The following is a 69,342-nucleotide window of genomic DNA, read 5'->3' on the forward strand; positions in this document are numbered from 1 at the left end:
GCACTGAGGACACTCTTGGATCTGAAGGCCTTGGGGCAGTGGGCGCAGGTGAACGGTTGCTCCCCTGTGTGGATGAGCTGGTGGCTCACCAGGTGGCCCTTCTGGGTGAAGCTCTGGCCACACTGCCCACACTTGTAGGGCTTCTCACCTGTGTGGATGCGCTGGTGGACAGTGAGTTCATTCTTGGATCTGAAGGCCTTGGGGCAGTGGGCGCAGGCAAAGGGGCGCTCCCCGGTGTGGATTAGCTGATGTCTGAGCAGGTTGGTCTTCTGGTTGAAGCTCTTGCCACAATGACCACACTCGTAGGGCTTATCACCCGTGTGGATGCGCTGGTGTGCAGTGAGGACATTCTTGAATCTAAAGGCCTTGGGGCAGTGGGCACAAGTGAAGCAATGCTCCCTGGTGTGGATGCGCTGGTGGCTGACCAGGTTGCGCTTCTCGATGAAGCTCTTGCCACACTGACCACACTTGTAAGGCTTCTCACCCGTGTGGATGCGCTGGTGGGCAGTGAGGTCTTTCTTGGCTCTGAAACCCTTGGGGCAGTGGGCACAGGTGAAGGGACGCTCCCCAGTGTGGATGAGCTGATGTTTGAGCAGGTGGCTCTTCCGGGTGAAGCTCTTGCCACACTGACCACACTTGTAGGGCTTCTCACCTGTGTGGATGCGCTGGTGGACATTGAGGACAGTCTTGAATCTGAAGGCCTTGAGGCAGTGGGTACAGGTGTAGGGGTGCTCCCCGGTGTGGATGCTATGGTGGCTGACCAGGTTGACCTTCCAGGTAAACCTCTTGCCACACTGACCACACATGTATGGCTTCTCACCCGTGTGGATGCACTGGTGGGCAGTGAGGACCTTCTTGAATCTGAAGGCCCTGGGGCAGTGTGCACAGGCGAATGGACGTTCCCCTGTGTGGATGCGCTGGTGGATGGTCAAGGTCCTGCTGTCCCTGACGGCCTTGGGGCAGTGGCTGCAGGCGAAGGGCTTCTCACCAGTGTGCACACGCTGGTGCCTGGCCAGGTGATACCTGGAGGTGAACTGCTTGCCGCAGTCGGTGCAGCTGAAGGGCCGCCCGATTGTGTGCCTCCGCTTGTGCTTGGTCAGCGCAGTCTGGCTCTTGAAGCTCTTGCTGCACTCGGGGCATGTGGCAGGGGTCTTCTCCATCCGACCAGGGGCCGGGATGGTATGGAGCAGGGAGCAGCCCAACAGGACCTGCTGGCTCCCACTCGTCTTGGGCGTCCCCAGGACCAGGGCACTGGGTGCCGACAGCTCCTCAAGGACTTCCTCAGCCTCCCTCCTCACTCCAGGTTCACCAGTTGCTGCAGAAGAGAGGCCGGGGTCACTGTCAGTGACAGGACACGATGTGGGACGCTTCACCATGGGAACTGGTACAAGCACCAAGCCAGCCACCCACCCTTCCTGCCTGAAGCACACAGCTGATGGTCAGCAGCTCCCTGCACCATGGGACAGCAGAGGAACCTCCCATGCCAGCAGCCGGGCACGGAGCATCTAGTGCCAAGGGGACAGTGCTGCAAGAACCCCTCACCCCACTATATGGCCCTCCCTCGTACCCACCTGCAAAAGGGGTCTGGTGCATTTGCTGCGCACTGAGAGGGTCTGGCATGCACTGCATCTCTTCCCACTCCATCTTGCAGATGATCTCTGGCTTGGGGGTGGGCCAGCCTGTCCAGAGCAAAGACAGAAGCAACCTCTCCTGCACTGCTGGGACAGCAACACCAGCTCCCCCGTGCCCGCAGCCCCACCATCTCGCCTTGCTCTGCTCCCCTCTCCTGCCCCACTTCCTGGCTCCTACAGCCTCCTCTCGCCTCGCCCTTGTCACCTCCGCCACTCTCCTGCAGACTGGATGCCTCGGAACAGCCCAAACCTGTGCCAGGGGAGGTTTCAGCTGGACACGAGGAAGCATTTCTTTACCGAGAGGGTGGTCAATCACTGCAACAGGCTTCCTGCAGAGTTGGCTGATGCCCCAGTCCTGACAGTGTTTCAGAGGCGCTTGGACCATGCCCTTAGTGACACGCTTTAACTTTTGGCCAGCCCTGAAGTGGTCAGGGAGTTGGACTAGATGATCCTTGTATGTTCCTTCCAACTGAAGCAGTCCACTGTATATTATTCTATTCTGTTGTGTCGTATCCTATTCTCCATACCAATGACCACTCTCTGCAGGGTAACACCTGCCATCACAACAGCTACGTCAGGACTTGGCCAGTAACAGCAGCAGCAGGATTTTCCCTTTCAAGGGCTCCAGCTCAGTCAAAGAGTTGACCTCCGGCTTCACCCCAGCCTGGTGGTGCCAGAGATAGTCCTCACCCAGCGAGGCGACCACCTGGTAGTTCTCCAGCATCACCTCCCGGTACAGTCGCTGCTGCCAGCCCGCCAGCTCTGCCCACTCCTCGGGGGAGAAGTAGATGGCCACGTCCTCAAATGTCACCGACATCTGCAGCAAGAAGCACCACCGGCTCAGCACACTCTGCCACACACTCACTGTACACCTCTGCCCAAATCCTGCCGCTGTCGGGCAGGGCCCCGGCAGCACCGGGGGCTCCGGCATCCCAAGGGCAGCACTGGGAGAGCTCGGAGCACCCCGTGCAAGGGAAGGGCCAGGACAGAGGGTCGGTCGGTGCACAGCCAGCCCACACAGCAGGGTCACCGGGGCTGCGCCTGACCCCCACCTTGCCGCAGCAGCCCGGAGCCCTCCCGTGCCGCTGGCTCTCGGCGGGGAGACGGAGGCACACACAAAGAGCGATCGGCAAGACGCAGCTGGGATGCTCCGGAGGCCGCAGGAGGGGCCTCTCCCGTCACCAGCCGCCCCGGCGCAGCACGGACAGACGGTCCCTGCCAAGCACAGCACTGCCGTGAGCACAGCGGGCCAGAAGCTCACTCACCTGCCAGCAGCTGCCTTCCCTTGCCCCCAAGGCCTTCAAACTTGCCGCGACCAGCACCGACGGCGGGCACGGACAAAGGCGGCCCCGGGAGCAGCGTGGCCGCGTCAGCCCGGGAGCCCGCCCGCCGCCGGTGCAGCACGGGAGGTGTAGTCCTGTCGCCCGCCCGGCCCCGCCCGGCCCCGCTCGGTGCCGCGATTGAGAGACGGGACACCGCTTGATGCAAGCAGAATGTTCGTTTTATTGTCGTTGCACACACACATTGATACACATCAAAAGACAGCGTGTTCTAAACTGATTGGTTAAGTTTCAAACTAGGCAGTCATTAATTCGTTAACCAAACGCTGACGTGGACACGTTTTTTCTAAGTTTATCTTAACTAAGGCAATACTTCCTCCTTCAAGATGACTCGGCACTATCTCGTTTCCCCCCAGGGCTTGTGACCAACAAGTTCCAGCACGTCCTCCTTTATCAATCGCACCACACTGGGGGCCCTGCTGAGACCAGTCAAACTCTGAGCTACATCTCCCCCTTCCTGTTGCACGCTAAGAACCCTTTTTATCGAGCTTGTTATTAGTTTTTGCAAACACTGCAACAGGCATGGAAGGAGCAATAACAGAAAAATAAAAACAGCCAAAGCATACACTGCTGTCTTTATAGCATTTACACAAAACCCATGGTTCACAAGTGTTACAGAAAAGACATGAAACTTTCGTGACTGGTGTCTCTGTACACTGGTTCATACAGTCCTTCTGTGTTTATGGTTCAAACATCCTGATTGTCCCGGTCCTCTTGAGGAGATTCAGTGACTTGCTGCTCTGAAGGTTGGTCCTGGGTGCGATCCGATTCGTCCTCAGATGGTTGTGGCAAGGATTCGCGGAAAGGCCGCATGCTTTTCGCTGGAATCCATCAGGGGCCTCTTTCTGTGGAAACACAAGCATAACCTCTGCCCCATGTGATAAGGGGGTAAGGTCCCATGATCTTAACTGTTTCGGGATCTCGAATCAATACTGGAGCCTTGATTGTTGCTTCAAATGAAGCATTTGTATTAAAATGACGAACTATCGGAGGGTTGCTGTCTAACAGAACAATTCAAAAAATTAAAAACATATAAGGCTTTCTGTAGACGCTCCTCAGGGGTAGCAGTCCCTACTCCCCCTTTTTGTTGTTGTAATAAATGTTTTAGAGATTGATGAGAGCGTTCAATTAAAGATTGGCCTGCAGGGGAGTGAGGAATGCCAGTAATGTGAGTAATCCCCCAGGAGTTAAAAAGGCTTTTGTTGCGCCTGACACGTAGGCAGGGCCGTTGTCCGTCTTGATTTGAGAGGGTATACCTAAAGTGGCAAAGGCATGCATTAAATGTTTTTGAATATCACGTGTCTTTTCTCCTGTGTGGCAGGAGGCAAACAAGGCACCAGAAAAGGTATCAATGGAAGAGTGAATACATTTTAGATGACCAAATTCTGAAAAGTGGGTTACATCGGTTTGCCACAGTTGTAAGTTCTGTAGTCCCCTAGGATTAACCCCTCCCGTTATCGATGGAATGGAGTGTTTTTGACAGTCATGACACACGGCGATAATATTAGTTGTTTGCTGAGTAGTGAGGCCAAATTGTCGTTTAAGACCTCCAGCATTCTGGTGAAAGAAAGAATGGCTGAGTTTAGCCTGTGCTACGTGGTCTGGTAATACTTGCACTGGTAATGTAAGTATATCAGCTCGTCGATTCCCTTCTGCAATAAAACCAGGTAAAACAGTATGTGCCCTGACGTGTATAACAAAATAGGGATGAGGGCGCAAGTCCAAAAGGAAAATAAGCTCCTGCAATAAAGCAAACAATTCAGAATGTGAGACATCACGTAACACAGATGCTTCAGCTCGTTCAACAATTCCTACAACATAAGCTGAGTCAGTAATTATGTTAAGCGGTGTGGACCACTTTCGAAAGACTCGAACAACCACGGTCAGCTCTACTATCTGAGGAGAACCAGGTACAGTCTCTATATCCGAGTTCCATTGTCCACGCTGGTCATCCCACCATAGGATGACCGATTTATGCGACTTTCCAGAGCCATCCGTAAACACGGTGAGCGCCTGCAAGGCTTGGTTGCTTCTTTTTGGCCTGGACAGAAGATGAAAGACAGCTTTGAGTAGCTTATGAGATGGCGGGTGAGAGGTAAGTTGGCCTGTATAGCCAGCTATCGCTATACTGAAGGCGTCGGATTGTTGGTGGAGCCACTGTAAATAAGTACTTGCCACAGGCAAACAGATGCAGGCAAAGTCCATCCCTGATAGTGTCAATAAACGTTGCCGGTCTCTAATGATTAAGGACGCAAACATCTCGTGCTGTGTTGAAATAGTCTTTGAAGATTGATTGGGTAAGAAAACCCATTCAATAATCAGCAGTGGGTCTGATTTCTGAGAATCCCACTGAAATATTAGCGCATGAGGTTGTCAAGTGGGGTTTAAAATAATCAGAAAAAAAGGTAGCTCGGGAGCCCATCGATGTGCTTGTCGAAGACTAATTGCTGCAGCAACCTTTTGCAGGGAAGTAGTGGCTTCAGGGTCAAGACTGTGGGGGAAGCGCAAGTCAGTGTCCCCTTTTAGCAGTCTCAATAAAGGACCTAGGTCCGCATTAGAAATCCCCAACAGTGGTCAGACCCAATTGATTGTTCCCAACAATTTCTGTACATCATGTAAATTTTGTATATCTGTCTGTATCTGTAGAGGTTGGGGAGTTATAGTCTGGGCCCTGATGCGCCAACCTAAGTATTTCCATGGAGATATCTTTTGAACCTTTTCCGGTGCAATACAGAGGCCTGCCGAGTTAACGGCAGCCATGACAAGAGCTACAGCTTCCTCCATGACCTTGTGGAGTTGTGCAGCCACTAGGATGTCATCCATATAGTGATACAACAAGACACTGGGCATCGTAGTTCTAACAGGGGTAAGTACTTTAGCTACGTACCACTGACAAATCGTAGGGCTATTCTTCATTCCCTGTGGCAGCACAACCCACCGGTATCTTTGCAATGGGGCTTGCATGTTGACGCTTGGAACTGAAAAGGTGAATTTAGGATGCAGTGGGATATTAAAAAAGCAGTCTTTGAGGTCAATAACAGTCAAGTGCCAATCTCGAGGGATCATAGTAGGGGACGGGAGTCCTGGTTGAAGGGCTCCCATGTCTTCCATAGCGTCATTAATTTTCCTAAGGTCATGGAGTAAGCACCACTTGCCAGTTTGTTTCTTGATGACAAAGACAGGTGAGTTCCAAGGGCTAGTGGAGGGCACAATGTGCCCTCTTGTTAACTGCTCCGTGACTAATTCCTGGAGGGCGCGAAGCTTTTCCAGAGGTAGGGGCATTGATCTACCCAAATAGGGTCATCGGTTTTCCAAGTTAATTTCAGGGTGTCGCGCACTTCAATGGCCCCATCTAAAAATGGGTCCGAATGGACATTCCCCACTGAAACAGTACGTCGCACCCCCACAGAACCATAGGAACAGGCAACACAAAAGGCTTAACAGAAGCCGTATGCCCTTCCGGACCTTGGATTTGGATTAATTCCACGCTCTGGTGACTTTTACCAGTTCCCCCAATTCCAGCCAATGTCTGGGAAATGTTAGCCAGAGGCCATTGTGGAGGCCACTTGGCCTGGGATATTACTGTAACATCAGCTCCAGTATCAATAATCCCATTTAGCATTACTTGCTGCCCCCCACAAATAAGGGTACATTGGTACACAAGTCGTTTCTGGGAAATAGACTGTACCCATAAAATTTGTGGGTCCCCCGTAGATCCAAACCCTCCCTGCCTTTGTTGAGGCTGGTTAGGAACTGGGGAGTCCGTCACTATGGGAATCAATACCAATTGTGCTATACGGCTGCCTTTTGGCACCGTGCAGGGAGGAAACGGGGTCCATGCCATGATTTTAATTTCATCAGTACTGTCAGAATCAATGACCCCTGGTATTACAAAAAGTCCTGACAAGGTGGTAGATGATCTTCCTAACAAAAGCGCTTGAGTTTTTGGGGGTAGGGGCCCCGAAACGTTTGTTAACAATAAGTGAACCGAGGAATCGAGCAACGTTACTGTGTCGGAGGTTGCCAGGTCCAATCCGGCGCTACCAGCTGCTGTTGGATGGAGACTTGAGACACTGCTGGTTCCCTCCGTGGGGGTTGGAACGTCGGCTGCGGTACTTGTGTCTGCGCGCGTCGCTGCCCCGCGTTCCGTGATCGGTTTCCCTGTATCGGTTGACCTTGGAAATCATACTTAGACCGACATTGATTAGCATAATGACGCCCTTTTTGGCATCTAGGACAGACCCCAGGGGCCTGGGGCCTGGTACCAGCATTGGTAGCCAAACAGTTCTTTTTCAAATGACCAGGTTTGCTGCAACCATAACAATTCCCGGGCCCCCCAGAGCCGCGCATGGCCGCGAAAGCAGCAGCCATGGCTTCAAATTTATGATCCATAGTGCCAATTCTATTACAAGCCTCTACCATCTCCACCAGTGTGGGGTTTGGATTCGGGAGAGATTTCAGTAACTTTTTACAATCCACATTAGCATTTTCTGCAGCCAATTTTAACAACAAAATCTCCCGCGCTTCCGTATTGTCTATCTGACGCTCCAGAGCTTGCTTCAACCTGTCAATAAACTGCATATAAGGTTCCCGGGGGTCTTGGGTAATCGTAGTGAAGGTTTTTTGTGGTTTTTGTGAGTCAGGGACCTTAAGAAGGGCTTTTTTAGCTTCTTCATGAGTTGCCTCAAGAGCTTCCCGTGGGATATCCTGGGCTTGAGCCACCGGATCAGAGTGTTGACCTGTGCCAGTAAGGTGCTCTACAGTCAGCACAGCTATAGCTGCATTGCCGTGACCCACGTAAGTCATAAGAAGTGCCTGTAGTCCCCCCCCTCCAGTGTGACTCCCACAGGGATTACTGTGTCGGAGTCAGTAACAGTTGCGCTAAAGATTTTAAATCATGCGGAGTCATAATATAGTGTCAAAAAAAGAAGATAACAAACTTGCAAAATACGGGGAAGAAAGCCCGTGCTCAGTAACAGTACGACGCAGTTCCTTAATTACCGGGAAGGATAAAGCCTCCCACTGTGCCCCCCGACCCTGATAAATCACGGGGGCTACAATTGTTTTAGCGATTTCTAACTCCCCCTCCTTCAAGGCTTGGCGTCTTATATTAGGCCACACATCGCGCGGGTCAGGGGGGTAGAGATCCGGTTCTTTTTCAGGATCCACCGGACCCGGGTCAAAAGGATCCTCCTCTGGGGGGTATCTCGCAGCACACACTCCTAAAGGTTTGTTCTCCGGCAGCACCGGAGGCGCTGTGGGAGAGTTGTTCTCCTGCCCTGCTTTGTCCTTATGCAGGGACATGCATGCATGTCGCTTGCGCTTTTAAGGTCTCAAAAATACTCCTCCACCAGGGGAGCATACACTGGGCTTCAGAGTTCCCTGTTGTTGCCGCGTCCCATAGTTTCACCCCCACATCGTCCCAAAGTTCCCGCGTAAAGATAGTAGACTCAGTTACAGTGGGCATCTTCACCTGTACCCATCTAAGTGTCAGTTTGAGATCGTGCCCAGAAATATTCTTTCCATGTTTTTGAAGGAGAGCTTTCATAAGCTCATAAACGTCTCTCTCTGGGAAAGACGTCTGACTTCCCATGTTTCCCACAGCTCACCTCTCTGCTCCGGAGGGATTGTTTAGGCCAGCTGCTGCTTCCTTTCAGCAGCTCACTCAACATCCTGTGGGACTCGCAGCATGCCACGCTGTCCTGGGTTTGGCCAGAACAGGGTTAATTTTCACCGGAATCCAGGAAGGGGCACAGCCGGGGGGTGGGGGCTGACCCCACCTGGCCAAACAGAGCCTGGTATTCCATATCATGTGACGTCACGCGGGGTTCCGGTGGGGGGGGCGGCGCGGCGGGAACGCACTCGCGGCTTGGGGGGGGGCGCGGCGCTGGTCCTGTTTTCGGGAGAGCGGCTGTCTGGGCCGGACATTTCGTTGTTGTGTTTTCTCCTTATTTGTATCGTTGTTGTTCCTGTTTTCCCTCTGTTTGCTGTTCTGTTAAACTGCCCTTATCCCGACCCACCGGTTTCTGCCTCTTTCTTTTCATTCTCCTCCGCACGCCGGCGGGGGGAGGGGCGGCCGCGTGGCGCTTTTGTTGCCGGCGGCAGCTGAAACCAAAACATTAAATTGGCGCCCAAGCGTGGGCCAGGGATAACGGCAGGGCTGAGCAGCAGGTGTTAAAACTGTTTTCTTAGATTTGCTTAAATTTTGTTATACGCATTTTTCTGTGTTAAGTAGTCGCCGGTAAAAAAGGAAAAAAAATGTTTCTGACTTTGATCAAGTGGCTCTGCTATGTAAATCCGTACTTGCACTATGTGTTCATTGCCATGCTGTTCATCATCACTGGAAAAAGGATTAAGATGATGATTTTGCTGTACTGTACGATATCGACTTATGATATGATAACATCACTGTGCATGAAATTAGTCTTGTATTTGCATGCGGCACTGCGGTCATTTCCATACCTCGGATCCTATGTCTTAGATTTTGTTAATAATCAAACCCAGTCTGTGGGGAAAACCGAAGGGGATACCTTCCCCCACTCTTTCGCCCCCCCTCTCTTCCTCAGGCTGGTCCTAACTGCTTTTGAGAATTTCGAGTACCCGTGGGAGGCTCAGGGCAGCACTCTCCTTTTGTTATGCCTCCTGAACGGGTTCTGGGTTTTGTTTAGGGTTAAGCAAGTCGTTAAGAACATCCTGCAGAGACCTGCCCCGGGGCTGGATAGCTGTGAGTGGCTGGGTGTGTGGGACAGCATGGGCAGATGTCTAGAGCAGTGGGCACCTGCGGTGTGTTTTAAACTCACCCCTGAACAAATACAGAATCCGGACAATCTGGTAAAATATCTGAAAAAAGTGTGCTGCCACCCTGGGAACTCCAGAGAGACACAGATCACCACAATGTGCTGGGGTCTGGCCCATGCCTACCGAGCCATGTTCAACACTGTTCAGTGCCTTAAAGGGGAAAGGGGGGGAAGCGAAGCGGCAGGCGCTGCAACTGGCGCTGCCCCCCCAGCTGGCCCTGCAGCCCCTCCAGCCCAGCAGGCAGTCACAGCCCCCCCGACTGGCACCGCCGCTGCCACAGCTGCAGGGTCTGCCTCGGTTTCCCTGGCAGGCACAGCAGCTGCTCCATCCTCAGCTCCAGCTGCAGGCAGCGTGGCTGAGCCCAATGACCAACCTGTGCCAGTAGCAGTCGCCCCTGTAAAACTAAAGAAAGACGCAAAGAGAGCAGATAGCTCCGGGAGGGATGACGATGAGCCAGGGTCATCACGGGAGATAGAGACAGAGATCATCACCCGGTCCCTGTCCCTGGGGGAGCTGCGAGACATGCGGAAAGATTTCAGCCGCCACCCAGGCGAGCACATTGCCACCTGGCTGATGCGGTGCTGGGATAATGGGGCCAGCAGCTTGGAGTTAGAGGGCAAGGAAGCCAAGCAGCTGGGATCCCTGGCCAGGGATGGGGGCATTGACAAGGCTATTGGGAAAAAGGAACAAATCCTCAGCCTCTGGAGAAGACTTCTGTCAGGTGTGAGGGAGAGATACCCCTTCAGTGACGATTTTGTATGCTATCCTGGCAAGTGGACCAATATGGAAAGGGGTATTCAGTACTTGAGGGAATTAGCTGTGCGGGAGCTGGTTTACTGTGACACAGACGATGAGCAGGTACCCACAGACCCAGATGAACTCCAGTGCTCACAATCCATGTGGAGGAAGTTTGTGCGGAGCGCACCCTCCTCGCATGCCAACTCACTGGCAGTTGTAAACTGGAAAGGTAAAGACGCACCAACAGTGGATGAGGTGGCTGTCAGACTCCGCCAATATGAGGAAAGTCTCTCTTCCTCCCTTGTCTCAGCTGTGGAGAAACTGGTCAAGCGACTAGACAGGAATATGTCCTACTCCCCACCTGTACGGGCCAGTGTCTCAGCTATTAGGGGCAGGCGTTTCTCTGCTCAGGAGAGGGAATACAGAGGCTATACACCCCGGGGCACCCTGTGGTTCTACCTGCGTGACCACGGAGAGGACATGAGGAAGTGGGATGGAAAACCCACCTCAAGTCTAGAGGCACAAGTACGTGAGTTGCGAGGTAAAACAATCACCAAAGGGGATTCTGTTAGGAAAAGTGCCGCTCCAGTTTCCAGAAGCCAGCTCTCCAGACCAGGTAGACAGTTTGACCTTGATTCCGATCTTCTGGAGGGGACCTCCAAGTCATTTTTACAGCAGGTGAGCAGCAAATTCTCTGACGAGGATTAGAGGGGCCCTGCCTCCAGCCAGGTGGAGGAAAGGGACAACCGTGTCTATTGGACGGTGTGGATTCGGTGGCCTGGCACGTCAGATCCACAAGAGTATAAAGCTCTAGTGGACACTGGTGCACAGTGTACTTTAATGCCATCAGAGTTAAAAGGGTCAGAGTCCATTTGCATTTCGGGAGTGACAGGGGGGTCCCAAGAGCTGAGTCTACTGGAGGCTGAAGTGAGCCTCACTGGGCAGGACTGGCAGAAGCACCCCATTGTAACTGGCCCCGAGGCTCCGTGCATCCTTGGGATAGACTATCTTAGGAGAGGCTATTTCAAGGACCCAAAGGGGTATCGGTGGGCTTTTGGAATAGCTGCTGTGGAGACGGAAGAAATTAAACAGCTTTCCATTTTGCCTGGTCTCTCGGAGGATCCTTCCGTTGTGGGGTTGCTGAGGGTGGAAGAACAACAGGTACCCATCGCGACCACAACGGTGCACCGGTGACAGTATCGTACCAACCGAGACTCCCTTCTCCCCATTCATCAGCTGATCCGTCAACTGGAGAGTCAAGGAGTGATCAGCAAAACTCGCTCACCCTTTAATAGTCCCATATGGCCAGTGAGAAAATCTACTGGAGAGTGGAGACTGACAATAGACTACCGTGGCCTGAATGAAGTCACACCACCACTGAGTGCTGCCGTGCCAGACATGCTAGAACTTCAGTATCAGCTGGAGTCAAAGGCAGCCAAGTGGTATGCGACAATTGACATCGCTAATGAATTCTTCTCCATCCCTTTGGCAGCAGAGTGCAGGCCACAGTTTGCTTTCACCTGGAGGGGCATCCAGTACACCTGGAATCGACTGCCCCAGGGGTGGAAACACAGTCCCACCATTTGCCATGGACTAATCCAGACTGCACTGGAAAAGGATGAAGCTCCAGAACATCTGCAGTACATCGACGACATCATTATATGGGGCGACACAGCAGAGGAGGTTTTTGAGAAAGGGGAGAAAATAATTCAGATCCTTCTGAAAGCCGGTTTCGCCATTAAGCGAAGTAAAGTCAAGGGACCTGCGCAAGAGATCCAGTTTTTGGGAATAAAATGGCAGGATGGGCGCCGTCAAATCCCAATGGATGTCATCAACAAAACAGCAGCTATGTCTCCACCAACCAGCAAAAAGGAAGCACAGGCCTTCCTGGGTGTTGTGGGTTTTTGGAGGATGCACATCCCAAATTACAGCCAGATTGTAAGTCCTCTGTACCACGTGACCCAGAAGAAGAATGATTTTGAATGGGGCCCTGAGCAACGACAGGCATTTGAACAGATTAAACGGGAGATAGTTCATGCCGTAGCCCTTGGTCCAGTCCGGTCAGGGCAAGATGTTAAAAACGTGCTCTACACCGCAGCCGGGGAGAATGGCCCAACCTGGAGTCTCTGGCAGAAAGCACCAGGGGAGACTGGAGGTCGACCCCTGGGGTTCTAGAGCCGGGGATACAAAGGATCCGAGGCCCGCTATACTCCCACTGAAAAACAGATTCTGGCAGCATATGAAGGCGTTCGAGCTGCTTCAGAAGTGGTCGGCACTGAAGCACAGCTCCTCCTAGCTCCACGATTGCTGGTCCTGGGGTGGATGTTCAAAGAGAGGGTCCCCTCTACGCATCATGCCACCGATGCTACATGGAGTAAGTGGGTCGCTCTGATCACCCAGCGCGCCCGAATGGGAAACCCCAGTCGCCCAGGAATTCTGGAGGTCATCATGGACTGGCCAGAAGGCAAAGATTTTGGAGCATCGCCAGAGGAGGAGGTGACACGTGCTGAAGAGGCCCCACTGTATAACCAGCTGCCAGAAGATAAGAAACAGTATGCCCTGTTCACGGATGGGTCCTGTCGCATTGTGGGGAAGCAGCGGGGGTGGAAGGCTGCTGTATGGAGCCCTACATGACAAGTTGCAGAAACTGCCGAGGGAGAAGGTGAGTCCAGCCAGTTTGCAGAGGTGAAAGCCATCCAGCTGGCTTTAGACATTGCCAGTCGAGAGAAGTGGCCAGTGCTCTATCTTTACACTGACTCTTGGATGGTGGCCAATGCCTTGTGGGGGTGGCTGCAGCAATGGAAGAAGAACAACTGGCAGCGCAGAGGCAAACCTATCTGGGCTGCCCCATTGTGGCAAGATATTGCTGCCCAGCTGGAGCAGTTGGTTGTAAAAGTCCGTCACGTGGACGCCCACGTCCCTAAGAGCCGGGCCACTGAAGAACACCAAAACAACCACCAGGTAGATCAGGCTGCTAAGATTGAAGTGGCTCAGGTGGATCTGGACTGGCAACATAAAGGTGAACTCTTTATAGCTCGGTGGGCCCATGACACCTCGGGCCACCAAGGAAGAGACGCGACATACAGATGGGCTCGTGACCGAGGGGTGGACTTGACCATGGACACTATCGCACAGGTTATCCATGAATGTGAGACATGCGCTGTAATCAAGCAAGCCAAGCGGGTAAAGCCTCAGTGGTATGGAGGACGATGGCTAAAATATAAATACGGGGAGGCTTGGCAGATTGACTACATCACACTGCCACAAACCCGCCAAGGCAAGCGCTATGTGCTCACAATGATGGAGGCCACCACCGGATGGCTGGAAACCTACCCTGTGCCCCGTGCCACCACCCGGAATACCATCCTGGGCCTGGAAAAACAAGTCCTGTGGCGACATGGCACTCCCGAAAGAATCGAGTCGGACAACGGGACTCACTTTCGCAACAGCCTCATAGACACCTGGGCCAAAGAACACGGTATTGAGTGGGTGTATCACATCCCCTACCATGCACCAGCCTCTGGAAAGATCGAACGTTACAATGGGCTGCTAAAAACCACTTTGAGGGCAATGGGGGGTGGGACTTTCAAAAATTGTGATACCCATTTAGCAAAGGCCACCTGGTTGGTTAACACCAGAGGGTCCACCAACCGGGCTGGTCCTGCCCAGTCAAAACCTCAGCGCCCAGTAGAAGGGGATAAAGTCCCTGTAGTGCACATGCGGAACATGTTAGGGAAGACGGTTTGGGTTAGTCCTGCCTCGGGCAAAGGCAAGCCCATCCGCGGGATTGCCTTTGCTCAAGGACCTGGGTGTACCTGGTGGGTAATGCGGAAGGATGGGGAAGTCCGATGTGTACCTCATGGGGATTTAATTTTGGGCGAGAATAGTCAATAAATAAATTGTATAAAGTTAATTGTTAAATAACCCTGTCACTGTCTGTTATCACTGTTATAATTGTTATATTTTGTACCAGTAGTAGCATAGTAAGAATTCTCCAAATTAAAGAAGGATGGACTTTCTCGATGAAAACCTAGCAGAGCACAGCAATGATGGAACTGGACCTGGTTTTCAACAACTGGCATCCAGCAACTTCATCAAGATCAACATCTCCTGCAGACTGTGGGCACGGGCTGCACCAGATACATCAGCCGTGAGCTCCGGATGCAGCAAGTGACCGCCCATCACCACACATCACCTCCCCTGCCACGGAAGACCGTAACGACAGATGGAGCCCGAAGTCATGGATTAAATGAACTCAACGGACACTTTAGAGTGATGATCCATAGACTAAGGGAATGATATCTGGAGACAGGAGAAGTGGTGGTGATCAACCGGACAATGGGGGACCTGGGCATGACGTAGATGGTATGGAATAAGGGGTGGATAATGTCCTGGGTTTGGCCAGAACAGGGTTAATTTTCACCGGAATCCAGGAAGGGGCACAGCCGGGGGGTGGGGGCTGACCCCACCTGGCCAAACAGAGCCTGGTATTCCATATCATGTGACGTCACGCGGGGTTCCGGTGGGGGGCGGCGGCGCGGCGGGAACGCACTCGCGGATTGGGGGGGGGGGGGGGGCGCGGTGCTGGTCCTGTTTTCGGGAGAGCGGCTGTCTGGGCCGGACGGTTCGTTGTTGTGTTTTCTCCTTATTTGTATCGTTGTTGTTCCTGTTTTCCCTCTGTTTGCTGTTCTGTTAAACTGCCCTTATCCCGACCCACCGGTTTCTGCCTCTTTCTTTTCATTCTCCTCCGCACGCCGGCGGGGGGAGGGGCGGCCGCGTGGCGCTTTTGTTGCCGGCGGCAGCTGAAACCAAAACACACGCAGATAGGTGGTTCTCTCCGTATCACGTCGGGGTCACCAATTTGCCGCGATTGAGAGACGGGACACCGCTTGATGCAAGCAGAATGTTCATTTTATTGTCGTTGCACACACACATTGATACAGATCAAAAGACGGCGTGTTCTAAACTGATTGGTTAAGTTTCAAACTAGGCACTCATTAATTGGTTAACACAAACGCTGACGTGGACACATTTTTTCTAAGTTTATCTTAACTAAGGCAATACTTCCTCCTTCAAGATGACTCGGCACTATCTCGTTTCCCCCCAGGGCTTGTGACCAACAAGTTCCTCCTTTATCAATCGCACCACACTGGGGGCCCTGCTGAGACCAGTCGAACTCTAACCTACAGCTCGGCTCGGATCGGTTTGGGGGGCGGCTGCTGCCCAGGGCCCCCTGAGGGGATGCGGTTCCCCCCCCAACCTTGCGTGCTGGAGGAAGGCGGCTGCGGAGCCGTGCGGGCTTTTCACTGCCCGACTTTTCGCATCTACATCGTACCCAGAACTTACAGCTTCCAGTGAATCACCACCACTTCTACTGCCTTTGAGAGATAGAGAGAGAAAGACAGATCCACCCAGAGATATCATCCCTTACACATCTACACGGTTTTTGAACTCTCTCAGCAATGACATTTGTCCCAATCGCCAAGCTGAACCTCCCCTGACGCAGCTTGAGGCCGTTGCCTCTTGTCCTGTCGCTGGTTCCTGGGGAGCAGAGACCAACCCCTCAAGAAGAAGAGAAGGTCTCCCCTCAGCCTCCTCTTCACCAGCCTGAACAGCCCCAGCTCCCTCAGCCGCTCCTCAGCAGACTTGTTCTCCAGCCCCCTCCCCAGCCTCGATGCCCTTCTCTGGACACCCTCCAGCCCCTCCAGGTCCTTCTCGGAGTCAGGGGCCCAGCACTGCACACAGGACTGGAGGGGCGGCCTCAGCAGTGCCAAGTCCAGGGGCACCATCCCTGCCCTGCTCCTGCTGGCCACCCCATTGCTGATCCAAGCCAATATGCCAGTGGCCTTCTTGGCCACCTGGGCACACTGCTGGCTCCTGGTCAGCCACCTGTCGCCCAGCACCCTGAGGGCCTTTTCTTCCGGGCAGCTCTCCAGCCACTCCTCCCCAAGCCTGCAGCGCTTCTGGGGTTGGTGTGACCCAAGGGCAGGATGTGGCCCTTGGCCTTGTTGACCCTCGAACAGCTGGCGTCAACCCATGGATCCAGCCTGTCCAGACCCCTCTGCAGAGCCTTCCTGCCCTCGAGCAGATCAACGCTCCCGCCCAGCGTGGTGTCACCTGCAGACTGACCGAGGGTGCACTCAGTCCCCTCATCCAGATCACTGATAAAGATGTTAAACAAGACCGGACCCAAAAATGAGCCCTGGGGAACAGCACTGGTGACCGGCCGCCAGCTGGCTTTAACTCCATTCACCACCGCTCTCTGTGCTTTGCCATCCAGCCAGTTCTTTATCCACCAGAGAGTGCACCCGTCCAGACCATGGGCAGCTGGTTTCTCCAGGAGGATGCTGTGGGGAACAGTGCCAGAGGCCTTACTAAAGTCCAGGTAGACAACATCCATAGCTTTTTCTTTGTCCACTGGGCAGGTCACCTGGTCATAGAAGGAGAACAAATTGGTCAAGCAGGACCTGCCTTTCATGAATACCCATGCTGGCTGGGCCTGATTCCCTGGTTGTCCTTCACATGCCCGGTGAGTGCACTCAGGGTGAATCACTCCATAATCTTGCCGGGCACCGAGGTCATGCTGACAGGCCTGTGGTTCCTGGGATCCTCCTTCTGGCACTTCTAGTAGATGGGTATCACACTGGCGATCCTCCAGTCATCTGGGACCTCCCAGATGCCAGGACTGCTGATGGAGAGTGGCTTGGCCAGCTCCTCGGCCACTTCCCTCAGCACTCTTGGGTGGATCCCATCGGGCCCCATGGACTTGTAAGTGTCCAGGTGGCACAGCAGTTTGTTAACTGCTTCCTCCTGGATTATGGGAGGTTTGTTCTGCTCTTCATCCCTATCTTCCAGCACTGGGGGCTGAGTACCCTGCGAATAACCAGTCTGACTGTAAAAGACTGAGGCAAAGAAGGCATTAAGTACCTCAGCTTCTTCCTCATCCTTGTTGGCAATGTTCCCCTCCGCATCCAGTCGGGGATGGAGACTCTTCTTGGTCCTCTTTTTGTTGCTGATGTATTTCACAGAATGACAGAATGGTCGGGGTTGGAGGGGACCTCTGGGGATCCCCCAGTCCAACCCCCTGCCGAAGCAGGGTCACCCAGAGCAGGCTGCACAGCACCGCGTCCAGGCGCGGTTTGAATATCTCCAGAGAAGGAGACTCCACAGCCCCTCTGGGCAGCCTGGGCCAGGGCTCCGTCACCCTCAGAGGGAAGAAGTTCTTCCTCGGCTTCAGCTGGAACTTCCTCTGCTTCAGTTTGTGCCTGTTGCCCTTGTCCTGTCGTTGGGCACCACTGCAAAGAGTCTGGCCCCATCCTCTTGACCCCCACCCTGAAGATACTTAGAGGCATTTCGAAGGTCCCCTCTCAACAGACCTCTGTTGTGGTCTCCTTGGTGATTACCGAAATTAGAGCACCCGTATCAATAACAAAATTTACAGAAATTTCCCTTGGTCCCACCAGAGTGGTGATGACAGGCTCGGGAGTTCTACCAGAGAGCCACTGTACAGCCGGTACCCTCTGGGCAGGGTGGCTCAGAACCCTCCTCGGGGATACGCGTTTTCGCCCAAGCATCTGCTGAATCGCTGAGCTCCTGCTGTGGAGCTCAGGGGGCGTTTTTAAAAGGGGTTGCTTTCTTTTCTGCCAGCTGACCTTTCTCTGTTGGATTGAACTTGTGGCTTAACCCCTCCACCGGAACTCTGGCGTCAGTCGTGAGTGTGCCAATCAACACGTGCCGTGGTATCCCCATAGCTCGGGCTTTACGCCAGAGCTCATTACACTCCATATCAAATTTTAATTTGAACTTGGGCTTAGTCTTAGGGCTGTGAATCTGGTCAACTCACCAGGGTGATGGACCTGATAACTGGGAGGATCCGACCCATTCAATCCGATGCCCATAGCTCTCTGTGTCTTCTACAAATTCACTCCAAGTGATTACTTGATTTTGATCTTGGTCCTGATCCTGATCTTGCCCTCAATGTGGGTGTCGGCCTCATCTGAGTCGCGTGATTTGAAGTTGATCTTGTACATTGGCCACCTATGATTTTAACCTGCCTGGGAGGCCGCAGATCAGCGGAGTTAATCTTGCCGGATCTATCGGGGCTGACACTGGGGACCTTGCTAACACATTCCGCCCATGCATTGCTTGTGTGAGGGCGGCAGCCTTGTGTACAGGTGTCACCAAACCAGAGAACCCTGGGGTTTTATAAGAAGAGGTTCTCCTCCACCTTGTGGGTTCATGCCAGCAGCCCAATAAGCAGCCCACGTAGTTAATTATGATCACCTGGAGTAATAGTTAGTAGTAGTTCCTCCAGGACCCCAGCAGCCTCCTACTTCTTCCTCATCGAAGAGGATTTGGTGTCCCCTGGCGAGGGAGACTCAACATACAGATTCCATCTCAAACTCCTCCGGACGCCTGGAGGATTTTTCCTGCCATTTTGCCAATTCAGCAGGAGACCACAGCACGGTTCGTACAGTAGTACGAGCCTGTTCTCCGCCCTCATCGGTGGTTTCTGTTTTAACCAATGGTCGAGAAGGTCTAAGTTCTGGGGCCAAATCATAATCAGAATTTTCCTCCAGTTCATCATTATCATGATCATCTCAGCTGTTTCCGTCCCACATCTCGAGATCCGCACACCGTATTACTTTGTGGATTTGTTTAGCTGAGAGCAAGGAAGGTATCTGCCTTAACGAGAGACTGAACTTTTCCTGTACATGCCTTACTCACTTCTTGGTCCAAGACAATTGCAATTTGAGTTTACTAATTTCTTTTTTCAGGGTGTCTGTTTGCGTCTCCAATTCCTCTCAACATTCATTTGCAAAAGTCAGGGAAGCTTCTAATACTTTTTTTCCTGATTTTGGTGCAGCATATTCCACATCTGCCATTTTTCTGAGGTGTGGGGACTCTTTAATTTCCTTTTGTGCACGGGATAGGCAAGCCCCTAACACAGCGCAAACATTTCTTTTGCCTTTAGATTTTTATCTTTTGCTCACTTTGACATTGCTTTATCCCTTCCACCACTTTATCTTCATCTTCCCAGAATTTCAGGGCCCATTCGATTCCCGCTTGTGATGGTGCACACTTACATTTTTGTAGCAGTTTATCCACGGCGATCCTGCCGAATACGCCAATTTTACTGTCGCTTTAAAGGGTTAAAGAGTTTCAAGGTGTCTGAAAAGTGGGAAAGGAGGGGGAAAGCCCTCCCGTAGAGTCACGGTCCCTCTTGCTTTCTAAACCCTTCTCAGAGAGACGATCTTTGGTGCGGCTGAATCCACCCCCAGTCCCAGACTTGGTCAACGGTTTATGTCTAAGGGGTTAGGTGTGTGGCCATGTATCACAGTCGACGTTTGCATGTCAGAGCCCTTCCAAGGACTTTCACGGAGACAGTTTCACAAAGTTGAAACCATAGGTAATTTATTCAGCGCCAGGTATCTCAGACTGGGGATTGCCGTTGATAAATGCACGGTCTACAAAAAAACTGAGCTCCGGTTAATAGTTTAGCGCTTTAGTTAACACTGTGTTCCCGGGGATACATCCGACAAAGTCAGAGGCACGACTCTTACCAAAAAGGTGTCCCTTCTTTGGGGGGGAAGAGAGTTTCAGGCCCGTCGACTCGTCCATCAGGTTCATTTGGCTCCTCCTCCAAAGAGGGTTTTCAAGTGCCATTTTTTACACTTTTGAGATCTCTGGGGAGGTGGGACTAAGTCAATTATTACTGACAAAACCCGTCTGGGCTACCCCATTGCGGCAAGACATTGCTGACCAGCTAGAGAAGCTGGCTGTAGAAGTGCATCACATGGATGCCCACGTCAACAAGAGTCGGGCCACTGAGGAACATCAAAACAATGAGCAGGTGGATCAGGCTGCTAAGATTGAAGTGGCTCAGGTGGATCTGGGCTGGCAACATAAGGGTGAATTAGTCATAGCTCGGTGGGCCCGTGGTACCTCAGGCCATCAAGGAAGAGATGCAACATATAGCTGGGCTTGTGACCAAGAGCCGGACTGGACCATGGATGCTATTACACAGGTGATCCATGAATGTGAAACCTACACTGCAATCAAGCAAGCCAAGTGGGTGAAGCCCCTATGTTATGGAGGACGATGGCTGAAATAGAAATCTTGGCAGGCCTGGCAGGTTGATGCTATCACACTCCCACAAACACATCAGGGCAAGCACCATGTGCTCACAGTGGTGGAAGCAATCACCGGATGGCTGGAAACCTCTCCCGTGCCCCATGCCAACATCTGGAACACCATCCTGAGCCTTGAAAAGCAAGCCCTGTGGAGACATGGAAGACCACGTGGTGAAGGGCTCCAGAGCGAGGGATCTTGCTGGGGGAACCTTTTCTGAGGGGCAGTCCCAAGCATCATGACTGCCTCAACGAAGAAAAAAAGAAGGGTAATTGTAATAGGTCACTCCCTTCTGAGAGGAACAGAGGGCCCGATATGCCGACTGGACCCATCCCACACGGAAGTCTTCTGCCTCCCTGGGGCCCGGGTGAGAGATATCGCTAGGAAACCCCCTGGTCTGGGGCGGCCCGCTGACTGTTACGCACTCTTCGTTGTTCAGGTTGGCTGTGACGAGGTTAGGGACAAAAGCGCAGGAGCAATCAAAAGGGACTTCAGAGCTCTGGGGTGACAGGTTAAGGGAGCAGGAGCACAAGTAGTGTTCTCCTCTGTCCCTCCAATTGCAGGAGAAGAGGAGGGAAGAAAGAGGAGTCGTCAAGAGATCAATACCTGGCTCCAAGCCTGGTGTCACAGGAAAAATTTGGGGTTCTTTGATCCTGGGTCAGTTTACCTGGCACCAGGCCTGCTGGCAACAGATGGGGTACGCCTGTCGCAAAAGGGGAAGAGGATCCTAGCTCAGGAGCTAGCAGGGCTCACTGATGGGGCTTTAAACTGGATGGGAAGGGGATAAAACCAGGCTCACCAGTGAAAAGCCTGGGGGTGGCAACTCAGCTGCTAACAGACTGTGAGCTAGCGAGGACCTTCACTCTGCTGAGTCAGTGAGGGTCCGGAGCAGGGAGCTGTGCGGCAGAAACGGTGCAGCTTCATCGGTGGATCAGCTCAAATGCCTTTCTGCAAATGCACGTACCATGGGGAATAAACAAGAGGAGCTACAGATGTGTGCACGTCTGTGGGGCTATGAGATCATTGGTAAACGGAGACGTGGTGGGAGCTGGCAGGGTAGGGGAATGGCTGCTCCGGAGGGAGCTGGGCATCGGGCGGGGAGAAAACAGCGTTGTGTGCTCATGGCTTTTGTGTTCCTTTTTCAGTATTACTGTTGTTACCGCTCCCTCCCTTTGCTGTTCCGTCGAGCTGTCTCCATCCCCACCCCCGAGTCCCGCCTCTTCCTTCCCATTGCCCTCCCCAGCCCAGCGCGGGAGCAGCGGGCGAGCGGCCGCGTGGTTCTTTGGTGCCGCCCGGGGCTGAAGCCAAAGCTCAGCAAGTGCAAGCAAAAACGCACCAGCTGGTTTTCCCCTGGGAAGAATGAAGGAATGGCTCCCCCCGAGGCAGCCTCTTTGGAGTGGGCCGAGGTGGGCTCGGAGGTGACAGCGGCAGATCCGGCGGGCGGCAGCGAGGATCGGGGAGGGAAAGCAGGGGACACGGCGCTGCAGGCTTCTGCCAAGCCCATGGGAGCGGGGTGTGGAAAGTCGGGCGGTGAAAAGCACGCAGGGGGCACCAGCTGGTCCCCACCACACCAACCCCTTTCCTGGCTGCATTAGCCCAGTGCTGTAGCAGCCTGGACGGCTACCGAGGGGCTACCAGGCCGCGGCCGGGGAACAGACGGGACCCGCCATGCCCGCGTAGGGGGTAGAGATTGGCCCCGACCGGACGGGTCCCCTGAAGTATCCCCAGCAATGCAGACAGTCCTGGGGCAACCCGGCCTTCCTGCTGCACCCACTGCTCCCCACGCAGCCGGCACTGGGTAATCTGCACCGCTGTCCCACGCCCTGCAACCCCAGCACCCACAGCCCCCCACAGCTCAGCAGCTACTCCCTCCATGCCCTGGACACCCCTGAAAAGCCAAGATGCCTTAGCACGCCTGAAGCCAAACCTAGGACACAGGCTTTGAGGGACATTGCCTCCAACTTCACCTCCAGCCGTTTTAAAAGCTGATTGAAAAGCAGGTGGTTCCCAGCGAGGTCAGGAGGCCTCAGCACGGTTGGTTCCTCTCGCAGAGATGAGCCCTCAACCACATCCCCATGGCTCCCTCGGGACCCTGCTTCAGCCCCAGCTGCACACTGCAGCCCCCAGGCAGATCCCAGCCTCTCGCTGTGTTCCAACAAGAAGGGGCCAGCGACGGGGTTCTCCACTCGCGAGCAAGGGGACGTCAGCCCTGAGGTGCTGCCGCCAGAGAGCAGTAACACCCGCTGTGCTGCCATGGAGCTCACTGCTTGTTGTCAGCAGCAAGAAGCTTTTCATTTACTATCTGGGAGCCAAAATACAGCAGCGTCTTCCCCTCTGTCCCATAAACCATTCTGACTGCATTGTGATTCATTTATTGTATTTCCCCTGCCCTGGCAGCCAGTCCTGCACCCACGCCTCTCCCGCAGAAGCTGCCGGCACGGCGGGGCTCAGCAGAGGGGAAGGGGCACTGGTGACAACCCTACTCCAGCTGGCGAGTGTGATGGTGGCTGTGCAGGACATCCCAAGGCAGCAGTAAAGGAGGATCCAACCCACGCCAGTGAGGAGGCAACAGGCTGGGTGTGCTGGGGCTCTACTGGTGACCCAGCACGATCCCCTCATCCCGCAACTGCTTCTCGCAGCCTTCAAAGCCTTGGGCTCCACCTGCCCCCCCACCAGGGATGGACACCCCTGATCCCAAGGGATGCCCTCCGGCACCACCAATGGCCCCTGCTGCACCCGCTGGTGGCTCTTCTGGTGCTGCTTCTGACTGCAGGTCTTGCCACACTCACTGCACTTCCAAGGCTCCTCATCGGTGTGGAGGTGAGGGTCTCATCATCCTGGAAGGCCTTGAGGCAGTGGGTTCAGGCAAAGGGTTGCTTAGTGTGGATGAGCTGATGTCTGAGCAGGCCGCCCTTCTGGGTGTAACTATTGCCACACTGACCACACTTGTAGGGCTTCTCACCTGTGTGGATGCTCTGATGGGCAGTGAGGACATTCTTGGATCTGAAGGTCTTGGGGCAGTGCGCGCAGGCAAAGGGGCGCTCCCCAGTGTGGATGCTCTGGTGGTTGACCAGGCTGCCCTTCTGGGTGAAGCTCTTGCCACACTGACCACACTTGTAGGGCTTCTCACCTGTGTGGATGCGCTGGTGGGCAGTGAGGACACTCTTGGATCTGAAGGCCTTGGGGCAGTGGGCGCAGGCAAAGGGGCGCTCCCCGGTGTGGATGCGCTCGTGGCTGACCAGGCTGCCCTTCTGAATGAAGCTCTTGCCACACTGACCACACTTGTAGGGCTTGTCTCTCGTGTGGATGCGCTGGTGGGCACTGAGGACACTCTTGGATCTGAAGGCCTTGGGGCAGTGGGCGCAGGCAAAGGGGTACTCCCCGGTGTGGATGCTCTGGTGGCTCACCAGGTTGCGCTTCTGCATGAAGCTCTTGCCACACTGACCACACTTGTAGGGCTTCTCACCCATGTGGATGCGCTGGTGGGCCCTGAGGACAGTATTGGATCTGAAGGCCTTGGGGCAGTGGGCACAGGTAAAGGGGTACTCCCCAGTGTGGATGTGCTGATGGCTGACCAGGTTGCGCTTCTGCATGAAGCTCTTGCCACACTGACCACACTTGTAGGGCTTCTCACCTGTGTGGATGCGCTGGTGGGCAGTGAGGACATTCTTGAATCTGAAGGTCTTGGGGCAGTGAGCGCAGGCAAAGGGGCGCTCCCCGGTGTGGATGTACTGGTGGTTGACCAGGCTTCCCTTCTGTGTGAAGCTCTTGCCACACTGACCACACTTGTAGGGCTTCTCACCCGTGTGGATGCGCTGGTGGGCAGTGAGGACACTCTTGGATCTGAAGGCCTTGGGGCAGTGGGCGCAGGTGAAGGGTTGCTCCCCAGTGTGGATGCTCTGGTGGCTGACCAGGTTGCCCTTCTGCATGAAGGTCTTGCCACACTGACCACACTTGTAGGGCTTCTCACCCGTGTGGATGCGCTGGTGGGCAGTGAGGACACTCTTGGATCTCAAGGTCTTGGGGCAGTCGGCGCAGGCAAAGGGGTACTCCCCAGTGTGGATGCTCTGGTGGCTGACCAGGCTGCGCTTCTGGATGAAGCTCTTGCCACACTGACCACACTTGTAGGGTTTCTCACCCATGTGGATGCGCTGGTGGGCACTGAGGACAGTATTGGATCTGAAGGCCTTGGGGCAGTGGGCGCAGGCAAAGGGATACTCCCCGGTGTGGATGCGCTGGTGGCTGACCAGGCTGGCCTTCTGGCTGAAGCTCTTGCCACACTGACCACACTTGTAGGGCTTCTCACCCGTGTGGATGCGCTGGTGGGCAGTGAGGACATTCTTGGATCTGAATGCCTTGGGGCAGTGGGCACAGGCAAAGGGGCGCTCCCCAGTGTGGATGTACTGGTGGATGACCAGGCTGCCCTTCTGGTTGAAGCTCTTGCCACACTGACCACACTTGTAGGGCTTCTCACCCGTGTGGATGCGCTGGTGCGCAGTGAGGACACTCTTGGATCTGAAGGCCTTGGGGCAGTCGGCGCAAGCAAAGGGGCGCTCCCCGGTGTGGATGCTCTGGTGGCTGACCAGGTTGCCCTTCTGAATGAAGCTCTTACCACAGTGAGCACACTTGTAGGGCTTCTCACCCGTGTGGATGCGCTGGTGGGCCCTGAGGACATTCTTGAATCTGAAGGCCTTGGGGCAGTGGGCGCAGGTAAAGGGTTGCTCCCCAGTGTGCATGCTCTGGTGGCTCACAAGGTTGCTCTTCTGCATGAAGCTCTTGCCACACTGACCACACTTGTAGGGCTTCTCACCTGTGTGGATGCGCTGGTGGGCACTGAGGACAGTATTGGATCTGAAGGCCTTGGGGCAGTGGGCACAGGCAAAGGGGTACTTCGAGGTGTGGATGTACTGGTGGCTGACCAGGCTGCCCTTCTGGGTGAACCTCTTGCCACACTGACCACACCTGTAGGGCTTGTCACCCGTGTGGATGCGCTGGTGGTCAGTGAGGACAGTATTGGATCTCAAGGCCTTGGGGCAGTGGGCGCAAGCAAAGGGGCGCCCCTTGGTGTGGATCCCCTGGTGAATTACCAAGTTGCCCTTCTGCATGAAGCTCTTGCCACACTGACCACACTTGTAGGGCTTCTCACCCGTGTGGATGCGCTGGTGGGCAGTGAGGACACTCTTGGATCTGAAGGCCTTGGGGCAGTCGGCGCAAGCAAAGGGGCGCTCCCCAGTGTGGATGCTCTGGTGGCTGACCAGGCTGACCTTCCGGGTGAACCTCTTGCCACACTGACCACACTTGTAGGGCTTCTCACCTATGCGGATGCGCTGGTGGGCAGTGAGGTCATTCTTAGATCTGAAGGCCTTGGGGCAGTGGGCGCAGGCAAAGGGACACTCCCCGGTGTGGATGAGCTGATGTCTGAGCAGGGTGCTCTTCTGGCTGAAGCTCTTGGCACACTGACCACACTTGTAGGGCTTCTCACCCGTGTGGATGCGTTGGTGCGCAGTGAGGACACTCTTGGATCTGAAAGCCTTAGGGCAGTGGGCGCAGGTGAAGTGACGCTCCCCAGTGTGGATGCACTGGTGGCTGACCAGGTGGCCCTTCCGGGTCAAGCTCTTGCAACACTGACCACACTTGTAGGGCTTCTCACCCGTGCGGATGTGCTGGTGGGCATTGAGGTTATTCTTGGTTCTGAAGGCCTTGGGGCAGTGGGTGCAGGCAAACAGGCGCTCCCCGGTGTGGATGAGCTGATGTCTGGGCAGGTTGCGCTTCCAGGTGAACTTCTTGTCACACTGACCACACCTGTAGGGCTTCTCACCTGTGTGGATGTGCTGGTGCATGCTGCGGTTCTTCCTGTCCCTGAAGGCCTTGGGGCAGTGGCTGCAGGCGAAGTGCTTCTCACCAGTGTGCACACGCTGGTGCCTGGCCAGGTCATGCCTGGAGGTGAACCGCTTGCCGCAGTCGGTGCAGCTGAAGGGCCGCCCAATTGCGTGCCTCCGCTTGTGCTTGCTCAGCGTAGTCTGGCTCTTGAAGCTCTTGCCGCACCCGGGGCACGTGGCAGGGGTCTTCTCCATCCGACCAGGGGCCGGGATGGGATGGAGCAGGGAGCAGCCCAACAGGACCTCCTGGCTCCCACCCGGCTTGGGCATCCCCAGGACCAGGGCACTGGGTGCTGACAGCTCCTCAAGGACTTCCTCAGCCTCCCTCCTCACTCCAGGGCCACCAGCTGCTGCAGAAGAGAGGCCGGGGTCACTGTCATTGACAGGACACGACGTTGGACGCTTCACCATGGGAACTGGCACAAGCACCAAGCCAGACCCCCACCCTTCCTGCCTGAAGCACTCAGCTGATGGGCAGCACCTCCCTGCACCATGGGACAGCAGAGGAACCTCACCTGGCAGCACCGGGACATGGAGCATCTAGTGCCAAGGGGACAGTGCTGCAAGAAACCCTCACCCCACCACATACCCCCCCCGGTGCCCACCTGCAAAAGGGGTCTGGTGCATTCGCTGCGCACTGAGAGGGTCTGGCATGCACTGCATCTCTTCCCGCTCCATCTTGCAGATGATCTCTGGCTTGGGGGTGGGCCAGCCTGTCCAGAGCAAAGACAGAAGCAACCTCTCCTGCACTGCTGGGACAGCAGCACCAGCTCTCCCCTGCCCGCAGCCCCACCATCTCCCCTTGCTCTGCTCCTCTCTCCTGCCCCACTTCCCGGCTCCTACACCCTCCTCTCGCCTCTCCCTTGTCAACTCGGCCACTCTCCTGAAGACTGGACGCCTGGGAATGGCTCAAACCTGTGCCAGGGGAGGTTTCAGCTGGACACGAGGAAGCATTTCCTTAACAAGAGGGTGGTCAAACACTGCAACAGGCTTCCTGCAGAGTTGGCTGATGCCCCAGTCCTGACAGTGTTTGAGAGGCGCTTGGACCATGCCCTTAGTGACAGGCTTTAACTTTTGGCCAGCCCTGAAGTGGTCAGGGAGTTGGACTAGATGATCCTTGTATGTTCCTTCCAACTGAAGCAGTCCACTGTATATTATTCTATTCTATTCTGTTCTGTCGTATCCTATTCTCCATACCAATGACCACTCTCTGCAGGGTAACACCTGCCATCACAACAGCTACGTCAGGACTTGGCCAGTAACAGCAGCAGCGGGATTTTCCCTTTCAAGGGCTCCAGCTCAGTCAAAGAGCTGAGCTCCGGCTCCACCCCAGCCTGGTGGTGCCAGAGAGAGTCCTCACCCAGCGAGGCGACCGCCTGGTAGTTCTCCAACATCACCTCCCGGTACAGTCGCCGCTGCCAGCCCGCCAGCTCTGCCCACTCCTCGGGGGAGAAGTAGATGGCCACGTCCTCAAACGTCACCGACATCTGCAGCAAGAAGCACCACTGGCTCAGCACACTCTGCCACAAACTCGCTGAACACCTCTGCCCAAATCCTGCCGCTGTCGGGCAGGGCCCCGGCAGCACCGGGGGCTCCAGCATCCCAAGGGCAGCACTGGGAGAGCTCGCAGCATCCCGTGCAAGGGAAGGGCCAGGGCAGAGGGGCGGTGGGTGCACAGCCAGCCCACACAGCAGGGTCACCGGGGCTGCGCCTGACCCCCACCTTGCCGCAGCAGCCCGGAGCCCTCCCGTGCCGCTGGCTCTCGGCGGGGAGACGGAGGCACACACAAAGAGCGATCGGCAAGACGCAGCTGCGATGCTCCGGAGGCCGCAGGAGGGGCCTCTCCCGTCACCAGCCGCCCCGGCGCAGCACGGACAGACGGTCCCTGCCAAGCACAGCACTGCCGTGAGCACAGCGGGCCAGAAGCTCACTCACCTGCCAGCAGCTGCCTTCCCTTCCCCCCAAGGCCTTCAAACCTGCCGCCACCAGCACCGACCGCGGAAACGGAAAAGGCGGCCCCGGGAGCAGCGTGGCCGCGTCAGCCCGGAAGCCCGCCCGCCGCCGGTGCAGCACGGGAGGTGTAGTCCTGCCGCCCGCCCGGCCCCGCCCGGTCCCGCTCGGCTCGGATCGGTTTGGGGGGTTGCTGCTGCCCAGGGCCCCCAGAGGAGATGCTCTTCCCCCCACAACCTTGCGGGCTGGAGGAAGGCGGCTGCGGAGCCGTGCGGGCTTTTCACCGCCCGACTGTCCGCACCCCGCTCCCAGGGGCTCGGCAGAAGCCGGCGGCGCCGCGTCCCCACCGCTCCCGCCTCCCTCCCCGCATCCGGCCGCCGGAGTTGCCGCCGTCACCTCGGCCCATTCCAAAGAGGCTGCCTCGGGGGGAGCCATTCCTTCCTTCTTCCCAGGGGAAAACCAGCTGGCGCGTTTTTGCTTGCACTTGCTGAGCTTTGGCTTCAGCCCCGTGTGGCAGCAAAGAACCACGCGGCCGCTTGCCCGCTGCTCCCGCGCTGGGCTGGGGAGGGCAATGGGAAGGAAGAGGCGGGACTCGGGGTTGGGGATGGAGACAGCTCTACCGAACAGCAAAGGGAGGGAGCGGTAACAACAGTAATACTGATACAAGGAACACACAAAGCCAGCAACACACAACGCTGTTTTCTCCCCACCCGATGCCCAGCTCCCTCCGGAGCAGCCATTCCCCTCCCCCGCCAGCTCCGCGAACTCAGTCCTGGGCATGACGTCACATGGTACCGAATGCCCGATTTGTTTGGGTGCTTTGGGTCAGCCCTCCTGGCTGTGTCCCCTCCCACATGCCTGTGAGAATTAACCCTGTGCCAGCCGAACCCAGGACAGTATCCAGCCCTTATTCTGTACCATCTACGTCATGCCCAGATCTTACAGTTGCCAGTGAATCACCACCACTTCTCCTGCCTTTGAGAGACAGAGACAGACCCAGAGATATAATCCCTTATACATCTATACGATTTTGAACTCCTCCAGCGATGGGGACTCCCCCACTTCCGTGGGCAGCCTGGGCCAAGGCCTGACCACTCAGCAAAGAAATTTTTACCAATAGCCAATCTGAACCTTCCCTGACGCAGCTTAAGCCCATTGCCTCTCGTCCTGTTGCTGGTTACTTGGGAGAAGAGACCAATCCCCCCTCATTACACCCTCCTGTCAGGTAGTTGTAGAGAGCGAGAAGGTCTCCCCTCACACCCTCCATGTCTTTCTTGTATGTAGTCATGAACCCATGCTGGCTGGGCCTGATCCCCTGGTTGTCCTTCACATGCCTGGTGAGTGCACTCAGGATAAATCGCTCTATAATCTTCCCCGGCCCCGAGGTCAGGCTGACAGAGCTAAAAGGGCGGCATTTGTTCTTTAACTGAAGCAGCATCTGGCTGTAAGGCCTTTGCCTCAGCCCAGGTGTCACACAGTGGATTTGAGTGTTGGACCATCACCCTTTACTTCTGTCTCAAAAGAAAAGCTGAGCTCCTTGCTCAAGTTGAACCACTCCCTTTTGTTAACTCTTTGGTATTTGACACACGAGTCCAAGCAAGTCCCCTTCTGGCATTGACAAGTCCGGCAAGTCCACCGACCCACACTGAGGGGCTGGCTGTGCAGGGGCTCATTTATCATGGCCTGGACAACCCGTAGTCACCCACAGACGCTGATGAAGTCCAATGCGCATGATGCATGTGGTGGAAGTTCGTACAGAGTGCACCATCGTCATACGCCCATTCATGGACAGCAACGGGCTGGAAAGCAGAAGAGGCACCAACAGTGAATGAAGAGGCTGGCCACCTCCAGCAATACAAAGACAATCTCTCTTCTTTCCCACACGTCTGGTTTCTGCTGTGGAAAGGCTGTCCGAGCAGTGCAAAAACCTGTTCAAAAAACTGTTTGAAAACTCGCATAGGTCCTACTCCCCACCTGTACAGATCAGTGTCTCAGCTACTACCAGAAAACATTTCCTGGCTCAAGACAGATGGTACACACCATGAGGCAGCCTGTGGTTTTACCTGCGTGACCAGAGAGAGGACATGAGGAGGCAGGATGGAAAACATGCCTCAGAACTAAAGCACAGGTATGCGAGATGCAAGGAGAAACAATCAGAAATGGGGGCTCTCCCAGGAACGTTGCTACTCCAGTTTACAGTGGGCAGCTCCCCAGACAAAGTAGAAGGGTGGAGTTTTCTGCTGACCCTAGGCAAGGAGCTGCTGACTGGTTTTTACAAGATGTGAGTACCAAGGGTGGGGTGACCCACGCGTGCCACATGAACTCATTCCTCCACAACAACTGCTATGGCCAGGACTAGAGGGGCCCTGCCTCCAGCCAGGTGGAGGAGAAGAACAACCGGGTTTACTGGTCTGTATGGATTTGATGGCCTGGCATGTCAGCTCCACAGGAGTATAAGCTTGTAGTGTACCCTAATGCCATCAGATTACGAAAGGTCAGAACCCATCGGTATTTCTGGAGTGACAGGGGGATCCCAACAGCTGACTGTGTTGGAGGCTGAAGTGAGCCTAAGTGGGAATGAGTGGCAAAAGCACCATGGAGTGACTGGCCCCAAGTCTCTGTGCATCCTTGGCACAGACTGCCTTAGGAGAGGGGATTTCAAGGACCCTACAGGGCACTGGTGGGCTTTTGGTATAGCTGCCTTGAAGACGGAGGACGATGAACAGCTGTCCACCTTGTCTGGTCTCTTGAGGATCCTTCTGTTGTGGGGATGCTGAGGGCTGAAGAACAACAGGTGCCGACCCCTATCACAACAGTGCACCAGTGGCAATATCACTCCCTGATGCCCATCCAGAAGCTGATTCGTCAACTGGAGTGTCAAGATGTGATCAGCAGGACTCGCTCACCCTTTACCACTCCCGTATGGCCAGGGCAAAAGTGTAATGGAGAGTAGAGACTTGACAGGACGGTGCAGCACGGGAGGTGTAGTCCTGCCGCCCGCCTGGCCCCGCCCGGCCCCGCTCGGCTCGGATCACTTCGGGGGCAGCTGCTGCCCAGGGCCCCCTCGCGGGGATGCGTTTCCCCCCCCCCCCCAACCTTGCGTGCTGGAGGAAGGCGGCTGCGGAGCCGTGCGTGCTTTTCACTGCCCGACTTTTCGCATCTACATTGTACCCAGATCTTACAGCTTCCAGTGAATCACCACCACTTCTACTGCCTTTGAGAGATAGAGAGATAGAGAGATACAGAGAGAGAGAGAGAGAGAGAGAGAGATCCACCCAGAGATATCATCCCTTACACATCTAGACGGTTTTTGAACTCTCTCAGCAATGACATTTGTCCCAATCGCCAAGCTGAACCTCCCCTGACGCAGCTTGAGGCCGTTGCCTCTTGTCCTGTCGCTGGTTCCTGGGGAGCAGAGACCAACCCCTCAAGAAGAAGAGGAGGTCTCCCCTCAGCCTCCTCTTCTCCAGCCGGAACAGCCCCAGCTCCCTCAGCCGCTCCTCAGCAGACTTGTTCTCCAGCCCCCTCCCCAGCCTCGCTGCCCTTCTCTGGACACGCTCCAGCCCCTCCAGGTCCTTCTCGGAGTCAGGGGCCCAGCAGTGCACACAGGACTGGAGGGGCGGCCTCAGCAGTGCCCAGTCCAGGGGCACCATCCCTGCCCTGCTCCTGCTGGCCACCCCATTGCTGATCCAAGCCAGGATGGCGGTGGCCTTCTTGGCCACCTGGGCACACTGCTGGCTCCTGGTCAGCCGGCTGTCGCCCAGCAACCCCAGGGCCATTTCTTCCGGGCAGCTCTCCAGCCACTCCTCCCCAAGCCTGCAGCGCTTCTGGGGTTGGTGTGACCCAAGGGCAAGACGTGGCCCTTGGCCTTGTTGACCCTCGAACAGCTGGCGTCAACCCATGGATCCAGCCTGTCCAGACCCCTCTGCAGAGCCTTCCTGCCCTCGAGCAGATCGACGCTCCCGCCCAGCATGGTGTCACCTGCAGACTGACCGAGGGTGCACTCAGTCCCCTCATCCAGATCACTGATCACAGAATCACAGAATCACAGAATAGTAGGGGTTGGAAGGGACCTCTGTGGGTCATCTAGTCCAACCCTCCTGCTGAAGCAGGGTCACCTACAGCAAGCTGCACAGGACCCCGTCCAGGTGGGTCTTGAATATCTCCAGAGAAGGAGACTCCACAACCTCCCTGGGCAGCCTGGGCCAGTGCTCCGTCACCCTCAGAGGGAAGAAGTTCTTCCTCATGTTCAGACGGAACTTCCTGTGCCTCAGTTTGTGCCCATTGCCCCTTGTCCTGTCACTGGGCACCACTGAAAAGAGCTTCGCCCCATCCTCCTGACACCCACCCTTCAGATATTTGTAGGCATTTATAAGGTCCCCTCGCAGCCTTCTCTTCTTCAGGCTGAACAAGCCCAGTTCCCTCAACCTCTCCTCGTAGGGGAAATGTTCCAGTCCCCTCATCATCCTCGTAGCCCTCCGCTGGACTCTCTCCAGTAGCTCTTCATCTTTCTTCAACTGGGGAGCCCAGAACTGGACACAGTACTCTAGATGAGGCCTCACTAGGGCAGTGTAGAGGGGAAGGAGAACCTCCCTCGTCCTGCTGGCCACACTCTTCTTGATGCACCCCAGGATCCCATTGGCTTTCTTGGCAGCCAGGGCACACTGCTGGCTCATGGTTAACCTGTCGTCCACCAGGACGCCCAGGTCCCTCTCCGCAGAGCTGCACTCCAGCAGGTCCGTCCCAAGCCTGTACTGGTGCATGAGGTTGTTCCTCCCCAGGTGCAGGACCCTGCATTTGCCTTTGTTGAACCTCATCAGGTTCCTCTCTGCCCAGCTTTCCAGCCTATCCAGGTCACGCTGAATGGCAGCACAGCCTTCTGGTGTATCTACCACACCTCCCAGTTTGGTGTCATGAACAAACTTGCTGAGGGTACATTCTAACTCTTCATCCAGGTCGTTGATGAAGAAGTTAAACAAGACTGGGCCCAGTACTGACCCCTGGGGGCCACCACTTGTTACCAGCCTCCAACTAGACTCAGCACCGCTGATGACAACCCTCTGAGTTCTGCCATTCAGCCAGTTCTCTATCCACTTCACCGACCACTCATCCAGCCCACACTTCCTCAGCTTCCCTAGGAGGATATCATGGGAGACTGTGTCGAAAGCCTTGCTGAAGTCCAGGTAGACAACATCCACGGCTCTCCCTTCGTCTACCCAGCCAGTCATGTCATTGTAGAAAGCTATCAGATTGGTCAGGCATGATTTCCCCTTGGTGAATCCATGCTGACTACTCCTGATAACCTTCTTTTCTTCCACTTGCTTGATGATGACCTCCCCATGATCAAAGAAGCCAAAATTTGACTGATGGCACCAGTCCCTGAGCCACCTGTTAACCAGGTGAGTTTTCCTGCCCCTTTCAGTGCTGTTCCCTGCCACTGATGGGATGGAGGAAAACACCACCTGTGCCCCTGATCCCTCAACCAGTCGCCCCAGTGCCCTGAAGTCCCTTTTGATGGCCTTGGGACTTCTTTCTGCGATCTCGTCCCCGCCAACCTGCATTACCAAGAGGGGGTAGTAATCAACTTGGTCTCCTTCTGTGACCAGGTGACCTGCCCAGTGGACAAAGAAAAAGCTATGGATGTTGTCTACCTGGACTTTAGTAAGGCCTCTGACACTGTTCCCCACAGCATCCTCCTGGAGAAACCAGCTGCCCATGGTCTGGACGGGTGCACTCTCTGCTGGATAAAGAACTGGCTGGATGGCCAAGCGCAGAGAGTGGTGGTGAATGGAGTTAAAGCCAGCTGGCGGCCTGTCACCAGTGGTGTTCCCCAGGGCTCATTTTTGGGTCTGGTCTTGTTTAACATCTTTAACCGGAGGACAGCAGAGACAACGGCTGTGTTCAGTGCGAGCAGGTGAATGACCTGCTCAGCCTGGTGGCAGAGCTGAAGGAGGAAGTGGAGAGGCTGAGGAGCATCCGAGAGTGTGAGAGGGAGATCGACTGGTGGGGCGGCACCCTGCCCTCCCTGAGGCAGAGGCAGCAGGAGGCGGCTCCACAGAAAGCAGAGAACCCCCTACCCTCTTGCCACCGAGCAGAAAGAGGGGGCCTAAGAGATGGGGGGGAATGGAAACGGGTCCCTCCTTGGGATGGCAAGCGAATCTCCCCCCGGCCTCCCTCACCTGCCCACTTGCCCTTAAGCAACAGATATGGGGCTCTGGAATGTGAGGGACTGGCCACAGAGGATGTGGGTGAAGGTGAGGCTCCATCCAGGGGGTTGCCTAGAATGAGTCAGACAGCCCCACGTATTACAACTGCCTCAACTAAGAAAAAAAGGAGGGTCATTGTCATAGGTGATTCCCTTCTGAGGGGAACAGAGGGCCCGATCTGCCGACTGGACCCATCCCACAGGGAAGTCTGCTGCCTCCCTGGGGCCCGGGTTAGGGATGTTGTGAAGAAACTCCCTGGTCTGGTGCGGCCTACTGATTACTACCCCCTCTTGGTAATGCAGGTTGGCGGGGACGAGATCGCAGAAAGAAGTCCCAAGGCCATCAAAAGGGACTTCAGGGCACTGGGGCAACTGGTTGAGGGATCAGGGGCACAGGTGGTGTTTTCCTCCATCCCATCAGTGGCAGGGAACAGCACTGAAAGGGGCAGGAAAACTCACCTGGTTAACAGGTGGCTCAGGGACTGGTGCCATCAGTCAAATTTTGGCTTCTTTGATCATGGGGAGGTGTACACAGCACCGGGCCTGCTGGCGACAGGTGGAACTCAGCTATCTCAAAGGGGGAAAAGAATTCTTGGCCACGAGCTGGCGGGGCTCATTGAGAGGGCTTTAAACTAGGTTCGAAGGGGGAAGGGGACATCGCTCAGCTCACTAGGGATGAGCATAGGCTTGGCGTGCCAAGGCCAGGGGTGAGATTGACAGCCCAGCTCAAGTGTGTTTACACCAATGCATGTAGCATGGGCAATAAACAGGAGGAGCTGGAAGCCATTATACAGCAGCACAGCTACGACTTGGTCGCCATCACAGAAATGTGGTGGGACAACTTGCATGACTGGCATGCTGTCATAGATGGCTACAGACTCTTTAGGAAAGACAGACCAACAAGGAGAGGTGGGGGAGTTGCTCTATATCTGAGGGAGCAAGTAGAATGCATTGAGCTTGGCCTGGGGGCAAATGAGGAACAAGTTGAAAGCTTGTGGGTTAGAATTAAGGGACAGGCTCATAAGGGTGACATTATGGTGGCTGTGTACTACATGCCACCTGACCAGGAGGAGGAGGTTGATGAGGCCTTCTACAGGCAGCTGCAAGCAGCCTCACAGTCACAGGCCCTGGTTCTCATGGGGGACTTCAACCGCCCTGACATCAGCTGGGAAGACCATACAGCTAGGCAGGCGCAATCCAGGAGGTTCCTACAGAGCATCGATGATAACTTTCTGATGCAAGTGGTGGAGGAACCAACAAGGAAAGGCGCGCTGCTGGACCTTGTGTTAACAAACAAGGAGGGACTGGTGAAGGATGTGAAGGTCGGAGGTAGACTCGGCTGCAGTGACCATGAAATGGTTGAGTTCAGGATCCTGCGTGGAGGAAGCAGGGCAATAAGCAGGATCAAAAACCTGGACCTCAGGAGGGCTGACTTTGCCCTCTTCAAGGAGCTACTGGGAGGAATCCCATGGGCCAGGGCTCTCGAAGGCAGGGGGGTCCATGAGTGCTGGTCGCTCTTTAAACGACACTTCTTCCATGCACAGGAGCAATGCATCCCCCTGAGAAAGAAATCTAGCAAAGGAGGCAGGAGACCTGCATGGTTAAACAAGGAGCTTCTAGCGGAGATCAGGCAGAAGAGAAAGGTCCATGGAATGTGGAAAGAGGGGCAGGCCACTTGGGAAGAGTACAGAAATGTGGTGAAAGCATGCAGGGATGCGACGAGGAAGGCCAAGGCCCACCTGGAATTGAAGCTGGCAAGGGATGTCAAAAACAACAAGAAGGGCTTCTTCAACTACATCAGCAGCAAAAGAAAGGCTAGGGACAATGTGGGGCCGCTGCTGAATGAGGTGGGTGTCCTGGTGACGGAGGATGCGGAGAAGGCAGAGTTAATGAATGCCTTCTTTGCTTCAGTCTTCAGTGCTAAGACTGGCCCTCAGGAATCCCAGGCCCCGGAGCTAAGAGAAGAAGCCTACAAAGAGGATGACTTTCCCTTGGTCGAGGAGGACTGTGTGAGGGATCGCTTAAGCGATCTGGATGTCCACAAATCCATGGGCCCCGATGGAATGCACCCACGAGTGCTGAGAGAGCTGGCGGATGTCATTGCTGAGCCACTCTCCATCATCTTTGAGAGGTCCTGGAGGACAGGAGAGGTGCCCGAGGACTGGAGAAAGGCCAATGTCACTCCAATCTTCAAAAAGGGCAAGAAGGAGGACCCAGGGAACTACAGGCCGGTCAGCCTCACCTCCATCCCGGGAAAGGTGATGGAGCAGCTTATCCTGGAGGCCATCATCAAGCAAGTGGAAGAAAAGAAGGTTATCAGGAGTAGTCAGCATGGATTCACCAAGGGGAAATCATGCCTGACCAATCTAATAGCTTTCTACGATGACATGACTGGCTGGGTAGACGAAGGGAGAGCCGTGGATGTTATCTACGTGGACTTCAGCAAGGCTTTCGACACAGTCTCCCATGATATCCTCCTAGGGAAGCTGAGGAAGTGTGGGCTGGATGAGTGGTCGGTGAAGTGGATAGAGAACTGGCTGAATGGCAGAACTCAGAGGGTTGTCATCAGCGGCGCTGAGTCTAGTTGGAGGCTGGTAACAAGTGGTGGCCCCCAGGGGTCAGTACTGGGCCCAGTCTTGTTTAACTTCTTCATCAACGACCTGGATGAAGAGTTAGAATGTACCCTCAGCAAGTTTGTTGACGACACCAAACTGGGAGGTGTGGTAGACACACCGGAAGGCTGTGCTGCCATTCAGCGTGACCTGGATAGGCTGGAAAGCTGGGCAGAGAGGAACCTGATGAGGTTCAACAAGGTCAAATGCAGGGTCCTGCACCTGGGGAGGAACAACCTCATGCACCAGTACAGGCTTGGGACGGACCTGCTGGAGTGCAGCTCTGCGGAGAGGGACCTGGGCGTCCTGCTGGTCGACAGGTTAACCATGAGCCAGCAGTAGTGTGCCCTGGCTGCCAAGAAAGCCAATGGGATCCTGGGGTGCATCAAGAAGAGTGTGGCCAGCAGGACGAGGGAGGTTCTCCTTCCCCTCTACACTGCCCTAGTGAGGCCTCATCTAGAGTACTGTGTCCAGTTCTGGGCTCCTCAGTTCAAGAAAGATGAAGAGCTACTGGAGAGAGTCCAGCGGAGGGCTACGAGGATGATGAGGGGACTGGAACATCTCCCCTACGAGGAGAGGTTGAGGGAACTGGGCTTGTTCAGCCTGAAGAAGAGAAGGCTGCGAGGGGACCTTATAAATGCCTACAAATATCTGAAGGGTGGGTGTCAGGAGGATGGGGCCAAGCTCTTTTCAGTGGTGCCCAGTGACAGGACAAGGGGCAATGGGCACAAACTGAGGCACAGGAAGTTCCGTCTGAACATGAGAAAGAACTTCTTCCCTCTGAGGGTGACGGAGCACTGGAACAGGCTGCCAAGGGAGGTTGTGGAGTCTCCTTCTCTGGAGATATTCAAGACCCTCCTGGACAAGGTCCTGTGCAGCTTGCTGTAGGTGACCCTGCTTCAGCAGGAGGGTTGGACTAGATGACCCACAGAGGTCCCTTCCAACCCCTACTATTCTGTGATTCTGTGATTCTGTGATTCCACCACTTCATCTTCTCAGACTTTCAGGGCCCATTCGATTCCCGCTTGTGATGGTGCACACTTACATTTTTGTAGCAGTTTATCCATGGCGATCCTGCCGAATACGCCAATTTTACTGTCGCGTTAAAGCGTTAAAGAGTTTCAAGGTGTCTGAAAAGTGGGAAAGGAGGGGGAAAGCCCTCCCATTGAGTCACGGTCCCTCTTGCTTTCTAAACCTTTCTCAGAGAGACGATCTTTGGTGCGGGTGAATCCACCCCCAGTCCCAGACTTGGTCAACGGTTTATGTCTAAGGGGTTAGGTGTGTGGCCATATATCACAGTCGACGTTTGCATGTCAGAGCCCTTCCAAGGACTTTCATGGAGACAGTTTCGCAAAGTTGAAACCATAGGTAATTTATTCAGCGCCAGGTATCTCAGACTGGGGATTGCCGTTGATAAATGCACGGTCTACAAAAAAATTGAGCTCAGGTTAATAGTTTAGCGCTTTAGTTACAATGTGTACCCGGGGATATGTCCGACAAAGTCAGAGGCGTGACTCTTACCAAAAAGGTGTCCCTTCTTTAGGGGGGAAGAGAGTTTCAGGCCCGTCGACCCGTCCATCAGGTTCATTTGGCTCCTCCTCCAAAGAGGGTTTTCAAGTGCCATTTTTTACACTTTTGAGATCTCTGAGGAGGTGGGACTAAGTCAATTATTACTGACAAAACCCGTCTGGGCTACCCCATTGCGGCAAGACATTGCTGCCCAGCTAGAGAAGCTGGCTGTAGAAGTGCGTCACATGGATGCCCACGTCACCAAGAGTCGGGCCACTGAGGAACATCAAAACAACGAGCAGGTGGATCGGGCTGCTAAGACTGAAGTGGCTCAGGTGGATCTGGGCTGGCAACATAAGGGTGAATTAGTCATAGCTCGGTGGGCCCGTGGCACCTCAGGCCATCAAGAAAGAGATGCAACATATAGCTGGGCTTGTGACCAAGAGCTGGACTGGACCATGGATGCTATTACACAGGTGATCCATGAATGTGAAACCTATGCTGCAATCAAGCAAGCCAAGTGGGTGAGGCCCCTATGTTATGGAGGACGATGGCTGAAATAGAAATCTTGGCAGGCCTGGCAGGTTGATGCTATCACACTCCCACAAACACGTCAGGGCAAGCACCATGTGCTCACAGTGGTGGAAGCAATCACCGGATAGCTGGAAACCTCTCCCGTGCCCCATGCCAACATCTGGAACACCATCCTGAGCCTTGAAAAGCAAGCCCTGTGGAGACATGGAAGACCACGTGGTGAAGGGCTCCAGAGCGAGGGATCTTGCTGGGGGAACCTTTTCTAAGGGGCAGCCCCACGCATCATGACTGCCTCAACAAAGAAAAAAAGAAGGGTAATTGTCATAGGCGACTCCCTTCTGAGAGGAACAGAGGGCCCGATATGCCGACTGGACCCATCCCACACAGAAGTCTTCTGCCTCCCTGGGGCCCGGGTGAGAGATATCGCTAGGAAACCCCCTGGTCTGGGGCGGCCCGCTGACTGTTACGCACTCTTCGTTGTTCAGGTTGGCTGTGACGAGGTTAGGGACAAAAGCGCAGGAGCAATCAAAAGGGACTTCAGAGCTCTGGGGTGACAGGTTAAGGGAGCAGGAGCACAAGTAGTGTTCTCCTCTGTCCCTCCAGTTGCAGGGGAAGATTAGGAAGGAAGAGGAGGAGTCAACAGATCAATACCTGGCTCCAAGCCTGGTGTCACAGGAAAAATTTGGGGTTCTTTGATCCTGGGTCAGTTTACCTGGCACCAGGCCTGCTGGCAACAGATGGGGTACGCCTGTCGCAAAAGGGGAAAAGGATCCTAGCTCAGGAGCTAGCAGAGCTCACTGATGGGGCTTTAAACTAGATGGGAAGGGGGAAGGGGATAAAACCAGGCTCACCAGTGAAAAGCCTGGGGGTGGCAACTCAGCTGCTAACAGACTGTGAGCTAGCGAGGACCTTCACTCTGCTGAGTCAGTGAGGGTACGGAGCAGGGAGCTGTGCGGCAGAAACGGTGCAGCTTCATCGGTGGATCAGCTCAAATGCCTTTCTGCAAATGCACGTAGCGTGGGGAATAAACAAGAGGAGCTAGAGATGCGTGCACGTCTGTGGGGCTATGAGATCATTGGCATCACAGAGACGTGGTGGGAGCTGGCAGGGGAGGGGAATGGCTGCTCTGGAGGGAGCTGGGCATCAGGTGGGGAGAAAACAGCGTTGTGTGTTCCTGGCTTTGTGTGTTCCTTGTATCAGTATTACTGTTGTTACCGCTCCCCTCCCTTTGCTGTTCCGTCGAGCTGTCTTCATCCCCACCCCCGAGTCTCGCCTCTTCCTTCCCATTGCCCTCCCCAGCCCAGCGCGGGAGCAGCGGGCGAGCGGCCGCGTGGTTCTTTGGTGCCGCCCGGGGCTGAAGCCAAAGCTCAGCAAGTGCAAACAAAAATGCGCCAGCTGGTTTTCCCCTGGGAAGAAGGAAGGAATGGCTCTCCCCGAGGCAGCCTCTTTGGAATGGGCCGAGGTGGGCTCGGAGGTGACCGCGGCAGCTCCGGCGGGCGGCTGCAGGGAGCGGGGCGGGAGCGTTGGGACACGGCGCTGCCGGCTTCTGCCAAGCCCCTGGGAGCAGGGTGTGGAAAGTCGTGCGGTGAAAAGCACGCGGGGGGCACCAGCTGGTCCCCACCACACCAACCCCTTTCCAGGCTGCATTAGCCCAGTGCTGCAGCAGCCCGGACAGCTGTCGATGGGCTACCAGGCCATGGACGGGGAACAGAGGGGACCCGCCGTGCCCGCGTAGGGGGTTGAGATTGGCCCCAATTTGCCGGGTCCCCTGAAGTACTCCCGGCAATGCAGACAGTCCTGGAGCACCCCGGCCTTCCCGCTGCACCCACTGCTCCCCCACGCAGCCGGCACTGGGTGATCTGCACCGCTGTCCGACACCCTGCAACCCCAGCACCCACAGCCCCCCACAGCTCAGCAGCTACTTCCCCCATGCCATGGGCACCCCTGAAAAGCCAAGGTGCCTTTGCACGCCTGAAGCCAAACCTAGGACCCAGGCTTGGAGGGACGTGGCCTCCAACTTCACGTCCAGCCGTTTGCGCGAATAGAGGGAAACTTTGGGCACAAGTGAATTTGTGCTCCTGTCTGACTGAAAAATAAATTTAAAAGCTGATGGGAAGAGCAGGCAGTTCCCAGCGAGGTCGGGAGGCCCCAGCACAGTTGGTTCCTCTCGCGGAGATGAGCCCTCAACCACATCCCCACGGCTCCCTCGGGACCCTGCTTCAGCCCCAGCTGCCCACTGCAGCCCCCTGGCAGATCCCAGCCTCTTGCTGTGTTCCAACAAGAAGGGGCCAGCGAACGGGTTATCTGCTCGCGAGCAAGGTGACGTCTGCCCTCAGGTGCTGCCGCCAGAGAGCCGTAACACCCGCTGTGCTGCCATGGAGCTCACTGCTTGTTGTCAGCAGCAAGAAGCTTTTCATTTACTATCTGGGAGCCAAAATAAAGCAGCGTCTTCTCCTCTGTCCCATAAACCATTCTGACTGCATTGTGATTCATTTATTGTATTTCCCCTGCCCTGGCAGCCAGTCCTGCACCCACGCCTCTCCCGCAGAAGCTGCTGGCACCGCAGGGCTCAGCAGAGGGGAAGGGGCACTGCTGACAACCCTACCCCAGCTGGCGAGTGTGATGGTGGCTGTGCAGGACATCCCAAGGCAGCAGTAAAGGAGGATCCAACCCATGCCAGTGAGGAGGCTTCTCAGGCAGAAGCTGGAGCTGGACCCAGTGGTGAAGGGGACACGGCCGCCACTCTCTCCCACCCCATGGCTGGATGCTCTGGTGGAGATTGAAGTCCTTACTCTGGGTGACTCCCACGCAGACACCACTGCAGCCGCCCCCCACTGCCCCGTGGGACCATCAGTGGCTGTTTTGGGGGGCACCTGGGTACAGAAGTGCCCACAGGTTGGGTGTGCTGGGGCTCTATTGGTGACCCAGCATGATTCCATCATCCCGCAACTGCTTGTCGCAGCCACTCCACTCGAAGGCCTTGGGCTCCACCTGCTCCCCCACCAGGGATGGACACCCCTGTTCCCAAGGGATGCCCTCCGGCACTGCCAATGGCCGCTGCTGCACCCGCTGGTGGCTCTTCTGGTGCTGCTTCTGACTGCAGGTCTTGCCGCACTCACTGCACTTGCAAGGCTCCTCATCAGTGTGGAGGAGCTGGTTGGTGGTCAGGGTCTCATCGTGGAAGGCCCTGGGGAAGTGGGCACAGGCAAAAGGATGCTACCAGGAGTGGATGCGCTGGTGCCTGACCAGGCTGCGCTTCTGCGTGAAGCTCTTGCCACACTGACCACACTTGTAGGGCTTCTCACCTGTGTGGATGCGCTGGTGGGCAGTGAGTTTATTCTTGGCTCTGAAAGCCTTGGGGCAGTGGGTGCACGCAAAGGGACGCTCCCCGGTGTGGATGAGCTGATGTGTGAGCAGGTAGCTCTTCTGGCTGAAGCTCTTGCCACACTGACCACACTTGTAGGGCTTCTCACCCGTGTGGATGCGCCGGTGGGCATTAAGGTCATTCTTGAATCTGAAGGCCTTGGGGCAGTGGGCGCAGGTGAAGGGGCGCTCCCCAGTGTGGATGCGCTGGTGGCTGACTAGGCTGCCCTTCTGGTTGAAGCTCTTGCCACACTCACCACACTTGTAGGGCTTCTCACCCGTGTGGATGCGCTGGTGGGCAGTGAGGTCATTCTTGGCTCTGAAAGCCTTGGGGCAGTGGGCGCAGGGAAAGGGGTACTCCCCAGTGTGGATGCGCTGGTGGCTGACCAGGCTGCCCTTCTGGTTGAAGCTCTTGCCACACTCACCACACTTGTAGGGCTTCTCACCCGTGTGGATGCGCTGGTGGGCAGTGAGGACATTCTTGGATCTGAAGGCCTTGGGACAGTGGGCGCAGGCAAAGGGGCGCTCCCCAGTGTGGATGCGCTGGTGGCTGACCAGGCTGCTCTTCTTTTTGAAGCTCTTGCCACACTGACCACACTTGTAGGGCTTCTCACCCGTGTGGATGCGTTGGTGGGTAGTGAGGACATTCTTGGATCTGAAGGCCTTGGGACAGTGGGCGCAGGCAAAGGGGCGCTCCCCAGTGTGGATGCGCTGGTGGCTGACCAGGCTGCTCTTCTTTTTGAAGCTCTTGCTACACTGACCACACTTGTAGGGCTTCTCACCCGTGTGGATGCGTTGGTGGGCAGTGAGGACACTCTTGGATCTGAAGGCTTTGGGGCAGTGGGCGCAGGCAAAGGGGCGCTCCCCGGTGTGAATGCTCTGGTGGCTGACCAGGTTGCCCTTCTGCATGAAGCTCTTGCCACACTGACCACACTTGTAGGGCTTCTCACGCGTGTGGATGCGCTTGTGGGCATTGAAGATACTCTTGGATTTGAAGGACTTGGGGCAGTCGGCACAAGCAAAGGGGCGCGCCTTGGTGTGGATGCCCTGGTGAATTACCAAGTTGCCCTTCTGCATGAAGCTCTTGCCACACTGACCACACTTGTAGGGCTTCTCACCTGTGTGGATGCGCTTGTGGGCATTGAGGACATTCTTGTATCTGAAAGCCTTGGGGCAGTGGGTGCAGGCAAATGGGCGCTCTCCGGAGTGGATGCGCTGGTGGCTGACCAGGCTGACCTTCCGGGTGAACCTCTTGCCACACTGACCACACTTGTAGGCCTTCTCAGCTGTGTGGATGCGCTGGTGGGCAGTTACGACAATCTTGGATCTGAAGGCCTTGGGGCAGTGGGCGCAGGTGAAGGGCCGCTCCCCAGTGTGGATGCGCTGGTGGCTGACCAGGTGGCCCTTCCGGGTGAAGCTCTTGCCACACTGACCACACTTGTAGGGCTTCTCACCCGTGTGGATGCGCTGGTGGGCACTGAGGACATTCTCGAATCTGAAGGCCTTGGGGCAGTGGGCGCAGGCAAAGAGACGTTCCCCGGTGTCGATGCGCTGGTGGCTGACCAGGCTGCTCTTCTGGTTGAAGCTCTTGCCACACTGACCACACTTGTAGGGCTTCTCACCCGTGTGGATGCGTTGGTGGGCAGTGAGGACACTCTTGGATCTGAAGGACTTGGGGCAGTCGGCGCAAGCAAAGGGGCGCCCCTTGGTGTGGATACCCTGGTGAATTACCAAGTTGCCCTTCTGCATGAAGCTCTTGCCACACTGACCACACTTGTAGGGCTTCTCACCCGTGTGGATGCGCTTGTGGGCATTGAGGACACTCTTCGATCTGAAGGACTTGGGGCAGTCGGCGCAAGCAAAGGGGCGCCCCTTGGTGTGGATGCCCTGGTGAATAACCAAGTTGCCCTTCTGCATGAAGCTCTTGCCACACTGACCACACTTGTAGGGCTTCTCACCTGTGTGGATGCGCTTGTGGGCATTGAGGACATTCTTGTATCTGAAAGCCTTGGGGCAGTGGGTGCAGGCAAATGGGCGCTCTCCGGAGTGGATGCGCTGGTGGCTGACCAGGCTGACCTTCCGGGTGAACCTCTTGCCACACTGACCACACTTGTAGGCCTTCTCAGCTGTGTGGATGCGCTGGTGGGCAGTTACGACAATCTTGGATCTGAAGGCCTTGGGGCAGTGGGCGCAGGTGAAGGGCCGCTCCCCAGTGTGGATGCGCTGGTGGCTGACCAGGTAGCCCTTCTGGGTGAAGCTCTTGCCACACTGACCACACTTGTAGGGCTTCTCACCCGTGTGGATGCGCTGGTGGGCACTGAGGACATTCTCGAATCTGAAGGCCTTGGGGCAGTGGGCGCAGGCAAAGAGACGTTCCCCGGTGTGGATGAGCTGATGTTTGAGCAGGCTACTCTTCTGGGTGAAGCTCTTGTCGCACTCGGGGCACGTGACAGGCGTCTTCTCCATGCGACCAGGTGCCGGGATGGGATGGAGCAGGGAGCAGCCCAACAGGACCTCCTGGCTCCCACCCAGCTTGGGCATCCCCAGGACCAGGGCACTGGGTGCCGACAGCTCCTCAAGCACTTCCTCAGCCTCCCTCCTCATTCCAGGGCCACCAGCTGCTGCAGAAGAGAGGCCGGGGTCACTGTCAGCGACAGCACACGATGTGGGATGCTTCACCATGGGAACTGGCAAAAGCACCAACCCAGCCCCCCACCCTTCCTGCCTGAAGCACACAGCTGATGGTCAGCAGCTCCCTGCACCATGGGACAGCAGAGGAACCTCACCTGCCAGCATATGGGCACAGAGCATCTAGTGCCAAGGGGACAGTGCTGCAAGAAACTGTCACCCCACCACATGCCACCCCCCCGGTACCCACCTGCAAAAGGGGTCTGGTGCATTCGCTGCGCACTGAGAGGGTCTGGCATGCACTGCATCTCTTCCTGCTCCATCTTGCAGATGATCTCTGGCTTGGGGGTGGGCCAGCCTGTCCAGAGCAAAGACAGAAGCAACCCCTCCTGCACTGCTGGGACAGCAGCACCAGCTCCCCCCCTGCCCGCAGCCCCACCATCTCCCCTTGCTCTGCTCCCCTCTCCTGCCCCACTTCTCGGCGCCTACAGCCTCCTCTCGCCTCGCCCTTGTCACCTCGGACACTCTCCTGCAGACTGGACGCCTGGGAATGGCTCAAACCTGTGCCAGGGGAGGTTTCAGCTGGACACGAGGAAGCATTTCTTTACCGAGAGGGTGGTCAAACACTGCAACAGACTTCCTACAGAGTTGGCTGATGCCCCAGTCCTGACAGTGTTTGAGAGGCGCTTGGACCATGCCCTTAGTGACACGCTTAACTTTTGGCCAGCCCTGAAGTGGTCAGGGAGTTGGACTTGATGATCCTTGTATGTTCCTTCCAACTGAAGCAGTCCATTGTATATTATTCTATTCTATTCTGTTCTGTCGTATCCTATTCTCCATACCAATGACCACTCTCTGCAGGGTAACACCTGCCATCACAACAGCTACGTCAGGACTTGGCCAGTAACAGCAGCAGCGGAATTTTCCCTTTCAAGGGCTCCAGCTCAGTCAAAGAGCTGAACTCCGCATCCACCCCAGCCCAGTGGTGCCAGAGAGAGTCCTCACCCAGAGAGGCGACCGCCTGGTAGTTCTCCAGCATCACCTCCCGGTACAGTCGCCGCTGCCAGCCCGCCAGCTCTGCCCACTCCTCGGGGGAGAAGTAGATGGCCACGTCCTCAAACGTCACCGACATCTGCAGCAAGAAGCACCACCGGCTCAGCACACTCTGCCACACACTCGCTGAACACCTCTGCCCAAATCCTGCCGCTGTCGGGCAGGGCCCCGGCAGCACCGGGGGCTCCGGCATCCCAAGGGCAGCACCGGGAGAGCTCGGAGCACCCCGTGCAAGGGAAGGGCCAGGGCAGAGGGGCGGTGGGTGCACAGCCAGCCCACACAGCAGGGTCACCGGGGCTGCGCCTGACCCCCACCTTGCCGCAGCAGCCCGGAGCCCTCCCGTGCCGCTGGCTCTCGGCGGGGAGACGGAGGCACACACAAAGAGCGATCGGCAAGACGCAGCTGGGATGCTCCGGAGGCCGCAGGAGGGGCCTCTCCCGTCACCAGCCGCCCCGGCGCAGCACGGACAGACGGTCCCTGCCAAGCACAGCATTGCCGTGAGCACAGCGGGCCAGAAGCTCACTCACCTGCCAGCAGCTGCCTTCCCTTGCCCCCAAGGCCTTCAAACCTGCCGCCACCAGCACTGACCGCGGAAACGGAAAAGGCGGCCCCGGGAGCAGCGTGGCCGCGTCAGCCCGGGAGCCCGCCCGCTGCCGGTGCAGCACGGGAGGTGTAGTCCTGCCGCCCGCCTGGCCCCGCCCGGCCCCGCTCGGCTCGGATTGGTTTGGGGGGCGGCTGCTGCCCAGGGCCCCCGGAGGAGATGCGGTTCCCCCCCCAACCTTGCGTGCTGGAGGAAGGCGGCTGCGGAGCTGTGCGGGCTTTTCACTGCCCGACTTGTCGCATCTACATCGTACCCAGATCTTACAGCTTCCAGTGAATCACCACCACTTCTCCTGCCTTTGGGAGACAGAGAGAGATACAGAGAGAGAGAGAGAGAGAGATCCGCCCAGAGATATCATCCCTTACACATCTACACGGGTTTTGAAATCTTTCAGCAATGACACTTGTCCCAATTGCCAAGTTGAACCTCCCCTGATGCAGCTTGAGGCCATTGCCTCTCGTCCTGTCGCTGGTTCCTGGGGAGCAGAGACCAACCTCTCAAGAAGAAGAGAAGGTTTCCCCTCAGCCTTCTCTTCTCCAGCCCTATAGCTGGGCTTGTGACCAAGAGCCGGACTGGACCATGGATGCTATTACACAGGTGATCCATGAATGTGAAACCTACACTGCAATCAAGCAAGCCAAGTGGGTGAGGCCCCTATGCTATGGAGGACGATGGCTGAAATAGAAATCTTGGCAGGCCTGGCAGGTTGATGCTATCACACTCCCACAAACACGTCAGGGCAAGCACCATGTGCTCACAGTGGTGGAAGCAATCACCGGATAGCTGGAAACCTCTCTCGTGCCCCATGCCAACATCTGGAACACCATCCTGAGCCTTGAAAAGCAAGCCCTGTGGAGACATGGAAGACCACGTGGTGAAGGGCTCCAGAGCGAGGGATCTTGCTGGGGGAACCTTTTCTAAGGGGCAGCCCCACGCATCATGACTGCCTCAACAAAGAAAAAAAGAAGGGTAATTGTCATAGGCGACTCCCTTCTGAGAGGAACAGAGGGCCCGATATGCCGACTGGACCCATCCCACACAGAAGTCTTCTGCCTCCCTGGGGCCCGGGTGAGAGATATCGCTAGGAAACCCCCTGGTCTGGTGCGGCCCGCTGACTGTTACCCACTCTTCGTTGTTCAGGTTGGCTGTGACAAGGTTAGGGACAAAAGCGCAGGGGCAATCAATCAAAAGGGACTTCAGGGCTCTGGGGTGACAGGTTAAGGGAGCAGGAGCACAAGTAGTGTTCTCCTCTGTCCCTCCAGTTGCAGGGGAAGATTAGGAAGGAAGAGGAGGAGTCAACAGATCAATACCTGGCTCCAAGCCTGGTGTCACAGGAAAAATTTGGGGTTCTTTGATCCTGGGTCAGTTTACCTGGCACCAGGCCTGCTGGCAACAGATGGGGTACGCCTGTTGCAAAAGGGGAAAAGGATCCTAGCTCAGGAGCTAGCAGGGCTCACTGATGGGGCTTTAAACTAGATGGGAAGGGGGAAGGGGATAAAACCAGGCTAGCTAGTGAAAAGCCTGGGGGTGGCAACTCAGCTGCTAACAGACTGTGAGCTAGGGAGGACCTTCACTCTGCTGAGTCAGTGAGGGTACGGAGCAGGGAGCTGTGCGGCAGCAACGGTGCAGCTTCATCGGTGGATCAGCTCAAATGTCTTTCTGCAAATGCACGTAGCATGGGGAATAAACAAGAGGAGCTAGAGATGTGTGCACGTCTGTGGGGCTATGAGGTCATTGGAATAAGGGAGACGTGGTGGGAGCTGGCAGGGTAGGGGAATGGCTGCTCCGGAGGGAGCTGGGCATCGGGTGGGGAGAAAACAGCGTTGTGTGTTCCTGGCTTTGTGTGTTCCTTGTATCAGTATTACTGTTGTTACCGCTCCCTCCCTTTGCTGTTCCGTCGAGCTGTCTCCATCCCCACCCCCGAGTCTCGCCTCTTCCTTCCCATTGCCCTCCCCAGCCCAGCGCAGGAGCAGCGGGCAAGCAGCCGCGTGGTTCTTTGCTGCCGCCCGGGGCTGAAGCAAAAGCTCAGCAAGTGCAAGCAAAAACGCGCCAGCTGGTTTTCCCCTGGGAAGAAGGAAGGAATGGCTCTCCCCGAGGCAGCCTCTTTGGAATGGGCCGAGGTGGGCTCGGAGGTGACGGCAGCAGCTCCGGCGCGCGGCTGCGGGGATCGGGGTGGGAGCGGTGGGGACACGGCGCTGCCGGCTTCTGCCAAGCCCATGGGAGCGGCGTGCGGACAGTCGGGCGGTGAAAAGCACGCGGGGGTCACCGGCTGGTCCCCACCACACCAAACCCTTTCCTGGCTGCATTAGCCCAGTGCTGTAGCAGCCCAGATAGCTGCCGAGGGGCTACCAGGCCTCGGCCGGGGAACAAAGGGGACCCGCCATGCCCGCGTAGGGGGTTGAGATTGGCCCCAATTTGCCGGGTCCCCTGAAGTACGCCCAGCAATGCAGACAGTCCTGGATCATCCCGGCCTTCCCGCTGCACCCACTGCTCCCCCACGCAGCCGGCGCTGGGTGATCTGCACCGCTGTCCCACACCCTGCAATCCCAGCACGCACAGCCCCCCACAGCTCAGCAGCTACTCCCCCCATGCCCTGGGCACCCCTGAAAAGCCAAGGTGCCTTTGCACGCCTGAAGCCAAACCTAGGACCCAGGCTTGGAGGGACGTGGCCTCCAACTTCACGTCCAGCCGTTTGCGCGAATAGAGGGAAACTTTGGGCACAAGTGAATTTGTGCTCCTGTCTGACTGAAAAATAAATTTAAAAGCTGATGGGAAGAGCAGGCAGTTCCCAGCGAGGTCGGGAGGCCCCAGCACAGTTGGTTCCTCTCGCGGAGATGAGCCCTCAACCACATCCCCACGGCTCCCTCGGGACCCTGCTTCAGCCCCAGCTGCCCACTGCAGCCCCCTGGCAGATCCCAGCCTCTTGCTGTGTTCCAACAAGAAGGGGCCAGCGAACGGGTTATCTGCTCGCGAGCAAGGTGACGTCTGCCCTCAGGTGCTGCCGCCAGAGAGCCGTAACACCCGCTGTGCTGCCATGGAGCTCACTGCTTGTTGTCAGCAGCAAGAAGCTTTTCATTTACTATCTGGGAGCCAAAATAAAGCAGCGTCTTCTCCTCTGTCCCATAAACCATTCTGACTGCATTGTGATTCATTTATTGTATTTCCCCTGCCCTGGCAGCCAGTCCTGCACCCACGCCTCTCCCGCAGAAGCTGCTGGCACCGCAGGGCTCAGCAGAGGGGAAGGGGCACTGCTGACAACCCTACCCCAGCTGGCGAGTGTGATGGTGGCTGTGCAGGACATCCCAAGGCAGCAGTAAAGGAGGATCCAACCCATGCCAGTGAGGAGGCTTCTCAGGCAGAAGCTGGAGCTGGACCCAGTGGTGAAGGGGACACGGCCGCCACTCTCTCCCACCCCATGGCTGGATGCTCTGGTGGAGATTGAAGTCCTTACTCTGGGTGACTCCCACGCAGACACCACTGCAGCCGCCCCCCACTGCCCCGTGGGACCATCAGTGGCTGTTTTGGGGGGCACCTGGGTACAGAAGTGCCCACAGGTTGGGTGTGCTGGGGCTCTATTGGTGACCCAGCATGATTCCATCATCCCGCAACTGCTTGTCGCAGCCACTCCACTCGAAGGCCTTGGGCTCCACCTGCTCCCCCACCAGGGATGGACACCCCTGTTCCCAAGGGATGCCCTCCGGCACTGCCAATGGCCGCTGCTGCACCCGCTGGTGGCTCTTCTGGTGCTGCTTCTGACTGCAGGTCTTGCCGCACTCACTGCACTTGCAAGGCTCCTCATCAGTGTGGAGGAGCTGGTTGGTGGTCAGGGTCTCATCGTGGAAGGCCCTGGGGAAGTGGGCACAGGCAAAAGGATGCTACCAGGAGTGGATGCGCTGGTGCCTGACCAGGCTGCGCTTCTGCGTGAAGCTCTTGCCACACTGACCACACTTGTAGGGCTTCTCACCTGTGTGGATGCGCTGGTGGGCAGTGAGTTTATTCTTGGCTCTGAAAGCCTTGGGGCAGTGGGTGCACGCAAAGGGACGCTCCCCGGTGTGGATGAACTGATGTGTGAGCAGGTAGCTCTTCTGGCTGAAGCTCTTGCCACACTGACCACACTTGTAGGGCTTCTCACCCGTGTGGATGCGCCGGTGGGCATTAAGGTCATTCTTGAATCTGAAGGCCTTGGGGCAGTGGGCGCAGGTGAAGGGGCGCTCCCCAGTGTGGATGCGCTGGTGGCTGACTAGGCTGCCCTTCTGGTTGAAGCTCTTGCCACACTCACCACACTTGTAGGGCTTCTCACCCGTGTGGATGCGCTGGTGGGCAGTGAGGTCATTCTTGGCTCTGAAAGCCTTGGGGCAGTGGGCGCAGGGAAAGGGGTACTCCCCAGTGTGGATGCGCTGGTGGCTGACCAGGCTGCCCTTCTGGTTGAAGCTCTTGCCACACTCACCACACTTGTAGGGCTTCTCACCCGTGTGGATGCGCTGGTGGGCAGTGAGGACATTCTTGGATCTGAAGGCCTTGGGACAGTGGGCGCAGGCAAAGGGGCGCTCCCCAGTGTGGATGCGCTGGTGGCTGACCAGGCTGCTCTTCTTTTTGAAGCTCTTGCCACACTGACCACACTTGTAGGGCTTCTCACCCGTGTGGATGCGTTGGTGGGTAGTGAGGACATTCTTGGATCTGAAGGCCTTGGGACAGTGGGCGCAGGCAAAGGGGCGCTCCCCAGTGTGGATGCGCTGGTGGCTGACCAGGCTGCTCTTCTTTTTGAAGCTCTTGCTACACTGACCACACTTGTAGGGCTTCTCACCCGTGTGGATGCGTTGGTGGGCAGTGAGGACACTCTTGGATCTGAAGGCTTTGGGGCAGTGGGCGCAGGCAAAGGGGCGCTCCCCGGTGTGAATGCTCTGGTGGCTGACCAGGTTGCCCTTCTGCATGAAGCTCTTGCCACACTGACCACACTTGTAGGGCTTCTCACGCGTGTGGATGCGCTTGTGGGCATTGAAGATACTCTTGGATTTGAAGGACTTGGGGCAGTCGGCACAAGCAAAGGGGCGCGCCTTGGTGTGGATGCCCTGGTGAATTACCAAGTTGCCCTTCTGCATGAAGCTCTTGCCACACTGACCACACTTGTAGGGCTTCTCACCTGTGTGGATGCGCTTGTGGGCATTGAGGACATTCTTGTATCTGAAAGCCTTGGGGCAGTGGGTGCAGGCAAATGGGCGCTCTCCGGAGTGGATGCGCTGGTGGCTGACCAGGCTGACCTTCCGGGTGAACCTCTTGCCACACTGACCACACTTGTAGGGCTTGTCACCCGTGTGGATGCGCTGGTGGGCAGTGAGGATATTCTTGTATCTGAAGGCCTTGGGGCAGTGGGCGCAGGTGAAGGGCCGCTCCCCAGTGTGGATGCGCTGGTGGCTGACCAGGTGGCCCTTCCGGGTGAAGCTCTTGCCACACTGACCACACTTGTAGGGCTTCTCACCCGTGTGGATGCGCTGGTGGGCACTGAGGACATTCTCGAATCTGAAGGCCTTGGGGCAGTGGGCGCAGGCAAAGAGACGTTCCCCGGTGTGGATGAGCTGATGTTTGAGCAGGCTACTCTTCTGGGTGAAGCTCTTGTCGCACTCGGGGCACGTGACAGGCGTCTTCTCCATGCGACCAGGTGCCGGGATGGGATGGAGCAGGGAGCAGCCCAACAGGACCTCCTGGCTCCCACCCAGCTTGGGCATCCCCAGGACCAGGGCACTGGGTGCCGACAGCTCCTCAAGCACTTCCTCAGCCTCCCTCCTCATTCCAGGGCCACCAGCTGCTGCAGAAGAGAGGCCGGGGTCACTGTCAGCGACAGCACACGATGTGGGATGCTTCACCATGGGAACTGGCAAAAGCACCAAGCCAGCCCCCCACCCTTCCTGCCTGAAGCACACAGCTGATGGTCAGCAGCTCCCTGCACCATGGGACAGCAGAGGAACCTCACCTGGCAGCACCGGGACATGGAGCATCTAGTGCCAAGGGGACAGTGCTGCAAGAAACCGTCACCCCACCACATGCCACCCCCCGGTACCCACCTGCAAAAGGGGTCTGGTGCATTCGCTGCGCACTGAGAGGGTCTGGCATGCACTGCATCTCTTCCTGCTCCATCTTGCAGATGATCTCTGGCTTGGGGGTGGGCCAGCCTGTCCAGAGCAAAGACAGAAGCAACCCCTCCTGCACTGCTGGGACAGCAGCACCAGCTCCCCCCTGCCCGCAGCCCCACCATCTCCCCTTGCTCTGCTCCCCTCTCCTGCCCCACTTCTCGGCGCCTACAGCCTCCTCTCGCCTCGCCCTTGTCAACTCGGACACTCTCCTGAAGACTGGATGCCTGGGAATGGCTCAAACCTGTGCCAGGGGAGGTTTCAGCTGGACACGAGGAAGCATTTCTTTACCGAGAGGGTGGTCAAACACTGCAACAGACTTCCTACAGAGTTGGCTGATGCCCCAGTCCTGACAGTGTTTGAGAGGCGCTTGGACCATGCCCTTAGTGACACGCTTTAACTTTTGGCCAGCCCTGAAGTGGTCAGGGAGTTGGACTTGATGATCCTTGTATGTTCCTTCCAACTGAAGCAGTCCATTGTATATTATTCTATTCTATTCTGTTCTGTCGTATCCTATTCTCCATACCAATGACCACTCTCTGCAGGGTAACACCTGCCATCACAACAGCTACGTCAGGACTTGGCCAGTAACAGCAGCAGCGGGATTTTCCCTTTCAAGGGCTCCAGCTCAGTCAAAGACCTGAGCTCCGGATCCACCCACGCCTGGCAGTGCCAGAGACAGTCCTCACCCAGAGAGGCGACCGCCTGGTAGTTCTCCAGCATCACCTCCCGGTACAGTCGCCGCTGCCAGCCCGCCAGCTCTGCCCACTCCTCGGGGGAGAAGTAGATGGCCACGTCCTCAAACGTCACCGACATCTGCAGCAAGAAGCACCACTGGCTCAGCACACTCTGCCTCACACTCGCTGAACACCTCTGCCCAAATCCTGCCGCTGTTGGGCAGGGCCCCGGCAGCACCGGGGGCTCCGGCATCCCAAGGGCAGCACTGGGAGAGCTCGGAGCACCCCGTGCAAGGGAAGGGCCAGGGCAGAGGGGCGGTGGGTGCACAGCCAGCCCACACAGCAGGGTCACCGGGGCTGCGCCTGACCCCCACCTTGCCGCAGCAGCCCGGAGCCCTCCCGTGCCGCTGGCTCTCGGCGGGGAGACGGAGGCACACACAAAGAGCGATCGGCAAGACGCAGCTGGGATGCTCCGGAGGCCGCAGGAGGGGCCTCTCCCGTCACCAGCCGCCCCGGCGCAGCACGGACAGACGGTCCCTGCCAAGCACAGCACTGCTGTGAGCACAGCGGGCCAGAAGCTCACTCACCTGCCAGCAGCTGCCTTCCCTTGCCCCCAAGGCCTTCAAACCTGCCGCCACCAGCACCGACCGCGGAAACGGAAAAGGCGGCCCCGGGAGCAGCGTGGCCGCGTCAGCCCGGGAGCCCGCCCGCTGCCGGTGCAGCACGGGAGGTGTAGTCCTGCCGCCCGCCTGGCCCCGCCCGGCCCCGCTCGGCTCGGATTGGTTTGGGGGGCGGCTGCTGCCCAGGGCCCCCGGAGGAGATGCCGTTCCCCCCCCAACCTTGCGTGCTGGAGGAAGGCGGCTGCGGAGCTGTGCGGGCTTTTCACTGCCCGACTTGTCGCATCTACATCGTACCCAGATCTTACAGCTTCCAGTGAATCACCACCACTTCTCCTGCCTTTGGGAGACAGAGAGAGATACAGAGAGAGAGAGAGAGAGAGATCCGCCCAGAGATATCATCCCTTACACATCTACACGGGTTTTGAAATCTTTCAGCAATGACACTTGTCCCAATTGCCAAGTTGAACCTCCCCTGATGCAGCTTGAGGCCATTGCCTCTCGTCCTGTCGCTGGTTCCTGGGGAGCAGAGACCAACCTCTCAAGAAGAAGAGAAGGTTTCCCCTCAGCCTTCTCTTCTCCAGCCCTATAGCTGGGCTTGTGACCAAGAGCCGGACTGGACCATGGATGCTATTACACAGGTGATCCATGAATGTGAAACCTACACTGCAATCAAGCAAGCCAAGTGGGTGAGGCCCCTATGCTATGGAGGACGATGGCTGAAATAGAAATCTTGGCAGGCCTGGCAGGTTGATGCTATCACACTCCCACAAACACGTCAGGGCAAGCACCATGTGCTCACAGTGGTGGAAGCAATCACCGGATAGCTGGAAACCTCTCTCGTGCCCCATGCCAACATCTGGAACACCATCCTGAGCCTTGAAAAGCAAGCCCTGTGGAGATATGGAAGACCACGTGGTGAAGGGCTCCAGAGCGAGGGATCTTGCTGGGGGAACCTTTTCTAAGGGGCAGCCCCACGCATCATGACTGCCTCAACGAAGAAAAAAAGAAGGGTAATTGTCATAGGCGACTCCCTTCTGAGAGGAACAGAGGGCCCGATATGCCGACTGGACCCATCCCACATGGAAGTCTTCTGCCTCCCTGGGGCCCGGGTGAGAGATATCGCTAGGAAACCCCCTGGTCTGGTGCGGCCCGCTGACTGTTACCCACTCTTCGTTGTTCAGGTTGGCTGTGACAAGGTTAGGGACAAAAGCGCAGGGGCAATCAATCAAAAGGGACTTCAGGGCTCTGGGGTGACAGGTTAAGGGAGCAGGAGCACAAGTAGTGTTCTCCTCTGTCCCTCCAGTTGCAGGGGAAGATTAGGAAGGAAGAGGAGGAGTCAACAGATCAATACCTGGCTCCAAGCCTGGTGTCACAGGAAAAATTTGGGGTTCTTTGATCCTGGGTCAGTTTACCTGGCACCAGGCCTGCTGGCAACAGATGGGGTACGCCTGTCGCAAAAGGGGAAAAGGATCCTAGCTCAGGAGCTAGCAGGGCTCACTGATGGGGCTTTAAACTAGATGGGAAGGGGGAAGGGGATAAAACCAGGCTAGCTAGTGAAAAGCCTGGGGGTGGCAACTCAGCTGCTAACAGACTGTGAGCTAGGGAGGACCTTCACTCTGCTGAGTCAGTGAGGGTACGGAGCAGGGAGCTGTGCGGCAGCAACGGTGCAGCTTCATCGGTGGATCAGCTCAAATGTCTTTCTGCAAATGCACGTAGCATGGGGAATAAACAAGAGGAGCTAGAGATGTGTGCACGTCTGTGGGGCTATGAGGTCATTGGAATAAGGGAGACGTGGTGGGAGCTGGCAGGGTAGGGGAATGGCTGCTCCGGAGGGAGCTGGGCATCGGGTGGGGAGAAAACAGCGTTGTGTGTTCCTGGCTTTGTGTGTTCCTTGTATCAGTATTACTGTTGTTACCGCTCCCTCCCTTTGCTGTTCCGTCGAGCTGTCTCCATCCCCACCCCCGAGTCTCGCCTCTTCCTTCCCATTGCCCTCCCCAGCCCAGCGCAGGAGCAGCGGGCAAGCAGCCGCGTGGTTCTTTGCTGCCGCCCGGGGCTGAAGCAAAAGCTCAGCAAGTGCAAGCAAAAACGCGCCAGCTGGTTTTCCCCTGGGAAGAAGGAAGGAATGGCTCTCCCCGAGGCAGCCTCTTTGGAATGGGCCGAGGTGGGCTCGGAGGTGACGGCAGCAGCTCCGGCGCGCGGCTGCGGGGATCGGGGTGGGAGCGGTGGGGACACGGCGCTGCCGGCTTCTGCCAAGCCCATGGGAGCGGCGTGCGGACAGTCGGGCGGTGAAAAGCACGCGGGGGTCACCGGCTGGTCCCCACCACACCAAACCCTTTCCTGGCTGCATTAGCCCAGTGCTGTAGCAGCCCAGATAGCTGCCGAGGGGCTACCAGGCCTCGGCCGGGGAACAAAGGGGACCCGCCATGCCTGCGCAGGGGGTTGAGATTGGCCCCAATTTGCCGGGTCCCCTGAAGTACGCCCAGCAATGCAGACAGTCCTGGATCATCCCGGCCTTCCCGCTGCACCCACTGCTCCCCCACGCAGCCGGCGCTGGGTGATCTGCACCGCTGTCCTACGACCTGCAATCCCAGCATGCACAGCCCCCCACAGCTCAGCAGCTACTTCCCCCATGCCATGGGCACCCCTGAAAAGCCAAGGTGCCTTTGCACGCCTGAAGCCAAACCTAGGACCCAGGCTTGGAGGGACGTGGCCTCCAACTTCACGTCCAGCTGTTTGCGCGAATAGAGGGAAACTTTGGGCACAAGTGAATTTGTGCTCCTGTCTGACTGAAAAATAAATCTAAAAGCTGATGGGAAGAGCAGGCGGTTCCCAGCGAGGTCGGGAGGCCCCAGCACAGTTGCTTCCTCTCGCGGAGATGAGCCCTCACCCACGTCCCCACGGCTCCATTGGGACCCTGCTGCTGGCTGAAGCCCCAGCTGCCCACTGCAGCCCCCAGGCAGATCCCAGCCTCTCGCTGTGTTCCAACAAGAAGGGGCCAGCAAAGGGGTTCTCTGCTCACGAGCAAGGGGACGTCAGCCCTGAGGTGCTTCCGCCAGAGAGCAGTAACACCCGCTGTGCTGCCATGGAGCTCACTGCTTGTTGTCAGCAGCAAGAAGCTTTTCATTTACTATCTGGGAGCCAAAATAAAGTAGCGTCTTCCCCTCTGTCCCATAAACCATTCTGACTGCATTGTGATTCATTTATTGTATTTCCCCTGCCCTGGCAGCCAGTCCTGCACCCACGCCTCTCCCGCAGAAGCTGCCGGCACCGCGGGGCTCAGCAGAGGGGAAGGGGCACTGCTGACAACCCTACCCCAGCTGGCGAGTGTGATGGTGGCTGTGCGGGACATCCCAAGGCAGCAGCAAAGGAGGATCCAACCCACGCCAGTGAGGAGGCTTCTCAGGCAGAAGCTGGAGCTGGACCCAGTGGTGAAGGGGACACGGCCGCCACTCTCTCCCAGCCCATGGGTGGATGCTCAGGTGGAGATTGAAGTCCTTACTCTGGGTGACTCCCATGCAGACACCCCTGCAGCCACCCCCCACTGCCCCGTGGGACCATCAGTGGCTGTTTTGGGGGGCACCTGGGTACAGAAGTGCCCACAGGTTGGGTGTGCTGGGGCTCTATTGGTGACTCAGCACGATCCCCTCATCCCGCAACTGCTTCTCGCAGCCACTCCACTTGAAGGCCTTTGGTCCACCTGCACCCCCACCAGGGACAGAAACCCCTCATCCCAGCGGATGACCTCTGGCACCGCCAATGGCCCCTGCTGCACCCGCTGGTGGCTCTTCTGGTGCTGCTTCTGACTGCAGGTCTTGCCGCACTCACTGCACTTGCAAGGCTCCTCATCGATGTGGAGGAGCTGGTTGGTGGTCAGGGTCTCATCGTGGAAGGCCCTGGGGAAGTGGGCACAGGCAAAAGGATGCTACCAGGAGTGGATGCGCTGGTGGCTGACCAGGCTGCGCTTCTGCATGAAGCTCTTGCCACACTGACCACACTTGTAGGGCTTCTCACCTGTGTGGATGCGCTGGTGGGCAGTGAGTTTATTCTTGGCTCTGAAAGCCTTGGGGCAGTGGGCGCAGGCAAAGGGACGCTCCCCGGTGTGGATCAGATGATGTCTGAGCAGGTGGCTCTTCTTGCTGAAGCTCTTGCTACACTGACCACACTTGTAGGGCTTCTCACCTGTGTGGATGTGCTGGTGGGCAGTGAGGAGCTTCTTGGATCTGAAGGCCTTAGGGCAGTGGGCGCAGGTGAAGGGTTGCTCCCCAGTGTGGATGCTCTGGTGGCTGACCAGGCTGTCCTTCCGGGTGAAATTCTGGCCACAGTGACCACATTTATAGGGCTTCTCACCTGTGTGGATGCGCTCGTGGGCAGTGAGGACATTCTTGAATCTGAAGGCCTTGGGGCAGTGGGCACAGGTGAAGCAACGCTCCCTGCTGTGGATGCGCTGGTGGCTGACCAGGTTGTCCTTCCGGGTGAACCTCTTGCCACACTGACCACACTTGTAGGGCTTCTCACCCGTGTGGATGCGCTGGTGGGCAGTGAGGGCACACTTGGCTCTGAAAGCCTTGGGGCAGTGGGTGCAGGCAAAGGGACGCTCCCCGGTGTGGATGAGCTGATGTGTGAGCAGGTAGCTCTTCTGGCTGAAGCTCTTGCCACACTGACCACACTTGTAGGGCTTCTCACCCGTGTGGATGCGCTGGTGGGCACTGAGGTCATTCTTGAATCTGAAGGCCTTGGGGCAGTGGGCGCAGGTGAAGGGGCGCTCCCCAGTGTGGATGCGCTGGTGGCCGACCAGGCTATCTTTCCGGGTGAACCTCTTGCCACACTGACCACACTTGTAGGGCTTCTCACCTGTGTGGATGCGCTGGTGGGCAGTGAGGTCATTCTTGGCTCTGAAAGCCTTGGGGCAGTGGGCGCAGGCAAAGGGGTACACCCCGGTGTGGATGAGCTGATGTCTGAGCACGTTGCCCTTCCAGGTGAAGCTCTTGCTGCACTGACCACACTTGTAGGGCTTCTCACCCATGTGGATGCGCTGGTGGGCAGTGAGGAGCTTCTTGGATCTGAAGGCCCTGGGGCAGTGGGTGCAGGCAAAGGGGTACTCCCCAGTGTGGATGCGCTGGTGGCTGACCAGGTTGACCTTCAGGGTGAACCTCTTGCCACACTGACCACACTTGTAGGGCTTGTCACCTCTGTGGATGTGCTGGTGGGCATTGAGGACATTCTTGAATATGAAGGCCTTGGGGCTGTGCACACAGGTAAAGGGACGCTCTCCTGTGTGGCTGCGCTGGTGGACGATGAGACCCTTCCTTTCCCTAAAGACTTTGGGGCAGTGGCTGCAGGCGAAGGGCTTCACACCAGTGTGCACATGCTGGTGCCTGGCCATGTTATGCCTGGAGGTGAACCACTTGCCGCAGTCGGTGCAGCTGAAGGGCCGCCCGATTGTGTGCCTCCGCTTGTGCTTGGTCAGCGCAGTCTGGCTCTTGAAGCTCTTGCCGCACTCGGGGCACGTGGCAGGGGTCTTCTCCATCCAACCAGGGGCTGGGATGGGATGGAGTAGGGAGCAGCCCAACAGGACCTCCTGGCTCCCACCCGGCTTGGACATCCCCAGGACCAGGGCACTGGGTGCCGACAGCTCCTCAAGCACTTCCTCAGCCTCCCTCCTCACTCCAGGGCCACCAGCTGCTGCAGAAGAGAGGCCGGGGTCACTGTCAGCGACAGCACACAACATGGGACGCTTCACCATGGGAACTGGCACAAGCACCAATCCAGACCCCCACCCTTCCTGCCTGAAGCACACAGCTGATGGTCAGCAGCTCCCTGCACCATGGGACAGCAAAGGAACCTCACCTGGCAGCACCGGGACATGGAGCATCTAGTGCCAAGGGGACAGTGCTGCAAGAAACCCTCACCCCACCACATGCCCCCCCATCCCCATCGGTACTCACCTGCAAAAGGGGTCTGGTGCATTCGCTGTGCACTGAGAGGGTCTGGTATGCACTGCATCTCTTCCCGCTCCATCTTGCAGATGATCTCTGGCTTGGGGGTGGGCCAGCCTGTCCAGAGCAAAGACAGAAGCAACCTCTCCTGCACTGCTGGGACAGCAGCACCAGCTCTCCCCTGCCCGCAGCCCCACCATCTCCCCTTGCTCTGTTCCTCCGTCCTGCCCCATTTGCAGGCTCCTACAGCCTCCTCTCGCCTCGCCCTTGTCACCTCCGCCACTCTCCTGCAGACTGGACGCCTGGGAACGGCACAAACCTGTGCCAGGAGAGGTTTCAGCTGGACACGAAGAAGCATTTCCTTACCGAGAGGCTGGTCAAACACTGCAACAGGCTTCCTACAGAGTTGGCTGATGCCCCAGTCCTGACAGTGTTTGAGAGGCGCTTGGACCATGCCCTTAGTGACACGTTTAACTTTTGGCCAGCCCTGAAGTGGTCAGGGAGTTGGACTTGATGATCCTTGTATGTTCCTTCCAACTGAAGCAGTCCATTGTATATTATTCTATTCTATTCTGTCGTATCCTATTCTCCATACCAATGACCACTCTCTGCACGGTAACACCTGCCATCACAACAGCTATGTCAGGACTTGGCCAGTAACAGCAGCAGCGGTATTTTCCCTTTCAAGGGCTCCAGCTCACTCAAAGAGCTGAACTCCGCATCCACCCCAGCCTGGTGGTGCCAGAGAGAGTCCTCACCCAGAGAGGCGACCGCCTGGTAGTTCTCCAGCATCACCTCCCGGTACAGTCGCCGCTGCCAGCCCCCCAGCTCTGCCCACTCCTCGGGGGAGAAGTAGATGGCCACGTCCTCAAACGTCACCGACATCTGCAGCAAGAAGCACCACCGGCTCAGCACACTCTGCCTCACACTCGCTGAACACCTCTGCCCAAATCCTGCCGCTGTCGGGCAGGGCCCCGGCAGCACCGGGGGCTCCGGCATCCCAAGGGCAGCACTGAGAGAGCTCGGAGCACCCCGTGCAAGGGAAGGGCCAGGGCAGAGGGGCGGTGGGTGCACAGCCAGCCCACACAGCAGGGTCACCGGGGCTGCGCCTGACCCCCACCTTGCCGCAGCAGCCCGGAGCCCTCCCGTGCCGCTGGCTCTCGGCGGGGAGACGGAGGCACACACAAAGAGCGATCGGCAAGACGCAGCTGGGATGCTCCGGAGGCCGCAGGAGGGGCCTCTCCCGTCACCAGCCGCCCCGGCGCAGCACGGACAGACGGTCCCTGCCAAGCACAGCACTGCCGTGAGCACAGCGCGCCAGAAGCTCACTCACCTGCCAGCAGCTGCCTTCCCTTGCCCCCAAGGCCTTCAAACCTGCTGCCACCAGCACCGACCGCGGGCACGGACAAAGGCGGCCCCGGGGGCAGCGTGGCCGCGTCAGCCCGGGAGCCCGCCCGCCGCCGGTGCAGCACGGGAGGTGTAGTCCTGCCGCCCGCCCGGCCCCGCTCGGCTCGGATCGGTTTTGGGGGCGGCTGCTACCCAGGGCCCCCGGAGGAGATGCGGTTCCCCCCCCCCCCCAACCTTGCGGGCTGGAGGAAGGCGGCTGTGGAGCCGTGCGGGCTTTTCACCGCCCGACTGTCCGCACCCCGCTCCCAGGGGCTCGGCAGAAGTTGGCGGCGCCGCGTCCCCACCGCTCCCGCCCCCCTCCCCGCAGCCGCCCGCCGGAGCTGCCGCCGTCACCTCGGCCCATTCCAAAAAGGCTGCCTCTGGGAGAGCCATTCCTTCCTTCTTCCCAGGGGAAAACCAGCTGGCGCGTTTTTGCTTGCACTTGCTGAGCTTTGGCTTCAGCCCGGGCGGCACCAAAGAACCACGCGGCCGGTCGCCCGATGCTCCCGCGCTGGGCTGGGGAGGGCAATGGGAAGGAAGAGGCGGGACTCGGGGGTGGGGATGGAGACAGCTCGACTGTAAGAAATGTATACCCATACGATTTGTTCTCAAACCGGCAGATGGAGAAAGAGGAAAAGCCCCCTCCCTCTCCTTTGGTGTTTGCTTTATCACTGCTATGCAAGGACTGCAAAGACACTTCCTGACACATTAACAGATAATTTGCTCATCAAATGGAGCTGGTAGCCAAAGATTTTCGTATTTTGCTAAATGTCCATACCGTAATGTTGTTTAACCATAGCAAGGTGTATCCTGTTATGTTAGCTGTAAATCTTGAGCGATATTCTATTGTGATAGCTGTAAGCCTTGAAATGCACATTGACAAAATACCAAACCAAATCTCAGAGTATCGACATCCTGCTGAGCAAACAGGCACGAATCCTTCCTGCTTCATGCTGAACCAGCATGACCAAATATGAAAAGAAACTGATCCACAACGCGGAGGAAAACTATAACCTTCATTCTCATGACCCCCAGAGGGACCAGGATGACCCCCTAGCAACAGTACGTGCAGCCGCAAAAAAAATATACCAGGATGTGCCACATAGATCCCGGAACTACTATACTATAAAGAGAGACTCTGATGGGGGGTGAGGCGCGGACCGTTGGCGGAGCAGGAGGCTCCCCTACCGCCCAGCGCTGTTTTGCCTGCTTCATTGCTTGCTTAAATAAATTCTATTGCTAATAAATTCAAAATTGATTAATTAACAATTGGCTCTTCAATTTGAATTCGTCACGGGAGGCGAGCTTCTATAACAAGTTGGTGCCGTGACTCGGATACAGGTTAATTTGGTTTGGGATCCAGACCCTAGGGAGGCGCCCCATCCCATCTTCGGATGGCCCCTGAGTGGACGACTCCTTGTTCCAACACCTGTACTTCCGAACCCTAAATTTAAGGAAGCAGGCAAAAGAAACTGCAGTACCCTGTAATTTTTGTGCACGAAGAGCCGAACGAAGACTCCAGGACGCATGAGTACTATTAAAGGTTTCCGTTCAGTTGGGGTCGGTTTCCCGAGGTGCGACTGACCGAGATGTCCACCGGACTTAGTAGTCCACCGGGCAAAGCGAGTGTGGACCCTCTTATAATGCGGTTCCCGTTGCCCGCGAGGGCGTGGGCCACGAACAAGGGGAGCATGTGTGTGAGTGTACGGAGGCACCTCGGAAGATGGGACAGGGGAAAAGCAAGCCCTCGGGACCCATGGGGAGGGGGAGGAATACCCCCAGGATGCCCTCTAGAGCTGGTGATGAGGTATTGGGATAGCTCACTGAGGAAGAAAAATAAGTCTAAAGAGGTATTGGGATAGCTCGCCGAGGAGGAAGGATAAGTCTAAAGAAAAGATGATCCATTATTGTATTGAGGTCTGGGGAGGGAAGCCTCTCACAAACCCGCAGGTACTTTGGCCCATTTTTGGGTCATTTGAGGACTGGGTGTGCCAGCAATTAAGTATATGGGTGAACAGTAAGAGACCACCAACCAGTCCTGAGGAAAGGGAATACGCAAGTATGTGGATAGGATTGGATACTAGAACTCATTTATTCCCTTTTAAAAGAGAAGAAGAAGCAGAAGCAGGAGTTATATTTGGTATTGTCATGATTATTGTTATAGGCTGTGAAAGTTTGGTGTCGTGCATTGTGAGAAAGATCATACCATCTAACACTATTGTAGCACCTAATAATGGGGCCTTGATGTTTGTATGAAGTGCCTGGCTAGCCCCAGAATGTATGTGTATTATTGTGTTGTTATTGTGTGTTAAAAGTGCTGGGTGAGTGACTGGGCGAGCGAGATGCAGCCTGACTGCAAAGCGAGAGCAGAGTTCTGATCCGCAGTTTTGTGTTCTCTGCGAGGAGAGCAAGCCGGAGACTAAGGAAGCGTGTGGCAGACTGTGAAACAGGGTTGCTTGAATCAAGTATTAACCCCTGGTGTTCTGAACATGGGGATTTTTCATGTAACTCGGGGTTTTTTTTGTGTTTTGTTTGTGAGAAAAACGTTTGGGTATTATTTAGAGACGATTGTCAGTGTGCATAATGTGGAAATTAGTCTGATTGGGACAGGGCTGATCACTCAGGCCGACTTAAGCAAGCGATTTGAGGAAATTTAGGAAAAATTAAAAATCAGTGAAATTCAGGCAATAAAAGTATAGCTAGAGAGTTCTTGTTGTTACATGGGAAGGGACATAGGACAGAGTAGCACTGTGGTCCCTCAATGTGGAGCTCGTACTAGCTCCTGTCCACTTTGTCACCACTGTTGCCTATTTGTTCACACTCAGTGTTCAAAGTGTTAGAAGTACATTATTTTTGTCACACGGAAGACAGGGGTTTTAGGTCAATAATTGTCTTGAATTTAGGTGTATTTGCTGTGGGGTGAGTACACTTCTGCACCTTCTGCCTTGGATAAGCTATTAGTGCTGTCGGTTTAATTAGACCGTATTCCTTAACTAGCAAAAGAGGAAGACGGGGAAAGCCCCTGCAGGATACACTAGGAGAGCAAACCATTAAATGAATAATGAGAAGTTAACAAAGTGGAAAGACAGTGGAAAAGAGCCTTTTAGGTTGTACTTTAGTTCACTGAAAAAAAATATAAGAGGACCACCAGGCAGGAGAGTGAACAAAAAGAGACCTTAATAAAGTATTGTAATCAGTGATGGCTTTAGTATAAATTAGATATTAAAAAAAATAGCCCCCTAATGGAATCCTGAATTATAATACTTTGTTGCAATTGATGTTATGTTGTCTCGGTGCCTAAAGTATAAAAGTTTGGTTAAAGCCCTTTGGGCTGTATTTTGCATAAAATAAGAAAAAAGAACAAGAAAGTTGAAAGGATGTTGCTCAGCGTGTAGTATAGGGCAAAGATGTACTAAGTTGGATAAAATGAAAGATCCTGGAGGGATCATTTATCTAACCTGCCAGAACATTATTCATTGGGCAGTCAGCAAGTAATGCAGAAACTAAGAGCGGCAGGAATTTGGAAAGTTTACTAGACGAGGCTTGGAGAGTGTTTAGTAACAGGGAGGAGGAAAAAAGAAAAGATGAGCAGATGTTGTTAGCAGCGTTACAAGAGAATAAAAGAAGAGCTTTACTATATATCATCTTGTCATTTGAGATGATGTATGATGATTTCGGAAACCAAATAGAGGATCCAAAGGTAGAAAATACCCTTCTAAGGGAATACATAATTGAATTAATAAAAGGAAGACAAGAATTGAGAAAGAAAGGGCTGGTGGTACAATGACCTCCCTTAGATATATCTATACATAAAATTCAGCCGGGAGATCAAGTATTGATAAAAACATGGAGACAATCCTCATTAACCCCTCGTTGGGAAGGGCCTTTTGTTGTTCTTCTCACCACAGATACGGCAATTCTACGGCTGAGCGGGGTTGGACTCATGCATCTCGAGTCAAGGGGCCGGTGGAATCCACTCCCACCAAATGGACTGTAACATCTGAATCAAGAGACCTTCGGATAGGGATGAAAAAGATCGGCACCAGCGAATGAACCATCCTAGAAGGGAAGGGAGAGACAATCTACACTAGTGGTTTCAAATACCCCCCGCCCCCCAAAGGTACTTTACGGAAAGTACACTTTGCACCCTGGAGTAAAGGGAAAATACCTGATCAAACAGGAGGGGCTGGACTGTATAAGTTAATAGGAACGTCTCAAGTCCTCCCTCTATGTTGTGAAGTAGAAACAGAAATACCTGAAATGCTCAAAATAGAAACATTTGGGGGATACCTTGTATAAAACACCCCACTTCTAGACATTCGGGTTGGGTAGTTTGTAAATGCGTAAAGTGTAACAGAAAATGGTATTGTGTCTCGTGTAAACGACACTTTTATTGTAGGAAATGTAGAAAACACCCTATACCTACTAGAATCCAGCGAACAGAAATATACGGATTGATTTGTGGTCGGGAATTGTTGATACCAAAACCAGGGAGATATATGAGACAGATTGGAATAAAACAATAAACCAGTGTACTGCCAGGTTCGCGTGGAAGCAAGCCAAGCGGAGTATTAAGACTATTTAAAGAAGACTGCTAGTGGGAACAACCACAGGGGAGAAGGGAGTAACTGAGGTAAGATCAAGGGTGGGAGCATTCACTGGGGAATTGTTATTACACCTCCTATTCGAGAGGAACCCAAAAAGGGCAGGGGTGGATCCAACAACCCTAGAGCTCCATTTTCCCGGATTTCGTTTATTGTCCTCAGGGCCCTGCTGACAAAAGCGTGTGGACCTGTTCAGGCCCCAGGAGGTCCGGAAAACCCATTCCTGAAGACTGCGGCTGCTGCCGAGAAGATGACTAACCTCGCTGCTCCAGGCACCGGAGTAGGCGAAGGAGGCAGAGACGCATGTAAGGTGGGATGTGGAACCGGTCTCTCACAGGGTGACCCTATAAGGGACAGAAAGGGAAGGAGTCTAAACCACTCTACCGTGCCCCAAGCCGCAAGTACAAGGGAATTGGCCTCCTTCCAGATTTGGACTCCCCCAAGGCCCCCACCAACAGTCCGTATTTGGGTAACATTGCTCTTATTTGGATGTAAGTTTATTGTTGTAAGATCAGGGGCTGGTCACCAACCTTTTCAGTGGACTTCAGCCCGTATGGAAGACTCAAAAGTTATCTGTACAAATACCACCCCTTGAGCTCCCACATTTGTTGTCACAAACTGCGACTTATTAGGGCCTACTTTAGGAGAACGATGCACCCAGTCGTACCCACATTATGGGGGGATGTTATTACCCAATGTAGGGGCTAATTATTGGTGTCCAAGTTCCAACCCAGGGAGAGATTATTGTAACCTCCCAGCATAATTTTCTATAACACCCCCTACCGGTGGGAAGGAGGACCCTCCTCTTTGGAAAGTAATGCAAGCTACATGCGATACCCTGAATAGAAACAACCCCGAATTAACTGATAAGTGCTGGTTATGTTATGATATAGAACCCCCTTTCTATGAGGCAGTAGGGGTAAATAGTACATATAATTTTAGCACTAAAAACGCACCTCCCCAGTGCTCCTGGGGAGATAGGAAGAAGGGAATAACCATGCAACACGTCTCTGGAACAGGAGTCTGCATAGGCAACATACGGGGACCAAAACGAAGGCTTTGCAGCTCTTTCCTTCCCACAACAGGGAAAACCAGTGAGATGTGGGTCATTCCCTCTGAAGGACCCATATCCACCCGGTGGATATGCTCAAGAACAGGCCTTACTCCGTGTGTATCCCTAAAGGTGTTTAATGCTTCTAGCGAATATTGCATCCAAGTTATCGTTGTCCCAAGAATATTATATCATTCAGAGAAAGTAGTCTATGATCACTGGGATATAGGAACACCCCATATCATAAAAAGGGAGCCCATAACTGCCATCACAATAGCCACATTGTTGGGTATTGGGGCAGTGGGGGCGGGGATGGGAATAACGTCTCTTATCCAACAACAACAAGGTTTCAACTCCCTGAGAGCAGCGGTAGACGAGGATTTGGAACTAATAGAAAAGTCAATTACCGCATTAGAAAAGTCTCTAACTTCACTATCAGAGGTAGTGTTACAAAATAGAAGGGGAATGGATATTCTTTTTCTACAGCAAGGGGTGACTCTGTGCTGCTCTAGGAGAATGGTGCTTTTATGCTGATCACACAGGAGTAGGACGAGACACTACGGCCAAGCTGCGGGAAGGTCTCAAAAACAAAAACGCAAAAAGGAAAGGGAGGCTCAGCAAGGATAGTATGAATCGTGGTTTAATCATTCTCCCTGGTTAACTACACTGTTGCCAACCATTGCCGGACCTTTAATGTTGTTGATGCTCACTCTAACCTTTGGGCCTTGCATCTTGAACAGAGTGATTAGATTAGTAAAGAGTAGATTAGAGGCGGCCCATTTAATGCTGTTAAAAAGGCAATACGAATACCTAGAGGATGATGAAACCAGTAAAGGAGAGACTCTAATTCTCTCTTTAGCCCGAGATACTGTCGCTTGTTTTGAGGAACAAAATGGTAAAAACTAGAAGGGGGGAATTGTAATAAATGTATACATATAAAATTTGTTCTCAAACCGGCTGATGGAGAAAGAGGAGAAGCCCTGTGATGAATGGGTTAACTTTCTTCATGAAATCGCATGTGAATGTTGGAGTTTCTTTGTAACTTAAGCTGGAGCTGCAGACATCCCGAGGAGTAAGCAAAGTAAGCAACCATTTGCTGAAGGGAGATGGCCTATCTGCTGATAAGCAAAGCAATGGCTTGGGGGATGAATGAGCAGACAGCAGGGCGCTGCTAATAAATTCACAATTAATTAATTAACAATTGGCTCCTCAATTTGAATTCGTAACGGGAGGCAAGCTTCTATAACAAGTCCGGTGGTGAAAAGCACGCGGGGGGCACCTGCTGGTCCCCACCACACCAACCCCTTTCCAGGCTGCATTAGCCCAGCGCTGCAGCAGCCCAGATAGCTGCCGAGGGGCTACCAGGCCGCGACCGGAGAACAGAGGGGACCCGCCGTGCCCGCGTAGGGGGTACAGATTGACCCCGACCGGCCGGGTACCCCTGGCAATGCAGACAGTGCTGGGGCAACCTGGCCTTCCCACTGCACCCACTGCTCCCCCACGCAGCCGGCGCTGGGTGATCTGCACCGCTGTCCCACGCCCTGCAACCCCAGCACCCACAGCCCCCGATAGCTCAGCAGCTACTCCCCCCATGCCCAAGGCACCCCTGAAAAGCCAAGGTGCATTTGCATGCCTGAAGCCAAACCTAGGACCCAGGCTTTGAGGGACATGGCCTCCAACTTCACCTCAGCCGTTTGCGCGAATAGAGGGAAACTTTGGGCACAAGTGAATTTGTGCTCCTGTCTGATGAAAAAATAAATTTAAAAGCTGATGGGAAGAGCAGGTGGTTCCCAGCGAGGTCGGGAGGCCCCAGCACAGTTGGTTCCTCTCGTGGAGATGAGCCCTCACCCACATCCCCACAGCTCCCTCGGGACCCTGCTTCAGCCCCAGCTGCCCACTGCAGCCCCCTGGCAGATCCCAGCCTCTCGCTGTGTTCCAACAAGAAGGGGCCAGTGAACGGGTTCTCTGCTC

At 55.8% G+C, this 69,342-nt stretch overlaps 3 protein-coding genes and 1 pseudogene across 6 annotated transcripts; all 4 read right to left on the reverse strand.

The window, feature by feature from the left end:
* Positions 1-2,448, reverse strand: part of LOC142361233 (uncharacterized) — a 17,657-nt pseudogene extending 15,209 nt beyond the window's left edge.
* A 666-nt stretch (positions 2,449-3,114) lies between these two features.
* On the reverse strand, positions 3,115-8,574 carry LOC142361220 (endogenous retrovirus group K member 21 Gag polyprotein-like). 2 transcript variants are annotated; one of them, XM_075420052.1, is made up of 2 exons: positions 6,981-8,574; positions 3,115-3,816 (listed from the first exon to the last, which is right to left on the reverse strand). In XM_075420052.1, the coding sequence occupies exons 1-2, from the start codon at positions 7,775-7,777 to the stop codon at positions 3,747-3,749; spliced, it is 867 nt and encodes a 288-aa protein (XP_075276167.1). In that variant the 5' UTR covers positions 7,778-8,574; the 3' UTR covers positions 3,115-3,746. The 2 variants fall into 2 exon arrangements, with proteins under 2 accessions (XP_075276167.1, XP_075276166.1); XM_075420051.1 differs by having other exon boundaries at positions 3,115-5,462.
* A 14,078-nt stretch (positions 8,575-22,652) lies between these two features.
* On the reverse strand, positions 22,653-46,564 carry LOC142361211 (uncharacterized). 3 transcript variants are annotated; one of them, XM_075420006.1, is made up of 4 exons: positions 46,324-46,564; positions 45,569-45,676; positions 42,617-45,311; positions 22,653-26,608 (listed from the first exon to the last, which is right to left on the reverse strand). In XM_075420006.1, exons 1-4 carry the CDS (start codon positions 46,562-46,564, stop codon positions 23,500-23,502), a joined length of 6,153 nt encoding a protein of 2,050 aa, XP_075276121.1. In that variant the 3' UTR covers positions 22,653-23,499. The 3 variants fall into 3 exon arrangements, with proteins under 3 accessions (XP_075276121.1, XP_075276120.1, XP_075276119.1); XM_075420005.1 differs by lacking the exons at positions 42,617-45,311; positions 45,569-45,676; positions 46,324-46,564 and adding exons at positions 27,123-27,230; positions 27,878-28,026 and having other exon boundaries at positions 22,653-26,867; XM_075420004.1 differs by lacking the exons at positions 42,617-45,311; positions 45,569-45,676; positions 46,324-46,564 and adding exons at positions 27,123-27,230; positions 27,878-28,004 and having other exon boundaries at positions 22,653-26,864.
* A 3,529-nt stretch (positions 46,565-50,093) lies between these two features.
* Positions 50,094-61,215, reverse strand: LOC142361232 (uncharacterized). Its single transcript, XM_075420068.1, is given in 5 exon segments — positions 50,094-52,471; positions 55,249-55,250; positions 58,347-60,076; positions 60,340-60,447; positions 61,089-61,215. Coding segments are annotated over 5 exon segments (3,894 nt in total). The 3' UTR covers positions 50,094-50,544.
* Positions 61,216-69,342: the final 8,127 nt, after the last annotated feature.

Source organism: Opisthocomus hoazin, chromosome 4 (assembly GCF_030867145.1).
Source record: "Opisthocomus hoazin isolate bOpiHoa1 chromosome 4, bOpiHoa1.hap1, whole genome shotgun sequence".
Classification (NCBI taxonomy): domain Eukaryota; kingdom Metazoa; phylum Chordata; class Aves; order Opisthocomiformes; family Opisthocomidae; genus Opisthocomus; species Opisthocomus hoazin.

Coding starts and splice junctions, on each gene's coding strand:
- LOC142361220 (XM_075420051.1), bottom strand. CDS start 7,777: ATGACTTACGTGGGTCACGGCAATGCAGCTATAGCTGTGCTGACTGTA. Junction 5,463..6,980: donor ACCTGGCAACCTCCGACACA/GTAACGTTGCTC, acceptor CTTCCCCCACAG/TCTTGACCCTGAAGCCACTA.
- LOC142361211 (XM_075420006.1), bottom strand. CDS start 46,564: ATGCCGGAGCCCCCGGTGCTGCCGGGGCCCTGCCCGACAGCGGCAGGA. Junction 45,677..46,323: donor CCAGGCGGTCGCCTCTCTGG/GTGAGGACTCTC, acceptor TGCTCTGGACAG/GCTGGCCCACCCCCAAGCCA. Junction 45,312..45,568: donor GCACCAGACCCCTTTTGCAG/GTGGGTACCGGG, acceptor TCTCTTCTGCAG/CAGCTGGTGGCCCTGGAATG.